At 44.2% G+C, this 72,089-nt stretch overlaps 1 protein-coding gene across 1 annotated transcript; it reads right to left on the minus strand.

Annotated features, from left to right (window-relative positions):
* Positions 1-6,771: 6,771 nt before the first annotated feature.
* SRP19 (signal recognition particle 19) lies at positions 6,772-39,364 on the minus strand. The gene is made up of 5 exons (XM_029571593.1): positions 39,217-39,364; positions 16,209-16,284; positions 8,800-8,871; positions 8,590-8,698; positions 6,772-7,540 (listed from the first exon to the last, which is right to left on the minus strand). Exons 1-5 carry the CDS (start codon positions 39,252-39,254, stop codon positions 7,410-7,412), a joined length of 426 nt encoding a protein of 141 aa, XP_029427453.1. The 5' UTR covers positions 39,255-39,364; the 3' UTR covers positions 6,772-7,409.
* Between the last annotated feature and the right edge of the window lie 32,725 nt (positions 39,365-72,089).

A 72,089-nucleotide genomic window follows, 5' to 3' on the forward strand; every position in this document is an offset into this window, starting at 1 on the left:
AGCAGACCCAGCACTATAGAAGCAGTCATTAGCTGATTCATGCAAAGCTTGCTTTACATGAAGCCTCACATTAAGTTTCATGTCATGGTTGTAGATCTGACTATCGTATTGAGCTAGGTGAGTAAAGCTCCTTTTGATGCTATGGACTTTTGTGAGCAGAGGTACCTGAGCTAGAAAGTCAGATGTTGCATGACTGGCACTTCAGTGCATAAAGGCCATGAGGTCCAGCTACTCATAACTTATCCATTTTATACCAAGGTTTCACACAAGAAGGTGGTATTACACCCACCCCTTAAGTTCCTCCCTAAGGAGGTGGCAGACTTCCACCTGAAGGAAAAATTACTACTTACCCCATAATTTGCTTGCCCCTGTGGGCAGGTCAATTGCACCAGTAGGTTATGCACCTGTACCAGCCAATAGAGCAAAAGCTAACAGTGTAGCTATAAGGTCCTACCCAAACATGAATCTACCTGTATTCTCTAGAAAAGCAAAACCAATTCTACTTTAACATTATCAACCAACCACTCATGCTTCAAACCCAAGAGGAACAGTGAGCTCAGACAAAAGTAGTAACAGACACCCTAAGGGAAGGGGTTGGGGGAAAAGCCACTTACCATTCTTCAATGAAGCACAGGAATCCCACTCTGCAATTTTCACCCTAAAAAGGTTAACCCTAACTTTAAACATGGGCAAGCTAGGGCAGATCTAGGCTTGAGCTGCCCTCATTAAAGGGAAGGATCAGGTACATAGCAATTTCTCCTTCTGCATTCTGGCAGGTCAATGCTACCAGTAGGATATACCAAAGCTAATCCCAAACAGAGCAGGAGGCTACCAGCAGTCGAGTCAGAACTGGTCACGTGAATGTGGCGTCCTCCATAGCCTGAACATCCAAGCAGGATGCTTGGAAAAGGTGCACATAGATAAGCAGGGCCCCTTCCCTTACTACTTTTGTCTGAGCTCACGGTTCCTCTTGGGTTTGAAGCATGAGTGGTTGGTTGATAATGTTCAAGTAGAATTGGTTTTGCTTTTCTAGAGAATACGGGCAGATTCATTTTGGGGTAGGACCTTTTAGCTACACTGAGCCTTCATGTGGTTGAATTTGTTTGGGCAGAGCACCCTCAACTACCACATAGGCAGCCGTAATAACTTCTTTAAGCCAATGGGCTATCATTATCTACCTCACCAGTGCTCACTCTTCACCAACATGGAGCACAAACAGGGGATTCAACTTCCAGACAGTTTTAGTCACCACGACATAGTACAGCAAATGGCAATTGACATCCAAGAAACACACAGGAAGATATACAGTCATCTGTCCCAACTGGGCAGGGAAATGGGAGTGATGCAAACAACTCTAAAATTTTTTTTTTTTTTTTTTTTTTTTTTTTTACAAAAGAGGGCATAGCCCAAAAGTGTAGCCCCAGAGGCATACACAGAAAAGGGTCACTGGAAGAAGTAGCACCTGCAGCTTGGAAACCAGATTGCTATCAGAATAAAACATCTGCAAGGTAAATAGGCATACAGAAAGAGGTTACAGCAGCTGAAAGATCAGACTTACCAAGAACTCCAGGAAGAAAATTAAGGTGTTAAGAACCAAGCCATCCTATAAGAATTTCAAAATTAAAAGAATATCCACCTTAAGAGGTGGAGAGCTTCACTCAGAACACCAGGCCTTGAAACTATCCAAACCCTAACAGAGGCTATGGGAGGAGAAATATTTCAGACCTGAAGGAAGGTGGAAATGACAACAGGTGAATAACCAAGTCTCAAGCCCTTTCAATAGTCAAACCATAAGACAAAATGGACCTGGATCCTCATGAAGAATAGGTCTCTGCCAGAACAGATCCTTCTCAGCCAGTAATCTGAGGGGGGACTGCCCTCCACCAGCAGTCTCTGGTGCTCAGCATACCATGGACTCCAAGTCCACTCGGCAGGATTGTCCAGAAGATTGCAAGTCTAACCAGAGGCCAGGGGAGAAGTACATAACAGGCACCATATGGCCACTCCTAAACAAGAGCACCGATGTGCAGCCCTTTTGGATTATGCCTGTGACTGAAAAAGCATGAAACCTTTGTATTATTGAAGATCACCAACCGCATTAGGACTAGTAGTTCATAAGGAACAGGAAGGCTATGCATGCCAGCTCCCAGGCTCCTGGGTTCATGTTTCTCCTGCTGAAGTTGGGTCTAATTGTCTTTTCTGGCACTGAGAGGTGGAGGAAATACCTAGAAGCCAATGTTCCGCTGACCCCATGAGTGCATCTATTTTGTCAGACAGCTGCTGACTCTTGCATCCATGCTGATTGATGTCTGATATGATCCAGACCACCTAAGCCTCTAGACAAGGCAAACTGCCCTTACTTCCAATCTGTTGCTGTTCCACTGCACTCTGCATTCTAGCAACCTTGCACCATCAATTCCTGACTGTGAGCCAGCCCCCCCCCCCAATCCAGCAAGCTCTCATCTGTTGTGAGTACTAACCATTCCAGCACCTCTAAGGAAACTCCCTTCCTGAAACCACTAGTGCAACTGAGACTTCACCTCCAATAGTAGGAGCAGCTTTACCTTATAGTTTGACTGAGGATTCCATTACAAAATCAACACAAGATGAAGAGGCTGCATATGTGCCCTTACCTAGGGAACTACTTCCAATGCAGCAGCCAAACCCAGGCAAAAGAGAAGACCACAGCGTTGGGCGAATATTGTTCAGCAGGGTACCATGCTTTGTGTTGATGTGAACTCCAAGATACTCCACTCTCTAAGGCAGCTGCAAACTGCTCTTGGCCAGATTCACCACCCAGCCTAGGACTCAAGGAAGAACAACAAAACTACCTTGCAAGAAGCAGATTCTCTTCCATGCTCTTGGCATGAATCAGTCATCCTGATGGGGGAAAACTAGAATGCTATCTTTGTGTAAGGCTGCCACTGCCATCACCCTGACCTTGGCAAAGGTCCTGGGCATTGTAGCTAAACCAAGAGGCAAGACTTGGAACTGATGAGGACAATTCACAACAGCAAACTGAAGGAAGGTTGATGTTCCTGGAGAATGGGAATATGCAGATATACATCCATCAGATGCAGAGACATGGAGGTATTCCCCTGTATGTACTGCCATGACAGATCTCACCCTTTGCATCCTGCAATGAGTGACTCCCAAATGAATGATGCCCCCAAGATCCAGTTTGAGTCAAAAGGACCCTGCCTTTGTTGGAATGACAATATAAATGGAATAGTAGCCTGGATTCTGCTACGATTCGGGTACAGGAATCACAGCTCTCACATCCAACAACCTGTGCAATGTAGCTTCCCCTGCTATTCTCTCCAGAGTGGCATTGCATGGAGATATAAAAGGCATCTGGAGGAATGTGAAGAAGTTCTAGAGCATACCTGTCCAAACCACTTTGAGGACGACTGATCTGAAGTAACATGGATGCTCCTGTGATAAAAAAATAAATAAAGATGGGGCGGCATCTCCCAGGGGAGCCTGCAACTCCTCATTGAGAAGATAAGAGGTACTCCAATTCCACAGCCCAATCCTTTCAAAGCCTTCTGAGGGGGGGAAAAAAAAATCAATGGAAGGGATGGGCTCGTTGGGAAGAGTCTCCCCTATAAGGCCAAAAATACCAATGGTCCTGAGAGCAGCCACTCACCCAAAAAGTCTGGGGAAAGTGGCTTCTTGGCCTCTGGCAAGAGAGACCTGGTTTCCCCTCTAGTTAGCTGCCATCTTCTCCAACTCACTGCCAACTAAAAGCAAACCCATGAAGGGCAGCTTGGAAAGACTGGAGTTTGAAATACTATCTGCCGCCCCATTGTGCAGCCACAGCTGTCACCTGGCCGCAACAGAAGCAGCTCCTCTGGTGGCTGTGTGAACTAGGACACAGCCCATATCACCTAAGGCAGAAGTCCCCAGTTCTACCACAGGTCAGTTATTGGAAGCAGTGCTGTCAGCTACCTTGTCTCTCAAGAATCTCAATCTACCAAGACACAAGCAGCAAATTGTAAATTCATCACCACTACCACAAAAGCTTGCATTGGGATAGCCTGAAATCTTCTATCCTGAGTATCCTTAAGAGCTGCACCTCCCTTTATGGGGATGGTGGTTCATTTTGTAACAGAATACACCAAAGCATTCCCCTTAGGGAAGCTTTTTGGCCTACCAAGGTACTCTCACCTTGAAAGGATTACTCTGGCACATTCCATTCCAGATCCATGAACTCCGGAATTGCATCCAGGAAGAGAGACAAGAAACCTTGCACATGGTAATCAAAATATAGCCCTTTGTCTGTTCTCATGAGGAGTCAGCCCCAGCCCCTGAGGGTCTTCAAGGTCTGAGAAATCAAGCTCAGCAACTCACCTCTGTGAAAGAAACTGAGACGAGTTCTATGTGGGTCCAATCTGGGGGAATCTCCCCTTCTGCACCAGAAGAGTCACGGCTATCATTGGTGTCATCGTGAATCACATTTATTCGAACCTTGGCACAGGAGAACACGGACCTAAACTAATAGGCATTGACGACTCAGCTGATCGCCCCTGTAGATATGTTAGTAATCCCTGGAAGAATTCCACCTAGGAAAAGGAGGAAGAGTCCATTCCGAGCCCCAGAAGCCCAAATCTGACATGAGAGCGAGTCTCCCCAGAGGACTCTGCCAGTGGATCAACCGAAGGAGGGGACACCCACTTTGAGTCACTCAGTCCCACTCGCCTCAGACTGAGGAGATGGACCGTAGTCTGCAAAAATCAGGAGTCAAATGCTCATAAGCCTCCAGGCAATGCTGACACATGCTTGTAGAAAAGTTCTGGCTGCATGGCCCTGATGTGGCAAGAAGCACAAATAGCTAAGGGCTTAGACTTTGTTGCTGCTGGCACCATAGTTTTAATGCACTCAGACAGGCTAAGCTACATGCCCAGCTGGATGCACAAAGTGTGCAGCCAGAAACCTGTAAACAACTGTGTCCAAGGACCTCACCCATCCAAACTAGACGCATAAACCATGTGTCCAGGTACACGCTAAAAGGAATGCCCAAGCTAGGTGCCCAATGTGCATGTCCAGAAAAAGACGCCCAACCTGGAACCACAGGATGTGCATCCAAGGAACCATCCAGTCAAACACATGCACCCAAAAGGGAGATGCAGCAATGGATGCAAAATGAGATGCTCAGGTAGCATGAAAACACGTGAACCACCGTGGCCTACCACATGCCCAAAAGGAGAATCCTGAGAGCAGGGCCTAGCCAAAAGGCTGCTCAACCCGCTGTGCCTGAACTCACTCATCTCACAGAACTCCAGAGACATAAGCAGGAAGGCTAAGTGCCAAGGGAAATAGACCTGGTATGAAAACTCTTCACTAATTAGTTCCTTCTCTTCCTTGCTGTTCCCCGCCCCCCCCCCTTCCCCCATATAAAAGTAAAAACTTTTACCTGAGATCAGCACTCCCTGGGATCAGAGTAGGAACAGGTCTCAGCTACAGGGGGAGAGGGTGAAAGCCTTCACCACTGAGCCTCTCTCGGCCGGCAACATTAGTTTTCCAAGTTCACACCACCCAAGGCTACCAGACTGAAGGCTCTCTGAGGAAGGGACCACACCGTATCACCTCAGGAGGCAAGTGGTGCTACAGAAACATCTTCTAATGTCTCCTTTCTTAGGCAATCCCCAGAAGGGAAATGCATGTCTATCTGCTGGAGATAGAGAATACTGGCAGGCTGTCAAGGCAGGACGTCAGCTTTTGCTCAGTCTCCATCTGCTGGCAGAGGTGCTTAACCCACTGGGAGATTGACCTGTCAGAATGCAGAGGAAATAAGTTAACTGGCTCTCATTCTCTCCCATACCACATAGCTGAATAAGCACTACAATTTAGACTACAAGAGAGCTTTAGCCTTCTAGTTGGAACAGACTGAAGCCCTTGGAAAGTCCACTCAGCTTTTTGGGTTTTGTTTTTGCCATTAACAAACCTTGGATTGCCATTGTCAAATGCACTCTTTCAAACTGGCTAGCAGATTGCATCTCCTGCTGTTATGCTCAGGTAGGCTTGAATCTGGTGGACCACAAAGATTCATAGTATGAGCCATGGTGGTGCTGGAAGTCCACTTAAGATCAATCTGCATGGAAGAGATCTGAAAGGCTGCAATGTGGCATTCGCCACACATTCACTTCACACTATTACTTGGACAGGGACTTGTTCCATGACAATAGGTTTGACCAGTCTGTCCTGAGGGGGTCCTTTTTTTTTTAGGCATAAAACCCAATTCCATTCCTCCTAGAACCTGGCTTTGTTTTGAGGCTGCCACAACAAAAATATGTTGGGGGAGGGTGTAAGGGAAATAGACAAATGCTGTTTTCACAGAATTTACTAGCACTGCAGTTCATGTTGAAGGACCTTGCTTGTGGCAACTGTCAAACAGTCTGACCAAGTTTGTCATTTCATACTATCACCTTAGGAATCCCACTTATTTGTGACACAACAGAAACTAATATGGCTAAAAAATAAATTTGGATTCCCATATAGTAAGATGGTCAGGGCTCATTTTTATAACAAGTTGGCAGTGCTTCTGTTCAGTTTTCAGCCGTTATTCCAGGTACTTAACACATCAAAATAAGTACAGTGAGGAAAAATAGTAAACACATTTCTAAAGCAGTTCTGCTCTGAGAAGTGGAAGCCTTCCCTCTCAAGCTCTTCCTTCTGATGTGCACACAGGAAGACATCAGTTTTAAACCTCGCATCACACATCACAATTGTATGCTCTGACAATGCACTATATATATGAAATGAAACAGCTGGCTTTGCACATGTTTATTATCAATCCAGCCAGTACAAAAGCCAACCAGCCATGGGTAACAGCTTCAACCATCGTGTAAGGGGCAGGGAAACACTTTGGATTTTGAAAGAAAAACAAAACAATTAAAATGAACATTTTAGAATTCTCTTAATTACCTTATGGAACTGAAATACTCTACCTTTTAAGGAAGTTGCCTTTGCCAGGGTGGTCTGTCTGCAAATGCTAGAAGACTCAAATTTTATGCAGAAGTTAAAATAACCATCACAGTAAATCAGGATTTTTCAGTAGGTGATGTGGAGGGACTACAGAAGCATAGAAGACGACACGCCCCATCAAGGCTTTTTTTTTTTACATGGATATGTGGTTAAGCGCTTAGATTCATTTTTGTGAAGGGTGGTTCAGAAAATTGGACACCACATTTCAATTCTGAAGTTACTGTGGGGAAAAAGGTCTGGTTGCAGATCTATATGCACAAGTAGGACAGTGATGATACAAGAGAAGCTTTGTTTCTTCCATGTTAAGTCCCCACTCAGGCAGTGAAAAGCTTTCTCTAGCATCAGCTCAGATGCACAAATCAGTTTGCTTATGTCCAATTCTTACAAGAAAGTCAGGATAACAAAACCAGCAGCCTCTTGCATCACTTTTTCTTCTTCTTCCCCTTTTTGCCACCTTCTCCCTGCTGTACACTTTGCTCGCCACCTCCTGCCTTCTGTGTCCTTGTCTTTAGTCTTGGAATCATCTCCGCTATATACAGCATAATGGATTTACCTAGTGACAAAATGCAACATTTATCACTGGAGTACAGTCTGCATAAGAGCACAGAAACTTTCAGAATCTGACACCATCCTTAAATTCTGGCTGCCATATCCAGAGAGAAATAAGACATGTCCTGCCACATACTGGGGCTATCACACATTAAGCAGATATTTTCAAATGTGAAAAATTAAGTATTCCTATATAGGCAGCTACATGCATGAGACTGTATACTGCTTCAACTGCTTGTCAAAGTCAGTCTGTCTCATGCATATTAGGGAAACCCTGAAGACAGGTGTCCAGGCCTGGAGGTTCTCCAATCCAGGATATCCACCATGAATATGCATGAGATCTGCATAAAATGTCTCCATTCTAGGCAAACCTCTCACGCATATTCATGGTAGATATCCTGAAATTGTGCATTTATCTGAAATGGTAGAACGGACATTACTTCCAAGAAGCAAACTATAATATGTCTTTAAATCATGTATTACTTGTATATGTAATTCTTTGGGACAAAACTAGGAATGAAAAAAAGTAGATAAAAGGTCATCTGAGACACGGGGATCAAGTCAGCAATGTAAAGTAGTATGCAGAAAAGTGCTTTTAATAATGCCATATTGAGGATATCCTGAAAACCTGACCTGTGCGCAGCCTTTGAAGACAAAAGATTGTAACCAACCTTCCCCTCCACCCCACCAAGGACTTCCACTGGCTGCTGCACACTTCAACTTGCTAGGGGGGGGGGGGACATCTCCTCCAACCGGGCTGCACCACCTCTAAGATTTGGATGTAAGATGAGTCACCACGCAGCTGGAATTTTAGATTTAAAAAAAAAAAAAAAAAAGCTCTACTATGCTGGCAGAACCTATCAGCATCCGAGGAGAAGTCAACCTGGACTAGAGCCGAAACCATCTCCATGCAATTTCTTTTTTTGCATCAGGGCTTCTGTACCCCAAGCTATTGGCGCATGATGCTAAATATTTTTATCTCTGTCTAGAGCACCAAGACCCATATACAGTCACCGATCACCAACCTAAATGCATATCAAACATCTGGCTTACGTGACGGAAACTGTGCTAGGCAGGGGCTGCCATCCTGCAACTTGAGCTGAACGCGTACTCTGCCCCGGAACTGCACATCCCGGTTCCCCTCTCTGGTGAACGTCTTGTTCTGAAAACCAAAGTAGGGAAGCCTCAGTTTGCTTGGTTAAAGAAAGTCTGGTTAAAACGAGGAAATAAGGGCACAAGCGTGAAATAAAGCCTGCCCAGTACCTCTATATGGGTGGTCAACCCAACTACTTCACACACATCCTGGATTTCAGCACAGGTAGGGTTTGGAACAGCCTATTTGAAAAATAAAAATGTGAAAGTACAAATTAATTTCCAAAGCTCTTTCAATTTAAAGTCTCCAACTATGCCATTTCATGTCTGTCTGGCAAAGCAGACGGCTTACGCCTTAGGTTCTGCATGTGCCGCACCCTCACCAGAAATCAAACATCTCATTGGCCAATAATGAATAGGCGGAGCGGTCCCTTCTAGGATTTAAACCTGGTAACATAGTAAATGATGGCAGAAATACTAAAGGTTCATCCAGTCGGCCCAGCAAGTTGCTTTTGGCAATAATTGACACTCCATGCATTTCCTCCCTTGCCTGCTGTAAAGGGCAGGTGTTCTAGGTTGTTGGCTTAGCACAGTTGCCTCTAATGCACGGCCATCTTCTCAATTAAGAACCATTACCACCACAGTTCTTCACCTTTCCTATGGATGAAGGAAAGTCTTCCCACTTATGACTAATTTAAACTTTGCAAAGAGAAGAAGCATGGAATTAAGGATGCTATTTTGGCAAGTATCTGCTCTGGACTTCTGGTACAGCTACAGTAAACTACTACAATCAACATGACCACGGTTCTTTTGATCTATAATGGTGGGGCTGGTTTTCAAAAGTTCAGACATTCATGCATGAAGAATGAAAAATTCTGAAAAGAACATCTCAAGTTATCTATAGCTCCTTGTATTCACAGGTTTCATGTGTGTGTTTGACTACACTAAACTCCCACCCTCTATTAACCAGACAGGAATCCTGCTCACTCCCTTCTATAGGATTTGCTAAAGGTCAGGAAATTGGAAATGGATTATAAAGGAAAATTGGTTCTTACCTGCTAATTTTCGTTCCTGTAGTACCAAGGATCAGTCCAGAGCGCTGGGTTGTGTCTCCCTTCCAGCAGAGGGAGTCAGAAAAAATAAAAACTGAAAAAGGCACCCCTCTTAGCCTGGTGTGCCACCTGCGATCCCTCAGTATATACGATATCAAAGCCGAATAACCAATAAAGGAGAACAAATCCCCAAACACAACAACCAGTGGCTACAACAATACACGCGGTAAACTAAACAAACTGTACCGCCGCACAACATACCCATCAAGAAGATTCCTTCCCATGCCTGCAAAGAACTCTGCCGAGGTAAGGAGGAAGAAGACATACAGAAAAAAACGGACTCAAAAAAAAAAATCCAAGGGCAGGCGTCTGGACTGATCCTTTGTACTACAGGAACGAAAATTGGTTCTTACCTACTAATTTTCCTTTCCCTGTACGTACCAGGATCAGTCCAGACCGCTGGGATGTACCAGAACTGCCGTAATTGGGGTGGGATCTGGAGAGTCCCGCACGAAGAACACTGCTGCCAAAGCAGTTGACCTCCGGATCCCGGACGTCCACATGATAATGTTTTGCAAAAGTATGCAAGGATTTCCAAGTGGCTGCTCTACAAATCTCCTGCAGCGAGACTGACTCAATCTCCGCCCAAAAGGCCGCTTGAGACCTGGTAGAGTGCGCTTTCAAGCCTTCTGGTATGGCACGCCCTGCCATACCAGTGGAGGAAATGGCCTCCTTCAACCACCTAGCAACCGTAGCTTTGGATGCTTTGTGTCCCCGTCTAGGACCAGACAATAAGATAAACAAATGATCCGATAAACGAAAAGCATTGGTCACCTCTAGATAGCAAAGGAGAACCCGGCGCACATCCAACTTATGTAGATCCTTATCTGTTGCAGAAGTCTGATCCAAATTCGGGAAGGCCAGTAACTTGTCTGATTGACATGAAAAGCTAATAACTACCTTGGGTAAGGAGGGAACGGTCCGCAGAGAAACTCCGGAATCCAAAATACGAAGATATGGGTCCTGACACGACAAAGCTTGAAGCTCTGAAATTCGCCGCGCGGAGGTAATGGCTACCCAAAAAAACCCCAAACAGTCTAGAGTGTCAAATCCTTCAACGTAGCCCACTGGAGGGGCTCAAAAGGAAGACCACATAAGCCTTTGAGAACTAAACTCAAGCTCCAGGCAGGACAAATCTGTCGTACACATCTGGATGAGCTGCCAGTGCCAGTGAAAAGCCATCAATCTTGCCCCGCAGGCAACCCAATGCCACGACCTGCACCCAGAGAGAACTGCAAGCTAGACCTTTCTTCAGTCCCTCCTGCAGGAAGGATAGGATGTGTGCCACCGAAGCCAGACGCGGAGAGATGTTCAAATCTTGGCACCAAGAGTCGAAAACTCTCCAAAACACGAATATAGGCCAAGGACGTGGACGATTTCCGTGATTGCAAGAGGGTAGAAATAACAGAATCCGAATATCCCCTCTTCAATTGCCTCCTCTCATAAGCAGGCTGCTAGACAAAAGCAATCCGCTTGATCAAAAAATACTGGACCTTGCCGAAGATTCAGGAGGTGGGTGAGACACACTGGACTGTCGATCGTCAACGAGATCCAATCCGCAAACCATGGCCTTCGGGGCCACTCTGGGGCTACCAGAATGACAGACCCCACGTGGTTCTCTATCCGACGCACGATCTTGCCCACTAGTGGCCAAGGCGGAAACACATACAGCAGTATGCCGCGAGGCCATGGAAGGATGAGAGCAGCTACTCCTTCCAACCCGTGGTAACTGATGACTGAAAAACCGGGGTGCCTTTGCATTTGTCAGAGTTGCCATCAGGTCGAGGTGTGGAACACCCCCCCCCCAACGACGAGTGATCAGCCAGAAAGCTGTGGACAATTCCAACTTGCCAGGATCTAGATGCTGGTGGCTGAGAGTCTGCCTGCACATTGTCCATCCTGGACATGTGCAAGGCTGCCAACCAGACGCCACTCTGCCCACGTCATGAGCCTTTCGGCCTCCCAGGCCACCGACCGGCTCCTGGTTCCCCCTTAGCGGTTGATGTAGGCTGTCATCGTGTTGCCTAACAAGACTCGCACCGCACACTGAGCTACCAGAGGGAGAAAAAAAACACGCGCCAGGCATACCGCCCTGGTTTCCAATCGATTGATTGACCACGTCGCCTGATAACTTGTCCAACGACCCTGAGTGGATTGTGACTGGCAAACTGCTCCAACCAGTGAGGCTGGCATCCATCGTGACTATTACCCACTGCGGCTCCTCTAGGTCCATCCCCTGTAACAAGTGGGCCGGAATCAACCACCAATCGAGACTGGACCTGGCTGGTTCCATCAGTGGCAAAGGCAGGTGAAATTCCTCCGATTTTGGATCCCACTGAGAAAGCAATGAGCGTTGTAATGGTCTCATATGTGCCCATGCCCAGGGAACCACTTCCAGAGTAGATGCCATGGAACAAAGTACCTGCAAATAATCCCATACTATGGGCAGGGGTAAGGACATGAGCCAACGGATTTGCGCCACTAACTTGAGCCTCCTCTCCTGAGTGAGGAAGACCTTGCCAACCGAGGTGTCTAAGCATGCTCCCAGGAAGTTGAGAACCTGAGATGGTACCAACTGGCTCTTGGCAAAGTTGACCACCCATCCAAGGGACTGGAGCTGGAGTAGAACTTTGCTCACTGCTTCCCGACAGAGGCTCTCTGATTTGGCCCGGATGAGCCAATCGTCCAGGTATGGGTGAACCAAGATCCCCTCCTGCCGGAGGGCTGCTGCTACAACTACCATTACCTTGGTGAAGACTCTAGGTGCTGTCGCTAAGCCGAACGGAAGACCTTGGAACTGATAATGCTCCCCCAGGACCATGAACCGGAGAAACCTCTGATGGCGCTCGCATATCCCGATGTGCAGATACGCCTCAGTCAGATCCAAAGAGGCCAAATATTCTCCTGAGTGGACGGCCGCAATGACCGATCGTAGAGTCTCCATGCGAAATCAGGGAACCCAAAGTGCTCGGTTGATTGCCTTGAGATTCAAAATTGGCCGGAAGGACACCTTCTTCGGGACTACGAAAGAGAGTACCTGCCGGCCCTGCGCTCCTCTGGAGGGACCGGAACAATAGCCCCCAGGGATTTCAAGCGACTCAGGGTTTGCCCGACTACCTCTTGCTTGGTCAGAGCACCGGTGGGAGAAATCAGAAAAAGATCCCAACACGGGCGGGCAAAATCCAACTTGTAACCGTGGGCAATATTGAGGACCCACTGGTCCGACGTGATCCCAACCCACTCCTCGAGAAACAGGGAGAGACGACCTCCCACCACTGGAACCAGGGAGAGGGTCGGAACACGTTCATTGGGACTGCTTACCTCCGGTGGCCCCTTGAGAGCCTCCCTCCCGAAATGGCCTCCGACCACGAAAGGGAGTAGGCCAAGACTGAACTCTGAGCCTGTTGTTGGGTGGGAAAAGCAGGCGGCTGCGACTGCTGAAATGGTAACACTGCCCCAAAGGGCCTGGAAGACTTAGGCTTGTCTTCTGGCAATTTATACACCTTATTCTCCCCAAGAGACTTAATAAGGGTGTTGAGTTCCTCCCCAGTTTTCCCTTAAAAGGAAGATTACCCAACTGAGTTTTGGAAGAAACGTTCGCGGACCAATTCCAGAGCCAGAGAAGCAGTCTAGCCGAAACTGCAGTGGACATGTTGCGTGAAGATGCCCGCAACAGATCATATAATGCATCCGCTGTGTAAGCTACTGCGGACTCCATCCTATTTGCCTGATCTGCTTCCTCTGGCAGCAACACCTGTGATGTGAGCATTTGCTGGACCCACCCGAGAGTTGCTCGCTGCATAAGGCTACTACAGATTGCTGCTCTAACACAGAGCGCTGACACCTCAAAAATGCACTTGAGGACCTCTAGCCGCCTATCCTGTAAGTCCTTAAGAGCCATCGATCCCGTAACAGGAATGGTGGTCCACTTGGTGACCGCAGTAACAGACGCATCCACCTTGGGACTCCTGAGGATATCCAAGGCTTCCTCGGGTAAAGGGTAGAGTTTGTCCATCGCCTGTCCCATCCACAGAGTCGCGTCCGGAGATTCCCACTCCCAAGTGACCAACTGCTTAAGCATTGAGTGGAAAAGAAATGTTTGGGGCAGGGCCACGCAGCCCCGAGAGTACTGGTTTCCCCTTTAACTGGCTCCGAACTGGGGACTGGTGTCTCCACTTCCAGTTCCTCTAGGACAGGGGTGGGCAATTCCGGTCCTCGAGGGCTGCAAACCAGTTGGGTTTTCAGGATATCCATAATGAATATGCATGAGAGAGACCTGCATACACACTGCCTCAGTTGTATGCAAATCTATTTCATGCATATTCATTAGGGGTATCCTGAAAACCCAACTGGTTTGCAGCCCTCGAGGACCAGACTTGCCCACCCCTGCTCTAGGACATAGGGGATCAAGGGATCCAACTCCTCCCGGCGAAACAGCCAAGAAACCCGGTAGTCATCCCCTCTACTGGAGCGGACTCATCAACACCCCCATCTAGGTTTTGGAGGAGAGGATCCAGAAAAGATCCCAAGGGAGCAGGATCCGGAGCCCCCCAGGGGCCGAAAGGGCATCCAGAGACGTGTCCAGTCGCGCAATCTTCGCGGGAGGGGGCTGCTTATCCTGCTGATGAGCTTCTGCCGCCAAAAAAGCCTTATGCATAAGTAAAATAAATTTTGAAGAAAAAACTGACTGGCCCTTTAAGGGATCCGATAGGGGAGGAGGAGGGGGAGGAGGAGGAGAGAGGACCGGGCTCCGCAAGGGGGCAGGCCCCGGATCACGCGGTCGAACGGGACTCAGACTGGGAGGAGAAAATCTGAGAATCCTCTCCCCCAGTCGGCCGGCAGGCAGGGTTCCGACAAAATGGCCACCGTTCCCACACGCGATCGCCGTTCCACACCTCATGGCAAAATGTGCCCAAAATCTCCCCCCCCCCCCAGGGAGGCAGCAGGCGCAAACCCAGACTCCCCACATGCTGAGCACGATAGCCCTCGTGGCATCCTGGGGGGGTGGGGTTCCAAACAGCGCAGTAGGAAAGAAAAAAGGAACTTACAATACCCTGCCGACTCGCAGCCTTCCGGAGCTCTGGGAATGCTGCAGCACCTGAGGAAACTCGTCTCAGGGTGCCGAGGGGAGGAAACGGCCCACTGGTTAATCCCCCTCCAGAGAGGGACGGCCCTCCGGGAACAAGGCTTTTAGAGCTGCCAGCCCCTGCCTTACCTCTACCGGCTGAGTGAAAAGCCTGGGAAAATAGAACTGCACTAAGCTTTTTTTTTTTTTTTTTAAATACAACCAACTTGCTGTAGCCAAAGGTGTTAACTAAAGCATCCAGAGCCTTAGAATTCTGTAAAAAAAAAGTGTAAGTAAATTTAAAGAAATTAAAAAAAAAGCAGGACTGCAGGTTCTGTCAACCCTTCTGCTGAGAGTCAGAGAAAATACTGAGGGATTGCAGGTTGCACACCAGGTTAAGAGGGGTGCCTTTCAGTTTTTTTTCCGACTCCCTCTGCTGGAAGGGAGACAACCCAGTCTGGACTGATCCTGGTACATACAGGGAATGTACTTACCGTATTTTTTGCTCCATAAGATGCACTCCCCACCCACCTCAAAAGTGGGGAGAAAATGTCTGTGCGTCTTATGGAGCGAACAAAAAACCCAAAAATATTTACAACCCCCCCACCCTCCAAGACCTGCCAAATGTCCCTGGTGATCCAGCGGGGGTCTGGGAGCGATCTCCTGCACTTGGGCCGTCGGCTGCCAGTAATCAAAATGGAGCCGACAGCCCTTTGCCCTTACTATGTCACAGGGGCTACCGGTGCCATTGGTTGGCTCCATTTTGATTACTGGCAGCCAACGGCCCAAGTGCAGGAGATCGCTTCCAGACCCCTGCTGGACCACCAGGGACTTTTGGCAGGTCATGGGTGGGGGGGCAGGAGGTTTGTAGTTAATTCAATTTAAAGGGTTGGGATTTCCCACAGAAAGAATAAAAGTTTTCTAATCTGGGGAGTGGACCGAAATGGCCCTCCCCAGACCCAAAAATGAAATGGGGACAAAAATAACTTATGCACTCCCCTAATTTGTTCCATAAGATGCAGACACCTGGGAACAGAGCCAGTTTAGCACACTTTTCCCCCTCTCTGAATCCTAGGGGTGTCTTATGGAGCGAAAAATATGGTAGATAACACAACTGGGAGTATAGTCGAGGATGTAAGAGGGAAAAAAAGTTGATCTGTGGCTCATAAAATATTGTCAATTAGTGCTCAAATTTTTTTTTTCTATACAACACAAACTTAAGTGGCAGCTGGGAAGATAACTTGTATAACCAGTGGCAGGAAGATAGCTGCAATGTTACTTTCACATACTCCATTTACATGAGGCATACAATAATCTTATGTGAAACAGCTACATAGGTAAGTGAACAGAATAAAAATCCCCAACCTCCGCAATTAGCTTACTGCAGACATTTCAGCTCTTACTTTCTCAATAGCTATTCTTCGTCCTTCTGCTATTGTTTTCTTGCTATTTACATATGCCGGATAAATGCAGATGAACCTAAGGAGGAAAAATATACAAGATATTTTCTAGATTCAAAACTCTGGAGCACAGGTAGGAGTACAATCTTTTAAGATCAACCCGATTAATCTATAATGTGCTGCAAAACAATTTTATTTACAAAAAAAGAATGCAAGCATCAAGAACAGTTATATTAACTTGAGCATATCACATTTCCCTTCTGAAACCAATCATGTTATCTGGTTTAAGATCTTAGTCAAAGCTATCCTGAAACCATATCACCAGTCATACATTCTGTTCATATATTTAAAAGTTGCCTTATGATTATCTGTCTTCTCATTTTTCCCTTTTCAAATGAACCTCTTCAAATTATTCAAACATACCAGCCACCAACAGGACACACAACTCAGTCATCCATGTAAAAAGTGAAAAATGTCCATCTTCAGAATGCCCCGCTGCTGCTCAGCCTCATCCAGCAAAACCAAAAATCCTAAAAGCAAACAGACCAAGCCACCACTGCACCTCTGCCAGCAATCACAGCTGTGAATCTTTTGGGATAAGTCCAACAACATTGCACACCTGGATGAGTTAATGCTAGGCTATTCTTTATTAAAAAAAACTATTCAACTCTGGCAAGTTCCTTGGGGAGCTTTGCTGGACAATCTTCAAGTCATGCCACAGATTGGGGCTCTGACTGGGCCACTTAAGGACATTTATTTTTGTATTTCTTAGCCACTCTGCTGTAGCTCTGGCTACTTGCATTTGTCATGCTGACAGGATTCCTTTTTTTTTTTTGCAGAAGGCAGTAGGTTTCATGGACTTTTCCCCATTCATTGCCCTTTTCATCTTGGCAGTCCCTGCCAATGAGAAATCCCCATAACGATGCTGCCACCACGCTTCAAAGTAGTAATGGTATTCTCTGATGTGATCTGTTGGGTTTGCACTGAATGTAAGGCTTGCGTTCAGAACAAAAATTCTATTTTTGTTTTGTCAGATCACAAAACTGTTACGTGGCTACAGTATCAATTGAATACTCCTTTTACATACTTCAAATGGGATTCCAGGCAGGCTTCCTTGCCACCACCATACAGGTCAGATTTGTGGAGTATTTGGGATATTGCTGTCACATGCACACTTTGACCAGTCTTGGCCATGGAAGCCTGGAGCTCTTTCAAAGATGCCACTGGCCTCTTGGTTACCTTCCTCCGTCATCTCCTTGCTAGGTCATCCAGTTGGGAAGGATGGCCCGATCAAAACAGAACCTTGGTGCTATACACCTTCCATTTCTCCACAGCCTTGACCGTGCGCTGAGGGACTTTGCAATTTTTTTTTTTTTTATAATAAGTCTCAGATCTGTGCCATACCACAACCTTGTACAGGAGTTTTTTGGACAGCTCCTTAGCACTCATGCAGGTCAATGCAATATCACGTAAACATACTTAAAAAAAAAAAAAGCCTCCAGACTAGGCACATTTGCATATGCACTTCTCCTGGGAACTCTATGCAAAAGCAAATAAGATGCTACACTAAAAGGGACACAATGGTTAATTTGTGCGTCCCTAGCACTCTATCAGGTGCCCAGGAGATGTGGCTGTGTGCCCACAACAGCCTGGCCAGAGCTCCCTCCCCTCCCCCGGCTGGGCTGTTCCCAATTGGTCCTTTTCCCTGATCCCTATCAGTGAAAGGATCAGTCCCTTTTCATGTGACAGTGAATGGACCAATCGGCAGTAAGTGAAGGAGTGAATAGTAAGTGCCTGACACTTATTAATTTATTCATTTCACTTACTGTCACAACAGGGGCTCCAACTGAGCCAGACCTTGGGGATGCTGCTTTCTGTGGTCCCCCCTAATGAGGAACCAAAGAAAGTATGATTTTCTTTTGTTGAGCCCGGCATGATTCTGCTTTCCGTGGTTCCTACTACTTAGTATCCCAACGATACTAATAGGAAGAATCAGAGAAAGGGTTGAGTGTTTGAGGAGTCCTTGAGCGCAGCATTCTTTAACACCAGCTCCTGGGCAGGTGTTAAGTTTGCCATGGTAAAATTTTGGCCATGCAGCATTTTGGCATTGTGGGGTAATAGCTAATAGCCTCATAGATATGGAATTTGCACATGATGAGCACTATTAGCTATGCGCTTAATTGGAGGCGCTAATCCCCGTATTGCATCAGGGGTTATTTTAGTGCATCCTAAACATGTCCAATATTGTTACCCGGTGCGCTAGCTTGAGCACACTATATTGCCATAGGACTGTTAGTTGGGTCTTTGCTTTGATATACATTACTCAGACAGAACCAAGAGGAACTGCTGAATTTATCCCACCATATGAATCAGTACAAGTTAATACAGGTGGAGCCAATTCACTTTGTATGTCCTTCTGAAGGAGACTGGCTACACCAGAACTTTAAGAATTTAGGATACCCAAGTACAAGGGGTACTGACGTATGCATGTTTTATTTCTACCACATTTTCTAAAGAATTCTAGAATATATTTTCATTTGGCAGTTGTGGGCAAGGATGTGTAGAGAGTGGGGAAATTGAAGAAATGGATTTTACTTCGAGGCTTTAAAGCAACAAAAAAGTGAGCATTTTGGAAGGGGATGTAGATTTTCTAGAGATACTGTATTTTAGATATATTCAAGACCAACTTTTAGGGAACCCCCCCATATTACAAACGCTTCAAAGGTTAATTAATTGTCCTTTCAAGAACACAACATGGTTCTGGATGCATTTGAGAAAAGTTAAGTGTTTTGCAGCATTTGATCTTAAGTTGAAATAGATAAAAGATATGTAACAAAAATGTATGAACTGATCAACAGGTGTTTGCAGCACCAATTGTTTGCAACCATGATGTTTACAATACATGAATGTCAGTATATAAAAAATAAAGTAAACACATGAAAAATGGTAGACAGATTATATTTGAATGGCTGTTTATAGCGAAGATCTCGCTGGAGGCCAATAAGGCACATAGGGTTGCCTAAAAATGATGATCCATATAAAAGGTAGTTAATGAAATTTAAATTATTGTTAGAGTGTTATTTATAGAAAGGAGTCAAGATTGACAAATCTAAAGTCTCATGATGTATTCTTAGTCCTGAAAATTTTGCAAACATTTCTAATATGGATAGTATCACTGGCAAAGAGGCAATAGGTCTAGCTAAGAAAACTAAAAGATCACCGCCAAAAGAGCTAGCTTAGTTAACTGATCCTATAAAAATCCCACCACTTCAGGAGTTTTTAAATCAGTTTCCTTGCTAAAAAAATTCAATGTTAAAAAAAACCCCAGAAAGGTCAACCTTGTCTGCTCCCCCCGTTTAGTAAAAATTCCCCATGTATTAACTACTGCCTTAAGTCTAGCATAATAGGGCCGGTAAATCCAAACCTATTCCAAAAACCAACATAACCCCATAAAATGTAATTAAAAGCTCAGTATCAAGCATTCAAGCTTCCCTTTCTGGCCTTTTCAATTATTGCTGCTAGCTTTCTAACATTTACTACACGTCTCCCCTCCTTGGATATTATTTTGTAGCTTTTTCCTACCTTGTGCTTATCTATTTTGTATTTAAATTTCCTTAGAATGCCCTTTGGTCTTTGTTTTCACAGCTTGTTCTGGAATTAGGGGGGGTCTTTTACCCAGAAAAGCCGACCTTTAATGATTCACAGGTAGAGACCAATTGATAGGGCAATATCTCATCTGTGTAAACTTGGAGCTTCCACCAGCACAGAGGTTGAATTCTTATGCAAGCAATGTTTTTCAATTTTTAATTTAAAAAACATGTATAGAAATAATGAAATGTAACTTTTTGAAAATGTACTTTAAGAACATACTGGTTTGCAACACACACTGTCATTTGTAATCCACACAAATCTGACTTTAGGGGGTTGAATACTTTTGCAAGCCTCTATATAGACAAGGCATTCAAGGGTTGCAATGTGCCTAAAACTGTCTCATCATTTTGAAACTGAGCAATCATGATTAGCCAGCAAGAGGTCTACGGATGTTTTAAGTGGTTATGGATCCAGAAGTATCCCTTCTCAACTTGTATGTTGTTGCTACACACATACAAAAATTCTCATCATTTGGGCATTTTGTTACAATTCCAGATAAAGACAGAGACTGAAAAACTACTACTTGATAATTTCCTTTTCTTTAGTATAGGCAGGTAGATCCAGAACAAATGGGTTATGCACCTCTACCAGCAGACAGATGGAGCAAAGCTGACACCACAGTATATACACCCCTGCAGTGACATCAGCCTGCCAGTATTCTCTGCAAAAGCCAACTGTGGACAGACTAGCAAAAAACTTAAAACCATTCCAGCACTCAGCCAACAGGAAACACTGAGCTCAGACAAAGAATGTATTAACACTAGTCTAGGGACTGGATTAACATCATTAACCCCTGGAAACACACAGCTACACAGGAGGACAATAGTGCAACCGGCTGGCAGCCAAGGGTGGGAAGGTGGATCCACCTGTCTATACTAAAGAAAAGGAAGTTATCAGGTAAGTAGTAATATCTCATTTCTTAACATTTAGACATGTGGATCTAGAACAAGTGGGATGTCCCAAAGCTTTCCAGAACAGGGCGGGAGGCTGCCCACGATACAGTCAAAACTGCACATGCAGGTTAAAACAGCTATACAGTGCTCCAAATGGCAAGGGTAAAGGTTAATGGCTTTTATTTGGACTCTTTCAAGATCCAACAAGGAACTCAGCAAGGCTGCCCTTTATCCCCATTGCTTTTTGCCTTGTTTTTAGAACCCTTTGCTATGCGGATATGTAACTCTCCTGTAGTACAGGGGGTGGCAATGAGAGGGGTTGATTACAAAATGTCCTTTTGCAGACAACATTGTTTACATTGACCTTCCCAGAGGTGTTGCTGGCAGGAGCGGTGAATATTTTGCAAGAGTTTAGCAAAGTATCAGGATTCAAATTAAAACTAGAGAAATCTGAGCTGTTGAATGCTTTCAGCCCTGCTGATGTTTCTCTCTCGGCTGAAGCAAGCTTTTCCTTTCAGGTGGGCATCTCGGAAGATCGAATACCTTGGGGTTCATATTAGTAATAATTTAGATGCACTATTTAAACTTTATTATAAACTTCCTCTTATCAAAATCTTCCATGATTTGGACTCCTGGTCTGGCAGAATTGCTTCCATAAAAATGAATGCTTTGCCAAGAATTTGTTACCTATTTCAGTCCCTGCCTATTTATCTAACCTCAGCTATGTTAAAGCAGTGGCAACAGCGACTTTTTGCATTCGTCTGGAAGCGCAGATCCCCTAGAATTGCTAGGAATATCATGTACAGGCCAAATTGAAGGGGGGTTTAGGAGTACCTCACCTTGACTGGTACTATGCAGCAGCACAGCTCAGAGCAATATCTGATTGCAATAAAAAGGGAGAACCTAAGCCTTGGGTGATATTGGAACAAGCCATCGTTGGTAAAATGCCTTTATGGGCGATGCTATGGCAGGTACGGGAGAGTTGGCTACTACCACCTGAAGTTTACCCCCTGCTATAGCTACTTTGAGATTGAGCAAGACTGGTGGGTTCTTGGGAGTTTTTTGGGTTTTTTTTAGCTCTGCCATTCAGCATAATCTCTCCTTTCCAGTGGGGTGGATGCTACCTCATTCTTCTCATGGGCAGGGAAAGGGCTCACCCGAATTGGTCAGCTCTGGGAATCAGGCACCTTTTTAGCCTTTTCCACCCTTAAAGACAGGTTTCAATTACCCCCCATATCTCCAAATTCGCCGCTTCATGATAGTGGAGGGAATGGGAAAAACCAACAAAAAAAAACCAACTTATCCCTGGGTAGAACATAATTTGAATGCTGGTGTGATCAAGTCGATAGAATGACTGTCCTGATCTCCTGTTTATATAAGTATCTTAATGCAGACCTGGTGGATATGTCTGCATTTGTCAAAGCATGGGAGCAAGACCTGAATTGTTCTGTCAGAGGACAATGGGACAGTTTTGGTTTTTTGGGGTTTTTTTTTTTTTGTTTTTTTTTAATACTTAGGGTTCCTTTGCGGCTACACTGAGAATAGTTAAGATAGTTACCATGGCATCTCACACCCATAAGAATTCATAGGGCCTATCTTCAGAGGGATGATTTATGTTGGACAGGATGTGATAAGAGGGGTTCCTTTTTCCACATGTGGGGGGAGTGCCCTAAAATCTCAGTTTTGGGGGATAAATGAGTGTAGATATCTACACCTGAGTGTGTACTAAATTTACCTATCCAGCTCCATGCTGATAAAAGTAGCTTAGTCCACCTCATATTTATAACAGCACGCTGTGAGTTAGCAGCACATTGGAAATCCAGAGCTATCCCTTCAAAAAAAAAAAAAAGAGTCAGTCCTTTTGTGAATGGAGAAGATTTGCTCCCTTTATCAGCTATCAGTGTTAAAGAATCACAACATGGCTAGATTCCAGAGGATATGGGGCCCATTTATATCTTGGGCAAACCATAAGAAGCTTGGTTGATTCCCATACTATATTTGAGTATTTATAGTCTGGGATATGCTGCTGGAAACACCCAGGGCCTGATTCACTAATCTGTTTTCCCATACACAGAATGGGAAAAAAAGCTTTACTGAATTAAGCCCCCAATTTGCTCACAGCAGCATGAGCTTTGCGGGGAAACTCATTGCGTAGAGCCTGATGGTACTTGGTACTACTATGCAATGTGTTATTTAGATCACCTTTTTTGTGTGGGGGGAGGGGGGTTGTAGTATGATCATATGTTTAGATGAATAAGCTTCAGGGTTGTACCATATTGAGCTCAAAAGAGATACTGAAGTCATGTGGGGTTAAGAAATATTTATTATATTCTGTTATTTGTTTTCTTCTTGCAATAAAAATATAAGTTTACAAAAAAAAGTTGCATGTGCAAAGGCTGTATCCTCCTGGGCCTGCACATCCAGATAACACCTGGAAAAGGTGTGTAAAGGAGGAGGACCACGTCACAGCTCACCAAATGTAGACGGGAGACAATCTAGCTTCCACCCATGACACTGCCTGAGCTCTAATGGAATGAGCCCTCACCTGACTAGGCAATGGCTGCTCAGCATCCACATATGCTGCCATGACTACCTCCTTAATCCAGAGAGCTATTGTAGCCAGCGAAGTCGGCTCATCCCATTTACTTCCACGTGGTGGACAAACAGGCAATCTGTCTTCCTGAGAAGTTTAGAAACTTCCAGATACCTCAATACTTCTCTTGACATCCAAGGGTCACAACAGGTGATATTCCTCCGCATCTCTCCCTATCCAGGATCAGCAAGGAAACTGATTCAAGTGAAAATCCGAGATCACTTTTTAACAAAAAAGGAAGAACAGTACACACAGCTGTATCGCTCCCTGAGTCACTTGAAGGAATAGCTCCTGACAAGACAGAGCCTGCAGCTCTGATACTCTACATGCAGAACAAATTGCCACAAGAAACAGGTTTTCAAGGTCAATAACTGCAAGGAAAGATTCCGCATCGGTCAAAAAGTAAGGCATGCTAAGAAATCCAAAACCAGATTAAGACTCCACAACGGCACTGATAACGGCAAGAGAGAATAGATGTTTCACTCCTTTCAAGAAACGGGTCACATCTGGATGAGCCGACAAGGGTCCACCATTCACCTGACCCCTGAAACAGGCAAGAGCCGCTACCTGTACTTTTAAGGAATTAAAGGACCAACCCTTTATTCAATCTGTCCTGCAAAAATTCCAAAATGAGTGGGATCTTAACCGAACAAAGAACGACCCTGCAACCTGTCGCCATACCGCAAGCATTGCGTTGTCAGCTCCTAAGAGCAAACCCCCCACCCTTGGAGGCTTGCATCCGGCATGAGTACCAGCCAGTCCAGTGAGCTTAGAGAAGCTCCTTTTCTCAGATCTGCCTTTAACCACCACTACAGGTGAGTGCAGACCTCCATCAGCAGGTGAACCGAATCAAATAGTCTTGAGACCGTGGGCTCCAACAAGACAGCAGAGTGTGCTGAAGAGGATGCATGAGCCCTTGCCCCACTTCCAGGGTCACCGCCAGAGCACTTGTAGATAAACAATATGCCAGACAGCGTGGTCCTATCAATAAACACACCTGCGCCATCAACTTCTGAATACAACCCTCTGGCAGGAACATCCTACCCTGCTTCATGTCTAACTAAACACAGATACTCTAGTGAATGAGATGGCTGAAGACTGTTCATGGCCAGGTTCACCACCAAACTGAACTCCTGCAACAAGGAGATCAGCTTACATGACAGCAGCAGGCTCTCTTCCAGAGTCTTGGCCTGAATCAGTTACTCGCCCAAGTACATTGTACCAGAATTCCACTCTCTCAACTCTGCTGCCACCACCACCATAACATTGGAAAGTTCTAGGGCAGTGGCCAGACCAAAACAAAGGCAGCACTCAAAACGATGACATCCCAAAACTGCAAATAGAAAAAACTATGCTCTAGCCAGATGGGAATATGTAGGTATTCCTTGGATAGATCCAAGGATGTCAAACTCCCAACTGAAAGGCCACTATTACATAGCGCATGGTTTCCATGTGAAAACAAGTCACCCACAAATTATGGTTGAGATCCAGGATGGGACAAAAAGAGCCCTCCCTCCTTGGACACACCAAAATTAAAACGGAATATCTGCTTGTATTTCCTTGAGACATGTGCCTGGAACCACAGTCCTTAGACTGAGGAACCGACAATGTACACTCCACTGCCTCTCTTCTGCGGGAAGTGGAAGGGAGACACCATGAACATGTCCTGAGGAACACTGTGAAACTCCAGCACATATCTTGTATCCCCTCCAGGACCCAGTGGTCTAACATGATTTCAGCCCCCTATCTCCTGTTCCCAGGGGCAGGGTGACACCTTTGAGAGGCTTGTGGGTTCCACTAGCCGAGCCTGCGCTCTGAGCTGCCTTGGATGAAAGGAATGCCCTCAATGCTGCTCAGATTGTGCGTATAGGTAAGCATGCGCCTCAAAATAGATGCTGCTACCAACTGGGCACTCAAGCAGGCACCCAACTAAGCATCCAAAAACTTGGCTCACAGCTAGATGCATTTGCATGAACTGACAGTCCAGAAGAGGGCAGCCTAATGCGCAGGAAAAAGCACAAAAAACTCTGCTGCTGCCTACCATGCAGTGCACAGTGATAAACCTAAGAGTGGGGCCTAGCCCAAAAGGGCTGCTCAACTCACCAGGCTGCCCATGTTGCCTAAATTCCCTTGGAGGTGGGAACAAACATTGGATCGGCACGCTGGGCACAGAGATCGGAGGAAGGAGAAATCCTACAAAAAAAATCTTGTTATCTGAACTCAGCCCATTCTGGTCGAGAACAGAATCCATCTCCGGCTGCAGGGGAGAGGGCATATACAGTCACTACCACACCCGCTTGCCTTTCAGCTGTCTTTTACAGCTAAGTCAATGCTGGCTGAAAATTACCGGACCAAGGCACTCATGAGGGAAAATCCAATATATCACCTCAGGAATTCTCAACTGAGGGAGGAAACATATGTATCACCACAGGAGAGTGGGGCAAATTAATCTTATTTCTTCTTTTCTCCTGAAAACTTTAAGCAATCCTCAGTAGGGAGATCTCCAGCAGATGGTAGAAGTGTGAGAATACTGGCAGGCTGTCACTGCAGGAGTATGGTATATATTCTGGGATATATTTGATAGACTCAACCGTTATTTGTGAACCAACGAACTCAACAATATCTATTGTTATAATAATAATGTTAATAATGTTAATTATTTTTATACATTACTAAATTACATTATAATCTAAAAATTACATTATCTAAAAATTACATTATCTAAAAATTACATTAATGTTTATAATAATGTTAATTATTATTAATATAATGTTATAATATAATAATATCTATTGTTATAATAATAACCTGTCTGACTGTATTTGCGTGTGCCAGATTTTCTCCCGGACCGCGACGAAGAAAAGTTCACGTTCGCGAGGCTACATTGAAGTGTAACCGAAGACAATTTGGCACACGCAAATACAGTCAGACAGGTTCCTGAAGCAGCACAGGACGCGAAACGTGCACGTCTAACTGTACTCTGGACTGCATAAACTATTTGGAAGGGTTGTACCCTCCATGGACATTGATTCTCGAAAGGGAAGTATCTGTCAAAATTTTTACTTAAAAAGAAAAAAGAAAACAAAATAAGCAAAATACAAATTGAAAACACATGGGTAAAATAGTGACCAATGATTAAAGAGGATCCCTAATGCAGCTTGAGAGCAGATATTGCCGAAAAGCTTGCGGGATGGTATGAGAGTCACTTACTCATGATTTATGAATCGGTACCATTTACGTCTATTTGAAAAATTCTAATAACCTAACGTATTTAGATATATTCTGGGATGTCAGCTTTTCTCAATCTCTATCTGCTGTTAGAGGTGCATAACCCACATGTTCTGGATCCACCTGTCTAAACAATAAGAAAGCTGCAATTTTAGCATCAAAAGCATTAACTTTCTCTTAGTCAGTGATGCACTTGTTATAGAGTGGATCCACCTTCCTCATATCGCAATCAACACTTGAAACTTCAACAGCTGGGCAATTCAATCCCACAACAGAACAAAAATCAGAAGCATTGCTTTTTTGTTTAATTCCTTTTCTCAATCAATCCCCAACACAATGCAGAAGAGTTGTTAACAGTTAACCACATTCAATGCAGTTTCACACATGTGCATCCACAAATGCTTTGGAAGCCTTGTCAAAAGTATAATTTTGGCTGTTAGTACCTTCAACTTGGCTAGGTAAGTTTTTTTTCTGGTGCAATTTCCTTCCTCTTAGCTTCAACTTTCACCAAAGAGTGTTTAAAAATGAGGATCTTACTCCCCTGTTTCAGCATGCACTTATGTCCATGAAATTCAAAACATGTGCCATTATAGGCCTTGGACAGGATCCAGGTTTCCCATGAGGGCAGGTTTTCAGGATACCCATGACTATGCATGAGAGAGATTTGCATGTACTGCCTCCATCGTATGCAACTCTCATGCACAGTCATCAAGAATATCCTGAAAACCTGACCTGTTTGTGGATCTTGAGGACCAGAGTTGGCCATCCCTGCCTTATGGTGAACTCTCTCAAAACTTAATATTGGAATCTGTTCTGTCCAATTTAAGCACTATGAAAGTCAATTATACATTTAGCTTCCTATATATTCTGAGATGTACAGAACTTTTATATTGTTTTGACAATTAATTTAAGTCCTCTAATTTGTCTGCTGTGGTCTGTTCCAATGCTGTTGCCTTTAAATCCAGTGACTGCTCAACACTTTCATTAGATGCTATGCACATTTCCAGATCAGTAAGTTTTTCTGGCAATCTCTGTAAATTTCAAGTCCATAGATGCAATGACATCAGTAGAGTGTTCAGATGTCTCCAACTTAAGATCTATAGCAGCAATTATCACCTTGGAAACGTCTTGTACAAAGTGTCAGGGTATCAGGGCTAATTCTCTGCTCACTGCCTTCCACCATATTGAGCTCACTTATCTTCTGTTTGTCTCTCTTGTGCTTAATCGAAGTTATTACTCAATCATGCAAAATTGTGCGCAAGTTCTCACAGAACTCAGTTCTGAAATAAATGGGGGTAACAATTCACAAAAGAATCCGGTTTTAAATGGAACAAGTCCCCAAGTAGTCAGCATTCACATCTGCATCAGGTGACCCTTTGCTCTTGCCCCACCAATAAAGGCAAAATATACAAAGAATTAGGGTCCTGGGCACAGCTCAAACTGTGAGCTGCAGTTGGGCACCAGCTGCAGACGTTACATGAGTATTTATGCATCCAACTTGATGAGGGTTAATATCCAGTCACAGTTAACAAGTCTTCCTAAACTGCAAGTTTGTATTTTGTTACAAGTATTTATTGGTCAGACTAGCTGCATTATATCATAACATCCAACTCCATATAAATCTGTTCATACATTCAAATCATAACAGAGTATAGAGCAGTTCTATTCATACTTCATGAGTAGTACTTCCAGAATGCATTCAACACTTACAAAACATCAAGGAAGTAATTTAAGGAGGTTTTATACATGTTAATGGGCTTTCAAAAACTGCTTTTAATCCTTTTGAAAATACCTCCCAAGTCATTTCTTACAGAGTCAGTCATTCAGCTGCAGCTCTGGCCATAGTTTGAGACCTCCACAGTTAGTTCTGGATCTTTGCTTCTACTGGAATGGTACTGCAGTGCATACCTGGCACTTTGGATCAATTGAGAGGATAACTTAAGCTGGCATTTTTTTTAGAAGTACTTTTTTCATTACAAAGAACAGTATTCTGCACTAGGTGAAACATATGAATAAGCTGCCTCAAAACAGGTTTGATTAGTCTGCATACCTTCCTCAAAAATGCGACATTTTATTCTATCCATTTTCGGAGAGATACGCAGACAAGTCCACAAAAGATAAGAAGTTCCCCTGAGGCAGGTATGATATGCTGAAACGGTGCAGTGTCAGGAGAATTTGAAACACAGAATGCAGTGGGGAGAGATAAAATAGAATGCTGAGGCCAAATATGAAACAGTATAAGCTTAAAGTTAAATGAAGGAATGTTTCAACTTTAAAGAAGCTGCTTTAAGCATTATCTGCCATTACATGGCAGTCTTTTTAGTGGTGGATAAGTGCCAAGCATTTGTACTTTATTTTCTAAATTGATTTTGTTATAAAAGAACTTACTCAAGTATTATAGTTACATCTTTTGACCACAGATGAGCCTTAAGAAGTGTACCCTGTAAAGATTCTGCAAGAATATGCTTTCATTGTGATTGAAAGCAATACATTTTGTAGTCTATGACTATTAGTTGGCATTAACAAAACTATCCTAATATCTGCAAGTATAGTTAACTACTGCATTGTGTTTTTAAACAAGTATGTTAGGTGATGTGTAAATAGAAAGTCTGTCTATTTAGATACTCTTATACAATACTCAAAATGCAACAAATAATAAATTTGTGTATTTACTGTTTCTTTTGATATTTTGATTCATTGGATTTAAAACAGTATAGTAGTTTATGTAGTTTGTGGTGTGTGATTATTATAAAATTTTGTAATAAATCACTCAGGCTCCTTTTTATGCTTTAAGTGGAAGATGGTAAAAACTAAAATAGCTTACTAGCAAAGGTGGGGAAGGGAGAGTTGGGTTGCATATGGGAATTTTACATCTATCCAGCTTGAACTGTAAACTGGATGGGCCATTTTGGTTGAGCTCTGCTGCCATTTACTATCAGATCGATACTCTAAGACCGCGGTAGAAACAGTGCGGCAGTGTCAGGCGCACCCTCGTTCCCCGCACGCACAGTTCTCTTCACTTAGCGCTCGATACTCTTCTAATTGCATGCAAATGCATGCCGCGGCTGCGAAGCCTTAGGCAAGCGTTAGGCCCGCGCAACCCATTTTACTGTATAGAGCGCCTATACAGTATCCTGGGTTCGCGGGCCTAACGCTTCACGGTCGCGCTGGTATCTGTTATTTCAAATGTCATTTCAAATGACAGGTACCAGGAAGTGGACAGTTATGTTCTCCGATGCTCAGCAAACTTTCCCCCAGCCCCCGCTTACCTGCCCTGGCCCCGTCCGGTCTCTGGTGCAGCCCCAGTCTGGTCTCCTGCAGCCCCGTCCGGTCCCCTCCTCCCGAAGCAAAAAAACCAAAAAAAACCAAAACAAAACCGAAAAAGTAGCAAGGCTCGGGCCTGCTACGGTAGTCCCTTCTCCCTTCTCCTCTCCTCCCGATTTCGGCGCTCAAGGCAGCCGGGTGGGCGTGCATTCATCCAGGCAGAGGGAGCCGGTGGCGAAAACGGCCTCCGGCTCCCTCTGCCTGGATGAATGCACGGCCCCCGCCGGCAGTGAATGAACGCCCGTGCATTCATTTTAGCGCTCAAGGCAGTCACATGCCGTGACGTCACGGCATGTGCCTGGATGAATGCACGCCCACCCGGCCGCCTTGAGCGCCAAAATCGGGAGGAAGGGAGAAGGGACTACCGTAGCAGGCCCGAGCCTTGCTACTTTTTCGGGTTTTTTTTTTTTGCGCTTCGGGAGGAGGGGACAGGACTGGGGCTGCACCGGAGACCGGACGGGGCCTTGAACGCCGAAATCGGGAGGAGAGGAGAAGGGACTACCGTAGCAGGCCCGAGCCTTGCTACTTTTTCGGTTTTGTTTGTTTTTTTGCTTCGGGAGGACTGGGGCTGCACCGGAGACCGGACGGGGCCAGGGCAGGTAAGCAATGTTTTTACACTTTATTCCCGTTTTAATTTTCTAACACCACACTAACACCACGTAGAGGGTAGCGGTAAACTAACACGTTAAGGCCGCGGCAAAATAGCAGGTTACAAAGGAGATAATCTGAGCGCGCGTCACAGTATCGTAGGGGAATAGCTAATTCCTTCATTATACAGCTAATTCGTTCATTTACATATATACATGCTGCGTGCGGAAAGGGTAATGCGTCTGTTTTAAGAAGCGCTAAGGACGCGTGAAACTGGAGACTGTATCGCTGGATCGCTTTATGCGTCCGAATTGTGCGCTCCGAGCACGTTACAGACGGGAAATCTTCAACTGCACGTTACAGTATCGAGCTGTATATTAGTAAGAAACACCTTGCCCAACAGGATCTGTTTCTGGTGCCATCAGTTGAGGCTTCATGAAGCTATGGCATGCTGGAGTTTCAGCACAAGAGTCCAGCTGCAATTGCTGCTATGTTTATACTGGATTAGTTTTACTACCTTAAAATTTGAAAGATTATATATTATTTTTGTGTGTTTATATGCACTATATTGTATATAGATAAGCAAACAAATAGCAGTAGCCTACATTTATGCTGCATAATCTAATACACTAAGCAGCTTACAATATAACACTGAATCATAAAAAATAGACACTTGGACAGCCAACAAAAAAAACCCACTAATATTGTAAAAACAAGTAAAACAAAATAACCAAATAAAAAATGAAATAGACAAATCTACATAAAACACTAAGGAATTGTCAACATTAACCAAAAAGGACAAAATATGTTAATAACTGATCTTAGGACTGCAGAGATACAATGCTCACTGGTTAAAATAAATAAAACATTGTTCACAAAGGTGTTTAAAGAGCCTTCTTAAAGGTCTTAAAACATTGCTGAAGGTGCAGACTTTCAGGAAGCTAATTCCAAAATAGGTCCAACAGCAAGCAAGCTCTTCCTGAACTGTACCAACCATACATAAGAACATGCCATGCTGGGTCAGACCAAGGGTCCATCAAGCCCAGCATCCTGTTTCCAACAGAGGCCAAAACCAGGCCACAAGAACCTGGCAATTACCCAAACACTAAGAAGATCCCATGCTCCTGATGCAATTAATAGCAGTGGCTATTCCCTAAGTAAAATTGATTAATAGCCATTAATGGACTTCTCCTCCAAGAACTTATCCAAACCTTTTTTGAACCCAGCTACACTAACTGCACTAACCACATCCTCTAGCAACAAATTCCAGAGCTTTATTTTGCGTTGAGTGAAAGAATTTTCTCCGCTTAAATGTGCTACTTGCTAACTTCATGGAATGCCCCCTAGTCCTATTATTCGAAAGTGAAAATAACAGAGTCACATCTACTCGTTCAAGATTTCTCGTGATCTTAAAGACCTCTCTCATATCCCCCTCAGCCGTCTCTTCTCCAAGCTGAACAGCCCTAAACTCTTCAGCCTTTCCTCATAGGGAAGCTGTTCCATCCCCTTTATCATTTTGGTTGCCCTTCTCTGTACCTTCTCTATCGCAACTATATCTTTTTTGAGATGCGGTGACCAGAATTGTACACAGTATTCAAGATGTGGTCTCACCATGGAGTGACAGAGGCATTATGACATTTTCCGTTCTATTAACCATTCCCTTCCTAATAATTTCTACCATTCTATTTGCTTTTTTGACTGCTGCAGCACACTGAGCCGACGATTTTAAAGTATTATCCACTATGATGCCTAGAACTTTTTCCTGGGTGATAGCTCCTAATATGGAACATAACATCATGTAACTACAGCAACGGTTATTTTTCCCTATATGCAACACCTTGCACTTGTCCACATTAAATTTCATCTGCCATTTGGATGCCCAATCTTCAAGTCTTGCAAGGTCCTCCTGCAATGTATCAGTCTGCTTGTGATTTAACTACTCTGAATAATTTTGTATCACACACACACCTCATCTACCGGTTCACCTTTATCCACATGTTTATTAACCCCCTTCAAAAAAATGAAGCAGATTTGTTAGGCAAGACTTCCCTTGGGTAAATCCATGTTGACTATGTTCCATTAAACTATGTCTTTCTATATGCTTTACAATTTTGTTCTTGAGAATAGTTTCTATTTTTCCCGGCACTGAAGTCAGAGGTCTATAGTTACCCGGATCACCCCTGGAGCCTTTTTTAAATATTGGGGTTACATTGGCCACCCTCCAGTCCTCAGGTACAATGGATGATTTTAATGATAGGTTACAAATTTTAACTAATAGATCAGAAATTTCATTTTTTAGTTCCTTCAGAACCCTAGGATGCATACCATCCGGTCCAGGTGATTTTCTACTCTTTAGTTTGTCAATCTGGCCTACTATATCTTCCAGGTTCACAGTGATTTCGTTCAGTTCGTCTGACTCATCACCCCTGAAAACCATCTCCGGAACTGGTATCTCCCCAGCATCCTCATTAGTAAACACGGAGGCAAAGAATTCATTTAGTCTTTCTGCAATGGCCTTATCTTCCCTAAGAGCTCCTTTAACCCTCTCTGTCATCTAATGGTCCAACTGACTCCCTCAGGTTTCTTGCTTTGGATATATTTAAAAAAGTTTTTATTATGAGTTTTTGCCTCTATGGCCAATTTCATTTCAAATTCTCTCTTCGCCTGTCTTGTTTTACACTTAACTTGACAATGCTTATGTTTTATCCTATTTTCTTCAGATGGATCCTTCTTCCAATTTTGAAGGATTTTTTTTTGGCTAAAATAGCCTCTTTCACCTCACCTTTTAACCATGACGGTAATCGTTTTGCCTTCCTTCCACCTTTAATGCGCGGAATACATATGGACTGCGCCTCTAGGATTGTATTTTTAAACAATGTCCATGCCTGTTGAACACTTAACCTTTGCAGCTGCACCTTTCAGTTTTTTTCTATTTTTCTCATTTTATCAAAGTTTCCCTTTTTAAAATTTAGTGTTAGATCTGCAGGTTTACTTATTGTCCCCCTTCCAGTTATTAGCTTAAATTTGATCATGTTATGATCACTGTTGCCAAGTGGCCCCACCATGTTACCTCTCTCACCAAGTCCTGCGTTCCACTAAGAATTAAATCTAAAATAGCTCCCTCTCTTGTTGGTTCTTGAACCAATTGCTCCCTGAAGCAATCATTTATTACATCCAGGAACTTAATGACTAACTGTAGGTACATCCAAAAGACCTCACAGCCAATTTGGGCTGTCCTTTGGACTGGAAAGGTGGTGTATAAGTAGAAATAGCGATCAAGGTTGTAAAACATGTGTCCATAAGTGTTTGTCAGTTAAAGCTTGCATATGTGTGTGTGTATATATAGCTTGCTCCTCACTGACTCATCACTATGTTTTATTTAAAAATTAGCTGAATGACTTTTTATGATTTATATTCCACTTTTTCAGCACTTCAAAGTGGATTACATTCAAATACATTCAGTTTGTACCTGAGGCAATGAAGGGTAAAGTGACTTGCCCAAGGTCACAAGGAGCAACAGTGGGACTTGAACCCTGGTCTCCTACTTCATAGCCCACTGCTCTAACCACTAGGCTACACCTCCACTTATTTTCCACCATTGTTGCCATGCCTACACACAACCCCTTTTATGTTACTACAGGGCTGATGTAATAAAACCTGTGCTAAAACTGGAGTTGTTTTAGCATGGGTATTTAGTACAAGCATTAAAAACAGAGGTCTCCACCCGATACAGTAAGCAAATGGGATGCAAAACACGAGGGAAAAAGCCACACAAATGCATGTTAACATGAAAAATCCACACTAATACACGGGTCAATACAGTAAGGCCGTGTTAGAAAGAGTGCGGCAGTGCCGGGTACACCCTCGTTTGCCCCACGCACTGTTCTGATCACATAGCGCTCGATACTCTATTTAAATTGCTTGCAAATGCAAGCCGCGTATGCAAAGCGTTAGGGGAAGCGTTAGGCCCGCGCAACCCATTTTACTGTATAGGCGCTTAATACAGCGCCTATACAGTATCCTGGGTGCGCTGGTGCCTGTCATTTCAAATGACATTTGAAATGACAGGCACCAGGAAGTGGATCCCAACTTTAACCCAGGAAAACCTAAAAACCGAAAATCCCCTCCTCCCGAAGCGGCTCGATATGTGCCAACTTACCTTTTGTTGCTTTTCAGCCCCTTCCCTTCTCTGCCGCCCAAATCGACGGGCGCTCCGGCCAATGAAAGCACATAGACGGGCACGCGTGACGCATGCCGTGTTGTCACGCGCCACGCACGCACGTGATGTCACGGCGTGCATCACGCGCGCCCGTCTATGTGCTTTCATTGGCCGGAGTGCTCCGGCCAACAAAAGAAGGCTTCGCTTCGCTCGTGCCAGAGAGGGCAGTTCACGCCAAGCCAGGAGAACCGGGACCTGCGCGTGGGGGGGGGGGGGGGGGGGGGGGGGGGGGGGAGGGACACTGCAAGCCGGATGGAGCCCTAGCTGTTGTACTGCTGTTGCCGAGCCAGGAGAACCGGGACCTGCGCGGGGGGGGGGGGGGGGGGGGGGGGGGGACCGCTGCGAGCCGCTTTCGCCGCCAGCTGCCCCCTCCGGAGGGCGGCAGAGAAGGGAAGGGGCTGAAAAGCAACAAAAGGTAAGAAAACACAAAGTAATGTCGAGTCGCTTCGGGAGGAGGGTATTTTAGGTTTTTAGAGGTTTCCTTTTGGGGGGAAAATTTGCCGTCTACCATTACCCCTGCCTCTAACGCAGGGGTAAGGGTAGGCGGTAAGTTAGCAGGTTAAACGCGGGGCAAAATGGCAGGGTAAAATAGCGATAGTCAGGGCGCACGTTACTGTATGGGAGGTAATAGCTAATTCGATCGTTTACATCTGATATACATGCCGCGTGCGGAAGGGGTTACCCGGGGATTTAAAGAGGCGGAAAGGATGGGTTAAAGGGGATAGTGTATTGCAGGAAGGGCTAACGCGGCCGGAAAGTGAGTAGAAAGCGGGTTAGGAGCGGGGTAACCGCGGCCCCACTTTACTGTATCGAGCTGACAGAAAAGAGGTAAAAACAGGTGTAAAGAGGTAATTGCTTTAAGCTGGAAGGTGTGCGGCCAAATGATTTTATTTGCAAGTCTGGTGCTAGGATTCCTGATTTGGGCACAATCTTGCATGCAAGGCCATTTAGGTAAGGCAAGCCAAGTGAAATAAAATGTAAGCTCTCCTAGGCAAGCACCTACAGCCAAACAGGGATGCTGTGCATCTCCAATAGCTGTAGTTACCCATTCTAGAGCGTTTACCCTTTGCTTTTAGTTGGCATGCCTTGCCCAAGCAGCCTTGCATGTGAGATTGTGCCCAAGTTGGGATGCCCAGTGCTAATCTTTGCAAGGCCATTTTGTCACACTTCTTCCAACTTCAAGCACTTATCTCCTTACTCCTGTTTTAAAACACTAACATACATTGTGGATTTTCAGGTTAACTCCTTGACCTGAGGTGGAGTAAGTTATAAAGAATAAAATCTCAAAATTTAGACAGACATGGTTGAATGGGATACAGCCAGCATGGGTTTACCCAAGGGAAGTCTTGCCACACAGATCACCTACAATTTCTTGAAGGGGTGAATAAACACAGACAAAGGTGAACCAGTAGATATGGTCTATGTGGATTTTCAGAAGGCGTTCAACAAAGTCCCTCATGAGAGGCTTCTAAGAAAACTAAAAAGTCAAGGGATAGGTGGCAATGTCCTTTTGTGGCTTGCAAACTGGTTAAAAGACAGGAAACAGTAGCATTAATTGGTCTATTTTCACAGTGGAAAAAGGTAAACAGTGGAGTGCTTCAGGGATCTGTACTTGGACTGGTGCTTTTTAATATATTTATAAATGAGCTGGAAAGGGATACAACAAGCGATGTGATCAAATTTTCAGATGATACAAAATTATGCAGAGCAGTTAAATCTCAAGCGGATTGTGATAAACTACAGGAGGACCTTGTGAGGTTGGAAGACTGCATACAAATGGCAAATGAAATTTAGCTGGACAAGAGGTGATGCATACAGGGAAAAATAACCCTTGCTATAGCTATACAATGTTAGGTTCCATATTAGGAGCTACCACCCAGGAACGAGATCTAGGCATCATAGTGGATAATAATTTGAAATCAATTGGCTCAATGTACTGTGGCAGTCAAAAATGTTTAGGAAAGTGCGTGGCAAATAAATATGTGGATGTCATAATGCCTCTGCATTGCTCCATGGTGACACCGCATCTTGAATACTGTGCAATTTTAATTGCTGCATTGGAGAAAGTACAGAGAAGGGTGACCAAAATGATAAAGTGTATGGACAGTTCCTCTCCAAGGAAAAGCTAAAGAGGTTAGGGCTATTCAGCTTGGAGAAGAGAAGGCTGAGGGGGGATACGATAGAAGTCTACAAAACCATGAAAGGACTTGAACAGGTAAATGTAAATTGGTTATTTATTCTGATAACAGAAGGACAAGGGAGCACTCCATGAAGTTAGCAAGAGGCTCATTTAAAACTTGTCTGAGAAAATTCTCACTCCATGCATAGTTAAGCTCTGGAATTCATTGCCACTGGATGTTGTTACAGCAGTCAGTGTAACTGGGTTTGAAAAAGGTTTGGTTAAGTTCTTACAGAAGTCCAAAACTGCTATCAACCAATAAGGAATAGTAGCTTGGTATCTATTTAATGTTTGGGTATTTGCCAGGTACTTGTAACGGCCACTGTTTGACACAGAAAGCTGGGCTTGATGGACCCTTGGTCTGACCCAGTATGGCATGTCTTATGTTCATTTCTGGTGGCCTCAATATTCTATTACTGTGCCCATATGGTAGCTGGTTTTTTTTAATCACACTGGCCACAGCAAGTTTACTCCATTTCAGACCAAAAAATGAGTTCTATTTCTACCATAAGCTCTCTTGGGTTTGCACCCACAGCTATACAAAACATAAGCTCTCTGGAACTGGTACCTTCAGCTAAACAGTATGCATTATAGCATCCTTTTCAGCTATAGATGCCCCTCCCCCCGCCCCGCTGAGAGTTTAGGCTTTAAGCTAGCTGTAGGCTCCCACCCAAAAGAGCTTATGCTTTGATTTTACATTGCCAAAATGGCCTTGGTTGCAAGAATTTGCACTCTGGAATGCACACTTACAGCTAGTTGAACAAAGTGTAAACTCCCTGGGGTGGGCAGCTACAATTAAAATAGTACACCAAAGTCAGGATGCACAGCTCTGGTGTACTATTTACCTGTAGTTGCCCACCTCAAGAGCTTACACTGGAAGTTAAACTCCCAGGACTGAGAGAGTAAATCTGCACTTCTAATGACCAAATTGTTCTAGTGCTTCTGTCTTACTGGATACAGCAGCTAGACACTACCACAATGGGCACAGCAACAGTATAAAATGGCCATCAGAAATGTGAGGTAAGTTTTATGCCTGCTCAAACCAGGAGCTAAATTTCCAGCTGAGAAGGGTGTAGATAAGAATGCCTTGCTCAGTGAGTGGTGTGCATAGAGATGTAGTAGAGAACTATTAAAGGAAAGGAAATTAGGAACTGCAGGGCAAGTGCACTTGTAGGCGAGTAAGAGAAATCTGAACAGTGTGTAGAAGTGATGGATAGGGAATCAAAGTAGGGGCTAATATAATAAGGCTCGCTAACATTAATCATGTTTTTACCCATTTTAGCATACATTTTTCTAGAGTAAGTTAACTCTGGTATTTAACAGGGGTTTTAATTCCTAAAAATGCATGCTAAAACAGAAATAAAAGCCAGTGCTAAAATTAGCATGGGTGCATGCAAATCCCATATAAAAGAATGCATTAGCTATTCCCCAGAATGCCATGAGGTATGTTAAAGGACAAAGGACTTAATGAATTTTTTGGGGTTTCCACCTTGCTGTACTGTATGTTTAGAATTGTTTTCCCAAATTGAGATATTGTGCTCTCACACCTTATTCAAAGCCAGCCTAAAAATTCAGCTTTTTTGAGGCTGCTTTTAAAATCTAAACATCATCCATATCTTTGTTTAACTACCAAAGACTTATCTGTCCTATTTATGCCTTGAACAGACTAAGCTCTACAGAGAAGGAATGGCCTTTTAAACCTAATTGCACAGTGCTACATCCATAACGTATGAATGATACATCTAATGGCACTAAAACAGTTATATAAGCAATAACTTATAGCTACAGACAAGAAAAAAAAAAAGCACCCTAATGAGCTCCATTCGGATATCCACCTCACCATCGCTCCAGTAACAAGACGCATAGAGCCACCGCCCAGCAAAGGCAAAAAGGGTCGGCACCGAGCTGCGTTCAGCTGTTCCGGCTTGCCCCCTAAATCAGCGCTTACCATTTAATCCACACACCACGGCTCTAGGGGAGGGCTGGGCACGTCAGGACTCTTCCCAAGGAGTAAACCTCGTATCAGCTTTATGCAGATCACCCATTTCAATGGGCCCAGCTCAGCACTCCAAGAGACTCTCTCCCAGAATGACTCTCCTCCCCAGGAACCTACTATACGCCGGCGACGGCTCAGCCTCAAAGAACGACAAGAGGTCGCGGCCTATTCTCTCCCGGTTCCACCATAAGCAAGGGTCCAAGGGAGAGCCCCGGGGACCAGCACAGAGTTGACACCGAACTCCCATAACGAAACCCGAGAAGCACCACCATCCTCGCGGCCTCTCCCCATCTCTCTCTCTCTCAAGCTGGAGTTTTGCGAAGAGCGAGGACCACCTTACCGAGCCCGCTCCACCGGAGAGTCAGACAGATGCGCCATGGCGACGACTCCCCGCCACTTTCTGCAGCCGCTTCCGGCCTGACCTCCGGAAATCCCACCTCACGTCCGAGGCGCACGTCTGACGGAGCCCGAAATAACCAGCAGCTCGCCGTTTGATTGGTGGCCATGGGAGGCTCGGTCGTATTGCGTCGTGACGTTTCGCTGCGTGAGTTCCGTCAGTGACACGTCTCTGCTGTGTCAGTGCAGGGGGGTAAGCGAGGTTTCAGTGCAGGGTGTCACGGTTTTGTCTTCACAGCTGGATGGGGGGCTGTGTGTCATACCCCATACCCGGCCTTTTTCTAAATCCACCCCCCCGAGAAACGTTGGGCTTCTTTTCCTCCTTCCACCTTTGCACTGAGCAAGGAGACTCAGTTTTGCAGGTGCATGGGCACTCACCGGCAGATGAGCAGGTAGTGCACGAGCTCTTTTTGAATAAGGAATAGGAGAGGTGATGCTGACACTGGCAGCATTGTAAATTACATGAATCATCGTAGAAGCCTCATATCGAGTAGGAAGGTTAAAGGCACTGCATGCCAGAACAAGGATTCTCGCTTAGCCGGAAACCTTCCGAATATCAACTCAGGTGACATGAAGGTAACCAGTCCCTATCATAAACTAACAGGAAAATCGCACAGTATGCTTAGTGGGTTTGGGGAGCCAACCCAATCAAGCTTCACTCTTCAGCTTCCACGGACAGATTATTACTTTACTTTTACCGTTGTCATTCATTCTTACATTCATAGTGTAAATTATAGGATATTATTCATTCCCAGGCCAACCAATAAAATCTTGACAGACAGGCAGCAGTAAAGGAGAAAACAATAAAAACAGTACTAGCAGCAAAAGTGTTAAGCCTAAGGGACTATTTTCTACCCTGTATGGAAAAAGAGATTATCAAGTAATAAGAGATATAAATAGAGAAAATGTGGCTTAAAGATACAAAAAATTTCCTAATTGTTTGATACCATTCACCTGATTAAAAAAAACTTCCAAACTCATCTCACTAGCAGGCCAATACAGTACAGTGCGGAGCGCACTGTTAACCCGCGATTGGACGCGCATTTTGGATGCGCTAGCTTTACCCCTTATTCAGTAAGGTAATAGTGTGTTCCCCCCCCCGCACCTAATAGCGCCCGCAACATGCAAATGCATGTTGATGGCCCTATTAGTTATTCCCACGAGATTCAGAAAGCAAGCCGAGCCACACATTTTACTTTCAGAAATTAGCGCCTACCCAAAGGTAGGCGTTAATTTCTGCCGGCACCGGGAAAGTGCACAGAAAAGCAGTATTTACTGCTTTTCTGTGCACCCTCTGACTTAATATCAAGGTGATATTAAGTCAGAGGTCCCGAAAGTTTAAAAAAGTTTTAAAAAAAAATTGAAAATCGGCCCACGGGTTGAAAACCAGACGCTCAATTTTGCCGGGGTCCGGTTTCCGAACCCGTGGCTATCAGCATGCTCGAGAACCGACACTGGCAAAATTGAGTGTTGGCTGTCAAACCCGCTGACAGCCACCGCTCCTGTCCAAAAAGAGGTGCTAGGGATGCGCTAGTGTCCCTAGCGCCTCTTTTTACCGCCAGCCCTAATTTAAATATTTTAGTTTACTGAATCGCACGCACAGGACACTGGCCTGTGCGCTCTCCCACAAACTTTGCTGTATCGGCCTGTATGTTGTGCCACACCAGCTTCAGAAACAAGCTATTTAGCACAATACAAGCGTTAAGAAGAGCAGTAGCAATTTGGGAGATTGCGCTCACTCAACATACTTAGGAATACTTATGCACACCAGTGAGTGGGGCAGATGAAGAAAAATGTGCATTTCAACATGAGACACACCACATGTGATGTCTCTTATGGTATAAGAGAAAGTCCCAAGAAGCACAGTACTTCTGCCTACTCCAGCTGGAGGGAATCTCTTTATCCACATACTATAGAAACTTATTAGAGAGCATTGGGGTGAAAAAAAAAATATTTAAAAAACTAGAGTACCAGCCAAAACTATTTAGGAGCCCAGGGAAAATAAAATATTTCCCTTATTTAATGGAGAAGACATTCAAACTGGCTACTGCTATCACACATTCTGAGGTGGGGTTGGAGGTAGGCAAGTTGGTTGGCCTACTTTGGCAGCAGGGCTGTCTAGTGTGAAAGAAGTGGCTGATTAAAGACAGGCTGGCTGGGGGAGTGGCACTATGGCTGGTTGTGTGGGCAAGTTGATTGATTGGCAGGAATGGCCAAGTAAGATGGCAGGCTTGCAAGCTTGTGGAGATCGAAGGGGGGCTGGATGTGAGTGGGAGAGGGCATGCAAGATTGAGAATGAAAGAGGCTAGAGAGGGAGTGGACATGTGAGAGAGAGCAGAATAAGATTAGGAGTAAGAACCCTTACCTCATTGCCAATTTTTCATTAACATTATCACCGTACATTCAATCGGCTTGGCTTGCTATCTGATAATTGTATTTGGGAATGCACCCACAATCTTCTGTCTTTCTCAGTCCTCCCTGGAAAAGCTGATGCTGGTACCGAGCTGCTTTCTAGGAGTTTGAGCTGCACTGGTGCCTCTACTCTCATGTTGATCTCACAGACTAAGTCTTGCAAGAGTACAGCCATCCGCATGACTCAAATCGACAGAGAACTGCATGGGTGTCAGCATCAACTATTTCATCTAGGGATGGCTAAATAGTGAAGATTCCCACTGAAAGAAGTTGATAGGGTCAGGGCAGGGTGGCCCACCCCATTCTGATGCCTATGTTTAATTGCATAAGTAAGGTATCAGTAGGAAAAAGGAGGTATTATTGGCCTAGTATAGATTTCTAGTGAGACCCCCAGCTTGAGTATTGTATAGAGTTCTGGAGGGCCTCCCTTCATAAAGGCATTGAGAGGACCGACAAAACAGACCTTACATTGAAAGGCTCAAAAGACCTAAAATGGAGATGTTGAGAAAAAGGGGGACTGTTTCATATGTAGAAATAAAGACAGCTGAAAACTGCTAGTGAATGAGTGCTATGTTGTATTATCCAGCAAGGAACACACAAGATTAACGTAACAACGAGAAGTAGAAACCTGAAATGTAACAATCAACACAAGGTGGCATCAACCTATAAGTTAATGGCTGTAATATCACCTTTTTCTTTGTTCAGTATATGCACAACTTTCTATTATAAAATGTCCTTCAGATTAAGTCTCTTGAGCATCGACCACTGTGAGCACAGATGGGGCTTTTCTGTGCATGCAGCTGATTATCTCTGGCTGACGATCAGTTTGATGTTATATCTCCTGACTGTCTTGCTTAGCCTCAAACTTCTAAACAGCTGTGCTTGCTTGCTCAGGGTTCCAATCAATACTGCTCTCCATAGATCCTCTACTTTTATGCTTGCGGATGTACTTGCACAGGATGTGTGTGCTGACCACAGCAGCCTTATGAAGCTGGCTGCACAGCCATTTGCAGATTGGTGATAGAGAGTTCCTTCAGTGGTCACCAGATACAAATGGGGTATGCAGTTACTGACACCCCCCCCCAACAGCTTATTTGATGTCTTGGTAATGATTTAATACAGATTGGCTCACCAATATTAAACTCAAAAAAATACTTAGCAGATATATTATAGCATAACTTAAAAGCTTGCCTCTTGTGTCACAGCCTTTTTGATACAGGATTCAAGTAGTTTATTGGCTACTGGCAATGATATGTTCAGACTTGACATCAGGTACTAAGCTGGACTGCTAGCCCTGCCTTCCATTGTTGTGCTTCTCCAATAAAGAACAGTTGTGCTCATAATTTGGCAGAATTTGTAAGCGGTGTAGCATTTTAAGAAAACGAGTGATCAGACAAAACATCTGTTATGTTTAGTATGTTTTAATTTAGAATAATGATTGTCCTATTCTGTGATGCATAAAACAAACCATAGCAATAAGGGAAATAAAATGGTCCTGTTCAAAAGTTTGCAAAGCCTTAGCTCTTAATATTATATGTTGCCCACTGTTGCATCAATGACGGCTTGCAGTCTTTTGTGATAGTTGTGAATGAAGTCCTTTATTTTGTTAAGTGCTAAAGCTGACCATTCCTCTTGGTAAAAAGCCTCCAAATGTTGTAAATTCTTTGGTTATCGAGCAAGAACAGCATGTTTTATTTATTTTATTTATTTAAGGTTTTTATATACCAGCATTCATGAAACGATCACATCATGCTGGTTTACATATAAACAGGGGTGCAGTAAATACATCAAAAACAGAAATAACGTGTCAAAGAAAAGCAGTTACAATTTGTCTCCCCAAAGTGATTCAATAATGTTGAGGGCAGGAGACTGTGATGGCCACTGCAGAGCCTTCACTTTCTTCTACTGCAGCCACTGAAGGAATGAGTGGGGCTTATGCTTCAGATCATTGTCATGTTGGAAAGTCCAAGTGTGCTCGAGGCGCAGCTTCTTGGCTGATGAATACAAATTCTCCTCCAATATTTTCTGCCAACAATTTTTTTTTTTAATTCATTCATTGTTTTCAAAGGATAACCGTTATACAACTCGGCCCTAGAGCTGTTAGTTATGCATTAAGAGCAAAGGAACAACATAAAACATACTATACAATCCAGTAAAGCCGCTGCTCTTGACTAATCAGTGTTATCCCACATTTCAGAAGTATCACCCCGCCCCCTCTCCTCCCTTGTAAGGTAGTATTATGGCATTTGAACAGCATGTGTACAATAGAAATAAGCACCTAATATAGCAAGATGGACAACAGCAGATTCTGAACATATATAGTCTGACATAATGTAAATATAGCAGAGATCAAAGATCTTATGGGACAAGTATCCTACTAGGAGCCGCCAAGTCACGATCCCGCCATGATATATAGCTTTGTCATTGTTTCATAAATCAATCTAATTGTTTGTGTCTAAGGGCTGTCAGGTGGTGTAGATAATAGATATTTGCGAGTTTCTGGGTTACTTTCGGCCTTGTTGGAACCTCTACCTGTTTCCAACCTCTTGCTATCTCCGCTTTTGTTGCTAACAAGATTTGCAAGAGAAAATGGAGGGAATCTGCCCCCTCTGTATGGTGGAATATTCAATAAAAACAACAAAGGGTCCAGCGGTATCCGTGTGTCTGTTATTTCTAGAATGAGGTTCATCACCATGTTCCAAAAGACAACTATCTTTGGACACATTCACCACATATGAAAACAAGTGCCTATTTCACCACAACCGCGCCAGCAGAGGTTATCAGCTGTTGGTGAGCACTTATGTGATTTATATGGGGTGAGGTGCCATCTATAGAGCACTTAATAATTGTGCTCGACAAGGGAAGCAGAAATAGAGCTCCGTTTGGTCATAAGGAAGCTGATCTGCCAGCGTTTCACATTCAGTACCCCTAGACATGTCTGGGAGCAGTTCATTTTCCCAGAGTGATCAACTATCAACAGGAATTCTTTCCCAGATAGTTAGTACATACATATATACATATTTATTTATTTATTTATTTATTGGTTTTTATATACCGCCGCTTATCAAGATATCACGGTGTACAGAGAACATATTAACATACACCATAGCGTTATACATAAAACAAAATAGTAAAAGTTAATAAACTATACGCCATAGCGTTATACATAAAACAAGATAATAAATAAAAAACCATTACAATGAACAACTCAAGAATGTGGAGGAGGGAAACAAGGATTTACTTAATTTAAAAAAGCATAGCAAGGTGTAATTAGTACATAAAACAACTTAGGATATTAATTAAGCATAGCTTAAAAAATTAACGTTGGTGGAAATAACTTGGTATGACGAGGAAGATTGGGGGAGTGGGATGGTAGGAGAGAGAGTAAAAAATTGGGAGAGAGAGGCTGTGACAGACATTAGATCTTAGAAGAGGCGAAAGTGTGAAGTAAGAAAGCATCGTTAGAGCCGAGTGGCAATGATATACAGGGATAGTGGATACCTATGAGAACCTCTAGGGTTATAAGGAGAAGAAAAGATAGGGTGAGAGAGGCAAGATAAAGAATGAAAGGATTGGCAGATGGAGGCTATGGAGGAGGAAATTGGAATCATGTGTAGGCTTGAGTGAATAACCATGTCTTGAGTTTTTGTTTAAATAACTTGGGGGACAGTTCTAGACGCAAGTCAGAGGGCATGGAGTTCCATAACATGGGGCCAGCGAGGGACAAGGCGTGGGCTTTAGTGGAGGCATAAATAAATGTTTTTGGAGAGGGGGTTTGCTAGATGTTAGATCTGTTAGGTCTGTTAGATGTATGGAATTGTAGAGTTAGAGAACCAGTTCATTTCTGGATTGTGGAGAGCTTTGTGGATGAGTGATAATGCCTTGTATTGTATGCGAGAGTGAATAGGGAGCCAGTGTAAACCCTTAAGGATAGGGGTGATGTGCTCCTTTGAGGTAGTGTTGGTGAGGATACGAGCCGCAGTATTTTGCAAGATTTGTAGCGGGTGTATGGAGCTTTTGGGTAGGCCTAATAGCAGTGCATTACAATAGTCAATTTTCGAAAAGACCATGGCTTGTAACAGTACGGAAATCAGAAAAGTGCAGTAATGGTTTGAGTTTTTTGAGTGTGTGGATCTTGAAAAAACTTTGAGTGTTGAATTAATAAATTTTTTGAATGTCATTTGGTCATCAAGTAGGACTCCTAAGTCCCGGACTTGGGAGGAGAATTGTGTGAGTGGCGGAATAGTAGGTGTTGTGGGCGTAGTATGTAAAGGTGTAGGAGGTGATATAACCATGAGTTCCGTTTTTGTGGTGTTAAGGGCAAGTTGGAAACAGCTTAAGAGGTTGTTAATTGAGGTGAGAGTAGCTTGCCAGATTTCAAGAGCTTTGGGTATAGATTCAGTAATAGGAATTAGGATTTGTACATCGTCGGTGTACAAATAGTGAGGTAGCTTAAGGCTGGAGAGGAGCTGGCAGAGGGGTAGCAGGTAAATATTAAATAGAGTGGATGAGAATGAGGAGCCTTGAGGGACTCCCTGCGAGAGGGGAATTTCCTGAGATTCGTAATTGCCAATTTTGACTTTATAGTTTCTGTTGCAAAGGTAAGAGCTAAACCAATTGTGTGCAAGACCGGTTATTCCAACCTCGAAAAGTCGTTTGAGGAGGATCTGATGGCTCACGGTGTCAAATGCAGCTGAAATATCTAGTATTACTAGTAGATGGGATAACCCTTTATCAAAACTTTGGATCAGGTAATCAGAAAGTGAAAGAAGAAGGGTTTCTGTACTGTGTAACTTCTGAAAACCAAGTTGAGATGCGGAGAGGATTTGGTGTTCATCTAGGTAGTCAGTGAGCTGGCGGTTAATTGTTTTTTCTAATATTTTTGCAATAAATGGGAGATTGGAGATGGGGCGGTAATTGGTAAGTTCAGCTGGGTCAAGTTTAGGTTTTTTTAGGGTGTGTTTAAGGATGGCTTGTTTTAATGGGTTAGGAACAGTACCAGATTCAATGGATGCATTGATAATATTCGATATGGGAAAGGCTATTACGTCAGGTATAGTGAGGAGGAGTTTCGTGAGTATGGTATCAGAAGGGTGGGATGACGGTCTAGCTTTTTTGAGTAACGATTCAATTTCCATAGCAGTAGTGTGTTCAAACATTGTAAGGTTTGTAGAGGGGTTACTAGATTGCACAGCGTAACTATTTTGGGGTGTGTGAGGGACGGTAGGAAAACGTGTCATAAGTTTGTTGACTTTATCATGGAAGAACGTTGCCAGTTGTTCACATTTAGTTTTGGTTTCTTCTTCTGGAATGAGATTTGGCGTGAGATTGGTGAGTGAGGTGACATATTCAAATAGTGCTTTGGGGTTGAAATGGTACTGGTGTATTTTAGTAGCATAAAAATTCTTCTTGGCAATGTTTATATCCTTATTGTAGCTGTATAGGGAAGTTTTGTAGCACGCAAGGGTGGTTGGAGAGGGGTCTTTACGCCAATTTCTTTCGTTTTTTCTGAGGGCTTGTTTTTGTTCTTTTAGTTTAGAATTGTACCAGGGTTTGTTTTTTTTCAACATATCTATATATCAATATATATCTATGTATGTAGATAAGGTTTACTAATACGTCTAACCAGTGCCTTTCGTTATAAAGTTGGGGATTGCTGAAATTGTACAATTCAATATTCTATAACAACTATAATTCCCCAATCATATGACTATTAAAGATGCAAATATCTGGCCGTCATAATAGACTTTATTGCTCTGCCTTATTTTTAATCATAGGCAGATATAACATAACTTTTTTTTCAATTTTTCATATTGCTGTGTGTGCCATGCTATTAAAAGTTCATTCCATTATGTATACCATAACCATTAAAATTCAACAATTGTCGACATTAGAACTTATCTTGTGCAAAATGCTCTTCGCCCATTCTGCTAATCAACGGTGCCAATGCCCGACACGGGGCTGTGTTTCGGACAACAGAGACCTTTTTCATGGGCTATTTTAAGCTGGCAACCTATACCATCATGGAGTCTCTCGGGTGAAAACGCTTTCTTGGCTGCTGTTGCTCACTGAGCAGAAGATTTCAATGTATCAACGATAACACCTAGCTCCTTTCCCTAAATGGTGACTGATAATGTGGAACCTTACATTGTGTAGCTATAATTTGGGTTACTCCTCCCCACCAGTGCATCACTTTGCAGTTGTCCACATTAAATTTCATTTGCCATTTGCATGCCCAGACTCAGTTTTGCAAGTTCCTCTTGCAATTTCTGGCAATCCTTTTGTGATTTAACAACTTGAATAATTTTGTGTCATTGGCTAATTTGATCACCTCACTTATTGTTCCCACTTCCAAGTCATTTATAAATATTTTAAAAAGCAGTGATCCTAAAATAAGTCCATGCTGACAATCTGCCAAGATTGAATTGATATGTCATGCGACGGCATTGTTTTCTTCTGCTGCTTGTATGCATATTTGTTGCAGGTAGAACAATTGCTGACAAAGTCTTTTATTTCACTTTCTATGCTAGACCAGTATAAGCTATCACGTGCCTGCTTCCCCACCGATGTGGCTAATGCTTATATGTTAGCATTTCTAATCGCAGTGATTTGGGTATAATGACTCTTGGTCCTTTGTATAGAATGTATTTTGTATGCTGGTTTCATCCCTGAATGACCAGTATTTCTTTACAGGAGCATATGAAATGCCCTCCTGGGTAAGACAAAGGGAACATCAAGCCCAGCATCTTGTCTCCAACAGTGGCCAATGCAGGTCACAAGTACCTGGCAGGATCCCAGAGAATAGATCCATTCCTTCTTGCTCATAATAAGGGATAAGCAGTGGCTTTCCCATGCCTACATGGCTAATAATGGTTTATGGACTTTTCCTCCAGAAATTTGTCCAAATCCTTTATGAACCTAGCTGGGTGCACTTTCTCCAGTTATTTTTTTTTAAATATGCTACCTACTAGCTTCATGGAGGCTCTCCTAGTCTTAGTATTATTTGAAAGAGTAAATAACCATTAAGTTCACCTAGAGAATAGCCACTCCCATTAGCAATGGTAACATGGAATAGACTTAGTTTTTGGGTACTTGCCAGGTTCTTGTGGCCTGGATTGGCCACTGTTGGAAGCAGGATGCTGGGCTTGATGGACCCTTGGTCTGACCCAGTATGGCATTTTCTTATGTTCTCTGTTTACCCATTCCACCCCATTCATGATTTTATATATCTCTATCATATCTCTTCTCAGTCATCCCTTCTTCAAGCTGAAGAGCTCTAACCTATTTAGCCTTACCTCATAGAGAAGCCATTCTATTCTTTTTATCATTTTGGTTACCTCTGTCTGTACCTTTTCTGGCTCTGCCATATCTTTTTTAAGATGAAGTGACCAGAACTGCCCCCAGTACTCAAGGTATGGTCTCACTATGGATCAATATAGGATATCATCATGCTTCTGTTTTATTTTCCATTCCTTTTGTAGTAATACCTAACTTTGGCCAAGATTCATCATTCTGCTATAAATATAGCAGAAATCGTGCCCTTGATTAAAAAAAATGGGCGTGGTTAGGGTAATTAGAGAGAGAGAGTGAGCCTCTATAGAGGCTCACAAAAAAAGTTAACTATTTATACCATTGTAAGAGGGGGCACTAGTAACTCAAGGTGAGGTTTTGTAGGACGGGGTGGGTTCTGGGAGGCAGTTTTAAATACACAATCATACATATTAACAGCACAGTTACCATCAGTGAAGATATAATGTGATTTGGAAGGATGAAATGTGAAAGACGATTAGATTTGTTCTATGTTCTCTCTACCTAGCTGCAATCAATGCCCTAAAACAGTTTGATAAATGACCCCCTTTATGTTTGCTTTTCTGACCATCACCACACACTGTGCTGGGGATTTCAACGTATTGTCCACAATTATTAAGAACATAACAAGTTGCCATACTGGGTTAGTCCAAGGGTCCATCAAGCTCAGTATCCTGTTTCCAACAGTGGCCAATCCAAGTCACAAGTACCTGGCAAGTGCCCAACATTAAACAGATCCCAAGATACTATTGCTTATTGATTAATGTTGAGATTACTTACCTGATAATTTGTTTTCCTTAGTGTAGACAGATGGACTGAGAACAAATGGGTATAGTATGCTCGTGCTAGCAGTTGGAGATGGATCTGACGTCAGCACAGGTGTATATATACCCCTACAGGAAGCATAGCAACTTAGTAATCTTCCTTGCAAAAGCTGTTATGGATGTGTGTACTGACGCTCAGTGAAAAGTGAAACAGGATACCCCTGACCGATTGATAGTAGCTGGAGATCGCCAGCATTCCCAACCGGAAGGCGTTGACACCTGGTAGAGTGTACGCTCTTATTGAAACAGATGACATGGCTTACCTTGAATCGGTGAAACCCATGTACACAGGCAGCTGGGCGGGATGCTGAGTCCATCTGTCTACACTAAGGAAAACGAGATTATCAGGTAAGTAATCTCAACATTTCCTGTCGTGTAGCCAGATGGACTCAGGACAAATGGGATGTACAAAAGCTTTACTCCCAGTCTGGGCGGGAGGCTGCCTGAGGACCATGTAGGACCGCCCTCGCAAATGCTGTGTCCTCCCTGGCCTGGACATCCAGACGGTAGAACCTGGAGAAGGTATGGAGGGAGGACCATGTCGCTGCTTTACAGGCGACAGCATCCTGGATTCTGCCCAAGATGCCGCTTGTGCTCTGGTAGAATGAGCCTTGACTTGTAGAGGCGGAGACTTCCCGGCCTCCACGTAAGCTGCTCTGATAACTTCCTTAATCCAGCGGGCGATGGTGGGCCGAGAGGCCGCTTCCCCTTGTCACTTCCCGCTGTGCAGGACGAACAGATGGTCTGTCTTTCGTACTTCTTCTGTCATTTCCAGATATCTGGGCAGCAGTCTGCCTATGTCGAGATGGCGTAGCAAACGCCCTTCTTCAGATTTCTTCAAACCCGCCGTGGTAGGCAAGGATATAGTTTGGTTAAGGTGAAATTGTGAGACCACTTTAGGTAAAAAGGAGGGAACTGTGCGAAGATGGATAGCCTCTGGAGTGATTCGGAGAAAGGGATCACGGCAGGACAGTGCTTGTAGCTCTGAGACGCGGCGTGCTGAACAGACCGCCAATAAGAACACCATCTTCAAGGTTAAAGAATGGAGAGACAGGCCCCGAAGGGGTCTGAAGGTGGATCCCGCGAGGAAATCCAAAACAAGGTTGAGGTTCCACAAAGGCACTGGCCACTTCAGTGGCGGACGAATGTGCTTAACTCCTTTCAGGAAGCGAGACACATCTGGATGCGTGGCAATGGTCTTGCCATCCCTCCTGGGACCATAGCAAGACAGTGCAGCCACCTGAACTTTGATGGAGCTGAGGGAGAGACCCTTCTGAAGCCCATCTTGCAGGAAATCCAGAACAATAGGGATTGTGGTCGCATGTGGAGTGGTGCCATGAGTGTCGCACCATGCTTCAAATATTCTCCAGATCCTTAAGTAGGTGAGGGAAGTGGAAAACTTGCGTGCTCGGAGGAGTGTATCTATCATGGGCTCCGAGTAACCTCTTTTCTTCAGCCTAGCCCTCTCAATGGCCAAACCGTAAGAGAGAATTGAGCCGGGTCCTCGTGGAGGATGGGACCTTGACGTAGAATGTCCCGGAGAGGAGGCAGGGGAAGGGGCTCCCCTGCCAGTAGTCTTCTCATGTCCGCGTACCAGGGTCTTCTTGGCCAGTCTGGTGCCACTAGAAGAACTAGGCCCCGGTGTCTCTGAATCTTGTGGATGATGGCGCTCAGCAGAGGCCACAGAGGAAAGGCGTATAGCAGAGTCCCTGGAGGCCATGGCTGAACCAGGGCATCGATTCCGTGTGAGAACTGGTCGCGTTTGCGGCTGAAGTATCTGGGTACTTGAGCATTGGACTTGTCCGCTAGTAAGTCCATGTCCGGAATCCCCCAGTGATCCACAATCATCTGGAAGGCTGTGGGTGACAGCTGCCACTCTCCCGGATCTAGACTTTCTCTGCTGAGGAAGTCCGCCGTGGTGTTGTCCTTCCCGGCAATGTGGATGGCTGAGATGTCCTGAAGATTCGCCTCTGCCCATGCCATCAGTGGGGTTATCTCCAGAGATACCTGTTGGCTTCTGGTTCCGCCCTGACGGTTGACATATGCCACCGTGGTGGCGTTGTCGGACATCACTCTGACTGCTCTGCTTTTCAGTCTGTGAGCAAATTGTAGGCATGCCAATCGGACTGCCCAGGCCTCTAGACGGTTGATGTTCCACTCTGACTCTTCTCTGTTCCACCGCCCTTGTGCGGTAAGTTCTTCGCAGTGGGCTCCCCAGCCGCTCAGGCTGGCATCTGTGGTGAGCAGAGTCCACGTGGGTGAGGACATCTTCGACCCCCTGCTCATGTGGTTGGACTGCAACCACCACTGTAACTGGGTCCGTACTCTGGCTGGCAGAGGAAGGTGCGTGGAATAGTTCCGCAAGCGGGGGCTCCAGCGAGAGAGCAGGGAGTGTTGTAACGGTCTCATATGGGCCCTTGCCCAAGGTACCACTTCCAGGGTGGATGCCATGAGGCCGAGAACCTGCAGATAATCCCAAGCAATGGGTCGACTGGCTCCCATCAAGTACCGGATACGCGTCTGAAGTTTTAACCTTCTCTTGGTAGTGAGACTGACTGTGTCTGCCTGGGTGTCGAACAGTACTCCCAGGTATTCCAGCGACTGGGAAGGCTGTAGGCAACTCTTGCTGAGGTTGATTACCCAGCCCAAGCTTTCCCGAAGGGCGATCACTCTGTCGGTTGTCCGATGGCTCTCCTCTCGTGATTTCGCCCTGATCAGCCAGTCGTCTAGGTAGGGATGGACCAGGATTCCTTCCCGTCTGAGTGCCGCTGCTACCACTACGACCACCTTGGTGAAGGTCCGCGGTGACGTGGCCAACCCGAAGGGCAGAGCCCAGAATTGGAAGTGGCGGCCTAGAACCTTGAAGCGTAGGTAGCGCTGATGATCCGGATGGATCGGGATATGCAGGTAGGCCTCCGACAAGTCTAAGGCCGTGAGGAATTCTCCTGGCTGTACTGCGGTCTTGACGGAGCGCAGAGTTTCCATGCGAAACCTCGGGACCCTTAAGTATCGATTGACTGACTTGAGGTCCAGTACGGGCCGAAAGGTGCCCCCTTTCTTGGGTACCATGAAATAAATGGAATAGTGTCCAGAATTCACTTCCCAGGCAGGTACTGGGATGATGGCTTTCAAGGACAGGAGCCTCGCCAGGGTAGCTTCCAATGCTGCCTTCTTGTGTATGGGACATGAAGATTCCACAAACTTGTCCGGAGGGAGATGATGAAAGTCCAGATAATATCCCTCTCGGATAATGGCGAGGACCCACTGGTCAGACGTAATCTCGACCCATCTGGGGTAGAAGAGTGTTAACCTGCCCCCTATGGCTCCGCCCCCCAGATGAATCGGCGGATTCTCATTGTGAGGCGCGGCCGGGACCTGAGCCCGGGCCTGCTCCCCTGTTGCGCTGCTTGGTCCGAAAGGCCTGATTTCTGGCCTGAGGACGCGGCGCCTGGTGGCGACTCCTGTAGGGAGTGAAGCGCTGTGAGCTTCTGCCCCTGGAGGGCCTTGGAAAGGCGCGCTGGTTCCGTCTGAACCAATCTTCCGGCAGTCGAGGTACTGGAGAGGCACCCCATGTGCTGGCCAGTCTATCAAGGTCGCTACCAAACAGGAAAGAGCCCTTAAAGGGCAATCTGGTGAGGCGTGTCTTTGAAGGAGCATCAGCTGACCATCTCCGGATCCAGAGCTGCCTCCTGGCAGCTACGGAGGATGAGATCCCCTTGGCTGTTGTCCGGACTAGGTCTGATGCAGCATCCGTAAGGAACGAGAGAGCTGACTCCATGTCTGCTGCTGGAGCATTGTTCCTGACCTGTGACAAACAGGAATGCGTCACCACTGTGCAGCAGGTTGCGATCCGCAAAGATAGAGCTGCCACCTCAAAAGTCTGTTTCAGAATGGCGTCCAATCGCCTGACATGAGGCTCCTTGAGGGCCGCCCCCCCCTTCAACTGGAATGGTAGTGCGCTTGACCACAGCGCTAACCAAGGCGTCCACCTGAGGGCACGCCAGCAGTTCCTGACTAGCCGGTGCCAGGGGGTACATGCCTGTCAGGGCCTGACCCCCTTTGAATGAGGCCGCTGGTGCAGCCCATTCTAAATCTATCAGTTGTTGTGCCGCTTGCAAGAATGGAAAATGGCGGGCTGTAGGACGAAGACCTTCCAGCAGGGGGTTCTGCGCGGAGGGTACCGAAGCACTGGGACCTGTAATATCCAACTCCACCAGGCACTGAGACACCAGGTCGGAGAGATCCTCTTTAGGGAAGAACCGCCTCATGGTTCTATATGGCTCACAATCCCTGAGGGAAGTTCTCCCTCGTCCGGGAGTTCGGACTCGTCCGGTGAAACATCCGGGTCCGACTGATCCGGACTGTCTGGAGGCGGGAGGTCCGGCACACGATAAGGGCGTGAAGGTCCCGGAACAGGATCCGCTGGAGCCGTAACCGCAGCCGCAGCCGGACCAGCAGAAACAGCAGAAACAGCAGGACCTGGACGGGAAGCTGTTTGCATCTGTACAAAGGCATGAATCCCCTTAAAGAGATCCACCCAGGAAATGGAGGCGGTCTCTAATCGTCGGGGTACGAGATCCCCCGGGATTTCAGGTTGGTCGAGACAGCCCGCTAAATCTGGGGTAGCCCCTGGGGAACTGTCAGTGAATCGTGGCTGAGACTGGTCCTGACCCGAGGCTCCCGCGGCCTCCTCACATTGGGCACATAGGGAGTCTGGCACTTCACTGTGCGTGGCTCTAAGCTGGCATGCAGAGCAGAGGCCGAGGGCTTTAATGCCGGAGGCAAGAGTTGCCCCTGCTGAAGCCGCTGAGGTGTTCTGTTCCATTGAAAAATATGCGCTTAATAATAAGCGGCAGCAATATACGATTAATAGAACAGGCGCTCAATACAACAGGCGCTCAATAATAAGCGGCAGAAATATACGCTTTAATACAACAGGCGCTCAATAATATGCGGCAGCAATATACGCTTTAATACAATAGGCGCTCAATAAGCGGCAGCAACATACGCTTAGTACAACAGGCGCTCAATAATATGCGGCAGCAATATACGCTTTAATACAATAGGCGCTCAATAATAAGCGGCAGCAATATACGCTTAATACAACAGGCGCTCAATAATATGCGGCAGCAACATACGCTTAGTACAACAGGCGCTTAATAATATGCGGCAGTAATATATGCTCAATGATATCCAATATGCTCTCAGCAATATGCAGCTAGCAATATACGCTCAATGATATGCAATGTGCTCTCAGCAATATGCGGCTTAGCAATATACGCTCAATGCTATGCAATATGCTCTAAGCAATATGCGGCTTAGTCATAGACCTGCGCCTATCATGGGCGCTCAATACCTGAGTAAGGCCAACAAAATGGTGCCCTTCCACGGCGTGCCGCCCACAGGCCACGCCGCCGATCCTCGTTCCTCGGAGACCAAAGAGTAAAAGACGTACGCCTTACCTGATCCTCGGTGCTTCCCGGCTAGAACCCGGGCGGTCTCCGGCTGCGGGGGAGAGGGCAAGTACCTTCACCGCCGCGCTTTGAGGAAATGCACCCGCTGCCTCGTCCACGCCGGGACTGAGGCGCCTCGTTCGCCCCTCCCGAGCCTTGCCCGGGGGCTATGTCCCTGCCATGATTCGGCCACCGGACCGAGGACTTAAACCTCCGGGGGATCACGGAAATCACCCCGGGAAACTCAACTGGAGGAGGGACCTTAGGGTATCACCGCAGGAGTGCGGGGCTCGATGGTGCTGTAGAAGTTTTAGTAAAAAGAAAGTAGAAAGTAGATTTGGAAACACGCTCAGCGAGCGTGCAGACTCTCCAAATTGCTTTGGAGACGGAAATTACTAAGTTGCTACGCTTCCTGTGGGGGTATATATACACCCGTGCTGACGTCAGATCCGTCTTCAACTGCTAGCACGAGCATACTATACCCATTTGTTCTGAATCCATCTGGCTACACGACAGGAAATATCCGTTTATGGACTTCTTTTCCAGGAATTTATCCAAACTTTTTTTAAACCCAGTTACACTAACTTCCCTAACTACATCCTCCGGCAATGAATTCCAGAGTTTAATAGTGTGGTGATACCTAATATGGAACACATTATATATGTATAATTTGGATTATTTTTCTCTATGTGCATCACTTTCCACTTGTCCACATTAAATTTCATTTGCCATTTAGAGGCTCAATCCCCTAGTCTCATAAGGTCTTCTTGCAATTCTTCACAAGTGACTAGTGATTTGATAAGTTTGAAAAATTTGGTGTCTTTTGTGAATTTGATCACCTTACCCAACACTCCCTTTTCAAGTATTATTTATAAATATATTGAAAAGCCCCAATCCTAGTACAGATCCCTGGGGCACTCCACTATTTACCTTTCTCTGTTGAGAGAAATGCCCATTCAAGTTGTATTCTCTGTTTCCTGTCCTTTAGCCTTTTGAAAATCTGGATATACTATATCAGCTCACTCACCCTTGTCCACATATTTGTTAACCCCTTCAAAACTTCTAACAGATTTATAAGTCAAGACTTTCCTTTGCTAAATGCATGTTGGCTCTGCCCCATTATTCCTTGTTTATCCAAATGGTCAATAATTTTGTTTGTCAGAATAGTTTCTACCATTTTTGCACCCCCTTGCGCGCGCCGACCCCGGATTTTATAAAATACACGCGTATCTTATAAAATCCAGCGTACTTTTGTTCGCGCCTGGTGCACGAACAAAAGTACGCCCGCGCGTACATTTATAAAATCTACTCCAAAATGTGTTACCAGGATAGATATCTCATGGAATCCTCTTGAGTAAAGACCAAAGTTAAGAATTTATTTAGATTTCCTGCTATGGTCTTGTCTTCCCAGAGCTCCCCTTTTACTTCTCTGTCATCTAGAAGTCCAAACAACTCCCTCACTGGCTTTTTGCTTCAAATATACTTGAAAAACTTTTTTATATTGCGTTTTTAGCTCTCTGGCCAGTTTCTTTTCAATTTCTTTTTTGGCCTGCTTTATTAATGCTTTACATCTAATTTGCCAGTACTTATGCCCTTTCCTATTTTCTCCATTTTAAACATTCCAGTATTTAAAGGTCATCCTTTTGACTAATAACCTCATTCATCTCACTATTTAGCCATGCTGGCAGTTTGGTCTTCTTTCTACCTTTTTTAATTCTTGGAGTATATCTAGCCTGGGCTTCCAAGATGGTGTTTTTAAACAGCATCCATGCTGCATACAAACTTTTTGCAAACATACCTTTTAGGGGGTTTTTTTGTTTTTTTTTAATTTTTTTCTTTATCATCTTTTAACAATATACAAAATAAACTTTTACATTGGAAATACAAAGGATTCCAACTTAAGTAACTATCATCATAAAGTAATTAACATAAGAGTAATTAACCCCCTTAACTCAGAGGGTTTATAATTACACTTTCTACTTAAATTCCTCTTGTTACATAGGAAAACATGGAGAGAAAAACATTACAGAGGAGAATAATAAGGAAAAAAGAAATACAACTTTAGCTCCTGTTTACCATCACCAAACTAATTCTCCCTTTTTCTTTCCTATTTCTTCCTCTTCACCAAGTTTTGCTACCCTTGTTAATTGTAACTGTACCTTCGGTCACCTTAGTTCTAGTTTGATGTATTTAATGCACTCCCGTTTCATGTAAACCAGCAAGATATGTTCTCATGATTGCCGGTATATAAAAACCTTAAATAAATAAATAAAATAAAATAGTTCACTAGGTTGTCTTCTCCCATCCAAAAAGACCCGCAGTTGGTCCGGTAGAAAAAATATGTAAGTATTTCTGGCCAGCTTAATGATGCACTTACATGGATAATGCAGCATAAAGCTGGCCTCCTAGTGCTAGGGTCTCAGATCTCATCTGTAAAAAAGCTTTCCTACGCTGTTGCGCGGGTTTAGCTAAGTCAGGATACACACGTACAAGACCTCCACAGTATAATTCATTTATATTTTTTAAATAATTCTTCATAATCTTTGAAACACTCGTTTCATCAAAAAAGGAAATAAAGAGTACAGCCCTGTCTACAATTTCAATACTAGAATTTTCTAAGTATTCGGTTAGATTTTGAAAGTCCAACCTTTGAACATTTGAAATAGCTGAGACAGAATTGGTTCTTTTAGGTAGAAAGAATAATTTCTTTACAGCTGGAATCTCTTCTTGAGGTATCTTTAAAATCTCCATTGCATATTTCCTAAAAGTTAACAGGGGTATATCCCCCATTACAATAGGAAAATGTAGTAATCTTATATTTAAATGCCTCATAAAATTTTCTATTGATTCCAGTCTCCTCGACATATGTGCCCTCTCAGATATCATAGTGGCATTTATACTATGGAGATTTTTTTATTTCCTCATTAGCTTTCTTAAATGAATCATCATATTCCATAAATTTCTGCTGGATGTCCCGTTCCTGTGTCACAACTTTAGCGGCAATCTCGTCCAACTTTAGGACCTGATTGTCTATTTATTTATTTATTTGTTGGTTTTTATATACCGCCGTTCATCCTAGGATATCACGTCTGTTTACAGGAAAACAAAACGGCAGAGCGTTGTACATAGAACAAGGTAGTAATAATTATGAACTAGTATATAGATAACTAAGGAAATAAGTAACGTTGTACATATAACAAGTTAATAATTATGAACTAATACATAAATAACTAACAGTGAGAATAGCTAAGTAATTTAAACAGCAAAAACTTAAAGTAGAGGGAAAGAGGGGGGGAGGGGGGGGAGGAAGAGAGAGGGGAGGGGGGGGGAGGAAGAGAGGATTGGACATGCCGGGGTATTTAGAGATGTTGCATCATGGAGGAGGGAGAATGTGAAGGATAATGTCTATTTTACTTGCAAGATGGGTAGAATGAAGTGGGAAGGAGCAGGGGGGATCATGTGTAGGCTTGAGTAAATAACCATGTCTTGATATTTTTTATGAAGATCTTTGGGGACTGTTCAAGTCGTAGTTCAGTGGGCATAGAGTTCCATAAGGTAGGGCCAGCTAGTGACAGGGCGCGGGCCTTAGTGGATGTATATTTAAAGAGTTGGGGTGAAGGGGTTTGCAAGGTAGCCATGTATGGGTTTCTGATCGGCCTGTTAGAGGTATGAAATTGTAAGGAGTTAGAGAACCAGTTCATTTCTGATTTGTGAAGGGCTTTGTGTATGAGGGTTAAAACCTTATATTGAATGCAAAAGTGAATGGGTAGCCAATGTAATCGTTTAAGAATGGGTGTAATATGCTCCTTTGAAGTAGTGTTGGTGAGGATGCGAGCGGCAGTGTTCTGTAGAATTTGTAACGGATTGATGGCATTTTTGGGTAGTCCTAATAGCAGAGCATTACAGTAGTCAATTTTAGAGAATACCATGGCTTGAGTACGGTGCGGAAATCAGTGAAGTGTAATAGGGGTTTTAGTTTTTTAATTGTGTGGATCTTGAAAAAACATTCTTTCAGTATTGTATTGATATATTTTTTGAATGTCATGTGGTCGACTAGTATGACTCCTAGATCACGTAATTGGTGGGAAAATTGGGTGTGGGGTAATGTGATAGGCATTGTCAGCGTAGTATGAGAGGGTGTGGGAGAAGTTATAACTATGAGTTCAGTTTTTGTAGTATTAAGAGCAAGTTGTATAGAATTAAGTAGATTGTTGATTGCGTTGAGTGTGGCATGCCAGATATCAAGGGCTTTTGGTATGGAATCAGTGATTGGAATTAGAATTTGTACATCATCAGCGTACAAATAGTGCGGCATCTTAAGGCTGGACAGGAGCTGGCAGAGGGGTAACAGGTAAATATTAAATAGCTGGAAGACAGGGAGGAGCCTTGGGGGACTCCATGAGCAAGGGGAATTTCCTTAGATTCATGGTTGCCTAATTTGACTTTATAATTCCTATTGCTGAGGTATGAAGTGAACCAGTTGTGGGCTGTGCCAGTAATTCCAATCTCATCAAGGCGTTTGAGGAGTATCTGATGGCTGACTGTATCAAATGCAGCCGAAACGTCTAAGATTATTAGCAGATGGGATAGTCCTTTGTCTAAACTTTTGATCAGGTAGTCAGAAAGTGATATAAGCAGGGTTTCTGTACTGTGTAGTTTCCGAAAACCATATTGAGATGGGGATAGGATCAGATGCTCATCTAAATATTCACTGAGTTGGCGGTTGATAGTTTTTTCTAAGATTTTTGCAATGAATGGAAGGTTGGAGATGGGGCGGTAATTGCTCAGATCAGTAGGGTCCAGTTTAGGTTTTTTGAGGGAGGGTTTAAGAATCGCTTGTTTTAATGGATTGGGAACCATGCCTGCATCAATGGATGCGTTAATAATCATTGAAATTATCTAGTTTATCCGACATCCTCGCCATAAAGTCCCAGATAGTATCAAGGGTTATTACCGTTGGTTTAATAAATTGTGGTGGAGGGGGTCTCCTTACCCCAATTCCAGTAGGCTTACTGCCTTCTCCCATTGATATGGGGATTTCAGTTGCTTCCTGCTCCTCTCCTCCCTGCAAAGCAGCCCCTTGGGTTCTAGACTCCCCTCCAGGCAAACCGGCAGCTTCTGGGCCACCCAGCCGTGCGCTCTGGATGATGTCATCAACATGAGCCGCGGCTCCTCTGTCGTCGGCGTGCGGCAAAGCTCCCAATGGCATTCTCGGAGCTGGAGGGCTCAACGAAAGCTCCCCAGGGGAGTAAGGCTCTCCTCTCGCCTGCTCTCCAGTGGGAGTTGAAGCCCTCAAAACAGGTATGGAAGAGGCGAACTCAGAAATTAAACGCTGTCCCGTAGCAGTGTCAGGGTCGGGTGGATATACCCGGACTTTGCCTTTTCTCTTATGGGGCATTTCTTTGCCAGGAAAGTTTGCCGAAGCTAATTCAGAAATCTCTGAGCACGGAGCAAACGGAGTTGCGATCTCTCAGGATGCCATCTTAGTTTCTCTCCAGCAGTGACCTTTTAGTTTTTTTCTAACCAATTTCCTCATTTTATCATAGTCTTTCCTGTTTTAAAGTTAAATGCTCCTGCTATAGCTTTCCTTAATTTCCTCCCTTCAGTGATTTATGTTAAATTTGATTGCATTATGATCACTATTGGCAAGCGGCCCTTTCACCTTTAACTCTTGCACCAGATCCTGCGTCACAGTGAGAATTATATGTAGTCTGTTCCAGGATCAGCTGCTCCATTTATAGCATCTAGAAACCTAAGGGGCAGATTTTTAAAATTGGGGGGGGGGGGGGTATATTTGTGCGAGCTACCCAGCGCGCACAAATGTACACCCGATTTTATAACATGTGTGCGCCGCCGCGCGCATGTTATAAAATCCGGGGTCGGCACGCGCAAGGTGGTGCACACATGTGCACCTTGCACGCGCTGAGCCCTAGGAGAGGCCCGATGGTTTTCCCTGTTCCCTCCAAGGCCGCTCCGAAATCGGAGCGGCCTTGGAGGGAACTGTGTCGGGGCCTGCTGGCACAGCAGGCCCCGACACAGGCTACTATGTCGGGGCACTCGGCCATGACCCCAGACCGCTGCCATGCCTCTGGACATGTCCCAGACCGCGGCTTCGCCCCCGCCCATTTTTTGCAAGCCCCGGGACATACACGCGTCCCGGGGCTTGTGCGCGCCGCAGAGCCTATACAAAATAGGCTTGGTGCGCACAGGAGGTGGGGTTTAAGGGTTACTCGCGTAACCCTTTTAAAATCTGCCCTTAAGTTTCTAGCATATCCTGACAAGATATTTATTTACTCATTCAATGTTGGGGTAATTTAACTCTCTCATTATTATTGGGTAGCCTAGTTAGCTTTCTAATTTCCAGTAGCATTTCACTGTCTCTCTTTTCATTCTGGCCTGGTAGACAGTAATAAACATAGCTATACTCTTTCCCAACACACAGAAAATTTCTATCTATAGAGATTCCTCAGTGCATTTTGTTTCTTGCAGGACTTTTATCCTGTTTGTCTAAGGGACTGTCTTCAGTGCTGTCCTCCTACCAGCAGGGACTCTCACTGGGCCATGGTCCCGGCTTGGCAGCTAATATCCCAGCACCAGTGTTGCCAGATGGGCGGTTTTCATGCCCAATTAGGCTACTTTCCAATGAGCGTGTGTGGGAAATATTTTTTTCGTTTTTTCGGCTGTGGGAGTTTGGGCTTCTTTTTTTTTTTCTTGGGCGTCTTTTTGGGTATCTTGCCGGAAGCTGAAGGGGAGCATGGTGGGCATGGGAATATGTACTTAAAGCTGCAAAGCATGAAGTACCAACCTTTCCCTCATTCGTCACACTCACAACAAGCTACTGCAAGCCGTGAACAGGGACAGAGGATGGTGACTGCAGGGCATCAACACAGGCACACAGGCGTGAAACTAGTGAGAACAAGGTTGTGCCTGCTGGTTTTTTTCCCCTTTGTTCTGCATCCTTCTTTCTTTAGCCACACCATTACATAAAAAAAAGAAATCCCTTTCAAACACCATTTAGAGGCAGGAGGAGAATCTGCTTGGGGGGGGGGGGGGGAAGGGAGGTTGTCTAGTATATGTGCTCGTGTTTCTATGTATTGATTTGAACTACAAAATTTTGGAAAGCTTTAAATAAATCTCTAAAATTGTATTTAACTATTATTTTGTTTTATTGTTTTAGACAATTTGTTTTACATCCGATATGTACAGATGTAACGGCAACACTGAACAGGACAACCTTGATTTTTTAGGTGGCGCTTTTATACCTCCGCTAATGGGTCTGGACCGATTCCCGTGCACACCACATATTTGCCAGCAGTGCACGCTTTTCAAACCCAAACTGTGTCCGAGAATTCAATATCTGCACAACGCATACATTTTTTTTTTTACATTTTCACTTGCTTTTATAATATTGCACTGAATGTGCAGGGGTCAGCATGGCCGGAGTAAAAATATATAGTTCCGGGAGAAGGGGGGTGTCAGGTCAGATCCCCAACCCGGACTTGCTTCTAAATTAGAAGTTCTAATCCATCTTGAGTAGGGCATCAACCCTGATTTTATTCTTTTCTATCACTCTTTTTTTTACTTTTTAATATACATTGTTAATTTTGTAAACTTGTATGCAGACAATGCAGAAATTTGTGTACTATCATGCAGAATAAAAATTATTTACACAACTTTTGAGGTTTGGGCTACTTTTGGGCTAGATTTGATGACAAATTGGGTTGAAAAAATGTTGGCATCTGGCAACACTGCCCAGTATGACTCAGCATTTAAACCTGCCTCACCCCAAGCTCCTTCTTTAATCTTGGAGCCAACTCTGCTCCTAGATGTGGCCTTCCTTGGTCCTAGTTCTTGTATCCTAGTACTTGTTCTGTATTACTCTGTATATTGGCCCAAGTTTGTGGCCTTCTGCTACTCTGTGTTTGCCCTTGCTTTGTATTTTGTTTGTCCTGTGTTTGGCTCTATTATTGTGGCCTTTTGTTCTATCTGTGTTTATTCTGTTTTGCCTTTTTTCTTGTCCATTTCCTATTTTATTTGAGGTGCACTTTCTATTCTGAGTTTTTCCTTTCTGTTCCCTGTTTATTTTTTGTAGGCTTGCCCTGCTCTGACTGGTGCCCTTCTGTACCTCTGTATTTTCAGTGCACCTTCATTTTAAGTCCTGCTGGCTATGAGATCCTAAGGGATCAATCTGAGAGGGAGGTAGCTGGTCCAGACAGAAGACCCTGATGCCTGACTACCCTGTTCCTGAGTTCAGCCTGCTGCTGCCCTGGAGATTATCCATAACTAGCTGTAATACCCTGACAGTTTTAATCTATGCCATCCTTGACATAAATGGCCACTCCTTCACTAATTTGACCTGGCCTATCATTCTGATATAATTTGTACCCTAATATCACTGTCCCATTGGTTATCCTCCTTCCACCAGGTCTCTGAGATGCCTATGTCTACATCTTCTTTCAATATCTTATATGTCAGGACTTGGCTTAAAAAACATCAAGGTAGTAATACTGCAGTATAAATGGCAAGCTCTGAATATGCTTGGCAGCACACAGTAGGGGCTTTTTGAATATTGCTGACAGTGGCTTAAGGTCAGTTTCTTCTGTAATTATATCACAGCCATAGAGGCAATAATGAAAATGTTAGCAGCAAACACAGTGTTCAAACATCCCTTTTCAATTTGTGCATAAAGCTGCTCATCAGCTCCCTAGAAGCAAAGACCATTGACTGCGCCTAGTGGCGTAGCCACAGGTGGGCTGCGGCCCACCCACTTTGAGCTCAGGCCCACCCAACCCGCGTTACCCGTCATCGAGAAGAAGAGGGCTGTTGCATAGCTCATCCTGTTCGGCCCAAGGAGGCCCAACACAGAGCCATCACGGAATTCATCCTCAAGGCCCGAGACGGAGGCCTTTCACAGCTAGGAGGCCCAGGAGAGAGGGAGAGTCTGATAAAGTGTGTGGGAATGAGCAGCCTGTGTGTGTGTATGCTTGAGAGAGCGTATACGAGTGAGAAGCCTGTGTGTATATTTGAGAGAGAGCATGGGAGTGAGAATCATGTGTGTGTATGCACGAGAGAGAGCATGGAGTGAGATACCTGTGTGCATGCGTATGTGAGAGAGAGACAGCATGGTTGAGAATGGGAAGCCTGTGTGTATGTGTGTGAGAAAACATGGGCGTGAGAAACCTGTGTGTGTATGTGTGAGAGAGAGAGAGCATGTGGCAGTGAGCCTATATGTGTTTTTGAGAGAGAGAACATGTGGAGGGGAGAGCCTGTGAGGGTGTGAGAGAGCGCATGTGGGTGTGACATCCTGTGGATTTGGGAGAGAGCAAGTATGTAGGAGTGGAAGCCTGCATGTCAGAGAAAGCATGTAAGAGTGAGAGCCTGTATGGTGTGGGAACCTGTGTGCGAGAGAGAGTATATGACAGTGAGAGTCTGCATGTGAGAGTGGGAACCTAGGTAAGAGAGAGTGTATGTAGGAGTGGGAGCCTCTATGAGGGAGGGAGGAAGGAAAGAAGACAGGAGAAGAGAGAAGAAACAGAATAAAAGAGACCTTGAAAAAGGAATTAGGGAAAAAAAAGATTGCGACCAGCTGATTAGAAAAATAAGATCAGATAACAAAGGTAAAAAAAATAATTATTTTGATTTTCAGCGATTGAAACATGTCATCTTTAGGAATATGCATTTCTTATATATTTGTATTTTACTTTTTCTTCAGTATTCCACTGTTAAAAAAGTCCGGTTTCTTGGGTTTTCCATTTCAATCATGTTTGCATGTTTCTGTTTTTAATTTATAGTTTCTTATTCAGCTTTGACCATATCACTCCAGTGCTGATGAACTTTCACTGGCTCTCTATTAATGAAAGAGTTAAATATAAGATTGGCATGACAGTTTTCAAATTGATTAACAATCAGTCTTGCCCTTGGTCCAATGCTTTCTTGAAGTTCTACCAACCCTCCAGAAATTTTCAAGCTTCCCAGAGAGGCCTTTTAGACATTCCATCTCCTAAACTGGCTCGATTACACATTACTCGGGAGTGCTCTTTTTCTGTTGCTGGTCCAATCTTCTGGAACTCCTTTCCAACAGAACTCCGGCTTTTTGAATCAGCTAAAACATTCAGAGGTTTGTTAAAGACTTTTCTTTTTAAACTAGCCTACATGTAATTTTATACAGTCACTTGTTATTTTAATGTATACTATTTTATTGCAATGTTTATATTATGTTGTATTGTTTAATTTTATGCATGTTTGATTGTATATCGCCTAGAACTATTCATAGTGTTAGGCGATTAACAAATTTTATTAAATGTAATGTAAATGTATTATGTAATTAGCTAATTTATAGTTTCTTATTCTGTTTTGTGCATGTGTGAAAGTGATGCAGTATTTTGACTAATGCGTAGTTTCTCTGTAGGGATTTATAGCAGTACGGCTTGTTTGCCCAGTAGATGGTGTAATGTTTGCCATGCTGCCATTTCATAGATAAGGTTGCTGCTGTTTGAGTCCTAAGAGTTACTGCTGTTATGGTATGGCAAGATTCTAGATGCTTATTTTTATATATTTTTGTAGGGGTTTGTATTACTTCACAAAGTGCTTGGCAGTGGAGGGAGTTTGTTTTGCTGTTACTGAGGTGCCACCAGAATCTGAATATATATTTGTTTGCATGTTGGGTTATAGTATGAATGATCCTAGTTCTGTTCTGTACCCATTGCCTATCTTAAGTTCTTATGATTCTTATGATTATTGCTGTATTATTGTAGTTATGATATGCTCTGCATTTTTTGAATGAGGATTCATAAAAGAATATATTGATATTTGTTTTATTATGTGATTGGATCTGATGTTTCTTTGAAGTGTTCTTTGTTTACTTTTTATATGATAGGGTGTATATAAACTAATACATATAAAATAAATTAATACGGGTCAATAAGCTATTTTTAATATTGGTATGTGCTTGAAATAAAATATTTTAAAGCATCACTCATGATGGCTGCTGCAGACTATAAAGAAATTCATTGTCAGGTGCATTCTAAGGTATTATTTATTGATAAAAGTACAATTAGTACGGCTCAAACCTATATGCCTACTGTCCACCCATGTTAACCTTGGGCCCCCAAAGAAATCAGTTCTGGCTATGCCACTGACTGAGCCTCTCATCAGACAACATCCTAAGCCATTTTACTAGCGTTATTCTGTTTCACAAAGACTTGGTGACACTGTAGTATTTCCACAAAAGTGAACCTAGGACCAAGCGCTTTCTTTTCTGCACTACCTGGGTATGCTTTGGAAGCCAGTGCTAAATAGCATCCTTATCTAGAAGTTTTCTCAAGGCCTTGCATAGCTCTAATAGGTATAGCCTGAATTTTGCTAGGTAGGTCACAAACCCAATGAAATGCAGCACAGATTTTCCTTCTTTCATCATGAATTTTAATTTTGCTCATTAAGTCTTAGCTTCATCCATCTATATCAAGCCATTAGGGCCAAGGACTTATGGTCATGCTCTGCTTCCTCATCTAAGTCACCGCAGCCCACGATAAGGATGTCATTCACTATTGCCCACCGAGTGCCTGCTAACTGTTCATGCTGCTTCTGCTGATATAGCTCTGGTGCTAGAAGAACTCCAAATGGTAGTTTATGCCATCTTTTTCTAGTTCAGGAAGTCCAGAGTGTTGTCATGAGACTGCTTTTCTCATCTAACTTACATTGCAGGAATTCATCCTATCAACAAGCATAAACACTTGAGTTCAAGCAGCTTATATAAAACATCTTCAAGCGTTGGCTTGCTATAGTGAGATCTCCTCACTGCCAGGTTTAGAAACTTTGGATCAATACAAATTCTCAGCTTCTCCAACTTACTTACTACAGTTGCCTCAAGCTTTAGGGCCCCTAGTACATTGCTTAGCGCACACTGGATTGGTGAAATACTAGGCGCTCAAGCTCAAAATGAGCTTCTACATGTCATCACATGCATTGATCAGCTGTTGTCTCAACAATGATCTGGTGCAGAGGTATTCTATGTAATTTAGCTCATTAGGAATGGTGTTGAACCCACAGCAGTGGTTTCCGATTGGCTTTCAGGCTCAGGAGTACATCCACATATGCTGAACTGCAAATGAAGTTCCCAGGACACTATGAGCTTTCCTGAATATAGCTTCAATTTAAACTGCTCGGTTGTGATTGTGGTCCATGGTTCCAACCACATCTTTATTACCAGAACACAATACTCCAGTTCTCAAGGCTCTACATTGGCTTCTTGTTCATTATCGCACACAATTTAAAACTGCTGTAATTATTCATAATCTTCTTTACGATGTTACCTCCCCCTGGATAAAGTCTACTTTAAGAACGTATACTCCTACCCGTTTTGTGTGTTCTGAAGGACAGTATCTCTTAGATGTACCTTCACCAAAAGTTGCATGTCTTACTGAAACCAGGGAATGCTCTTTCCCTACTCACGGCTCCACATTATGGAACTCCCTTCCGAGCAATATACAGTTAACTAAAGAATCCAAGCTGTTAAACAATTATTAAAGACATTTCTTTCAATTCCATTCCCTGATGATTTGCATTTTTAAAGCGCACTGTGCATACCTCTTTCTTTATACAGCTGTTTCTGCAACCAGTATATGTGACTAGAGAGTATGTCTTTATTAAATACTGTATTTGTTTTATTTTAATAATTATTTATGTTGTATTGTATCCCACCCCAAACTGTTAGAAAGGGTGGGTAATACTTCAAAATAAATAAATATAATTTTGTTGCAGGTGGGTTAATCTGCTGTTGCTTATTGTGGTAGCCATCTATGCTTCACTGATATTTATCTCTTGTAGTCCTTCCCATATCTCTCATTTACAAGTCAGTAAGCAGTGCAGTGTGACATATTTCAATAGCTGTATTCAAATTTATGTCTTGTTCTCTCAGAAGATATGTGCACTCATTGGTTATGCCAAAGCCTAGTTTATCCCAAATCAATTTATCATTCAGGGGCCATACTTGCAAGTTCCTGCTTTCTCTCTCAAGCGTGTGATAAAGTTGTCAGATTTATCCTTCCCTTATTTGCAGCAGCCAAATATTTATCTTTCATATATTACCATTTTTTTAGTCCTAAAATATGCTTCCAATACAACATGGATGGCTTATTTGCTTTTTTTGTTCCTCTGGAAGATTCAAATTATGTTTATGAGCAAGGTGGCATTCAGTACCTGTCACGGCCCTCAAAGTAGCTGCCTGCACTTCAGCTGTGGCTAGAGGATAGTCTTCAAATTCTGCCTTGAAATTTTCCCAGCTGCAACTTAATCACTATCCTTCATGGAGAAAGGGGAGCAGAATGCCTATTAGCAGCTGCCATGATGCTGAAATGCACTCCTTCACATGCAAGTTCACACTTCCATACACAAGCTCTCCCCTCCACATGCTCTCTCTCTCAAAAACACATGTAGGCTCACTCCCATACTCTCTCTCTCACCTACACACAGGCTTCTCACTCCCATGCTTTCTCTCTCACCTACACACAAGCTTCTCACTCCCATGCTCTCTCTCTCTCACACACACAGGCTTCTTCTCACTCCCATGTTCTCTCTCTCTCACACACACAGGCTTCTTCTCGCTCCCATGCTCTCTCTCTCACATACACACAGGCTTCTCGCTCCCATACACACAGGCTTCTCGCTCCCATGCTCTCTCTCTCTCATATACACACACAGACTTCTCTCACTCCCATGCTCTCTCTCTCACATACACACACAGGCTTCTCACTCCCGTGCTCTCTCTCTCACATACACACACAGGCTTCTCACTCCCGTGCTCTCTCTCTCACACACACAGGCTTCTCACTCCCGTGCTCTCTCTCTCTCACACATACACACACACACACACAAAGGCTTCTCATTCCCATGCTCTCTCTCTCTCTCACACACACACACACACACACACACACACACACACACAGGCTTCTCACTCCCATGCTCTCTCTCTCACACATACACACACAGGCTTCTCATTCCCATGCTCTCTCTCTCACACATACACACACACAGGCTTCTCATTCCCATGCTCTCTCTCACACATACACACACACACACACACACACACACACAAAGGCTTCTCATTCCCATGCTCTCTCTCTCACACAGACACAGGCTTCTCACTCCCATGCTCTCTCTCTCTCACACATACACACACAGGCTTCTCATTCCCATGCTCTCTCTCTCACACATACACATACAGGCTTCTCATTCCCATGCTCTCTCTCTCTCACACACACATACTGGCTTCTCATTCCCATGCTCTCTCTCTCTCTCACACACACACAGGCTTCTCATTCCATTGCTCTCTCTCTCACACACACACACAGGCTTCTCATTCCATTGCTCTCTCTCTCACACACACACACAGGCTTCTCATTCCATTGCTCTCTCTCTCAAACATACACACACACAGGCTTCTCATTCCCATGCTCTCTCTCTCAAACATACACACACACAGGCTTCTCATTCCCATGCTCTCTCACACATACACACACACATAGGCTTCTCATTCCCATGCTCTCTCTCTCACACATAGGCTTCTCATTCCCATGCTCTCTCTCACACATAGGCTTCTCATTCCCATGCTCTCTCTCACACATAGGCTTCTCATTCCCATGCTCTCTCTCACACATACACACACACATAGGCTTCTCATTCCCATGCTCTCTCTCTCACACATACACACACACATAGGCTTCTCATTTCATGCTCTCTCTCTCACACATACACACACACATAGGCTTCTCATTCCCATGCTCTCTCTCTCACACATACACACACACATAGGCTTCTCATTCCCATGCTCTCTCTCTCACACATACACACACACATAGGCTTCTCATTCCCATGCTCTCTCTCTCACACATACACACACACATAGGCTTCTCATTCCCATGCTCTCTCTCTCACACATACACACACACATAGGCTTCTCATTCCCATGCTCTCTCTCTCACACATACACACACACATAGGCTTCTCATTCCCATGCTCTCTCTCTCACACATACACACACACATAGGCTTCTCATTCCCATGCTCTCTCTCTCACACATACACACACACATAGGCTTCTCATTCCCATGCTCTCTCTCTCACACATACACACACACATAGGCTTTCTCACTCCCAACCATGCTCTCTGTTGAGTGAAAAATAATTTTCTTTGATTTGTTTTAAATGAGCTACTTGCTAACTTCAAGGAGTACCCCATAGTCCTGTTATCTGAGAGAGTAAATCACTGATTTACATTCACCTGTTCAAGTCCTTTCATGTTTTTATATACCTATGTTATACTCCCCTCAGTTGTCTCTTCTCCAAACTGAACAGCCCTAACTTCCTTAGCCTTTCCTTATAGGGCAGCCATTCCATGCAACTTATTTTGGTCACCCTTCTCTGTACTTTCTCCAGTTCAACTATATCGTTTTTGAGATGTGGTGACCAGAATTGCACACGGTATTCAAGGTGCGGTCTCACCATGGAGCAATACAGAGGCATTATGACATCCACCATTTTATTTACCATTCCCATCCTAATAATTCCTAACATTCTGTTTGCTTTTTGACTGCCACAGCACACTGAACCCTCAATTTCAATGTATTATCCACTATGATACCTAGATCTCTTTCCTGAGTGGTAACTCCTAAGATAGAACCTAACATTGTGTAACACAGCAAGGGTTATTTTTCCCTATATGCATCACATTTCACTTGTCCAAGTTAAATTTAATCTGCCATTTGGAAGCCCAGTCTTCTAGTTTCACAAGGTCCTCCTGTAATGTATCACAAACTGCTTGAGATTTAACTACTCTGCATAAATTTGTGTCATTCGCAAATTTGATCACCTCACTTGTCGTACCCCTTTCCAGATCAATTATAAATATATTAAGAAGCACCGGTCGAAGTACAGATCCCTGAAGCACTCCTCTGTTTACCTTTTTCCACTGTGAAAACAGACCTCCTTCCTGTTCCTGCCCCCTCCTTCAGACATGCTCTTATACTTCTCCCACCAGGCCTGGGCTCTCTCATCCTCTCAACAGGGCAAAGCCTGGGAAGCTCCTTCCCCCTGCCTTCTGGGAGTTGGAGTCTGCTTCCTGTTCTAATTTCTTTTACATACTGAATCTCTTTTCCGCCTTTTTGTAGTCACCAGGAGAAAATAATGCCCGTTGCAATATGAAAAATGCTGTTGTGGGTGCAGCCGAGGCAGCAAGTCAACTATAAAAAGATTGAACAAGTCAACAAATTGGAATTTTAAAATTTAGTGAAAAAAATATGAGGAGAGACTGAGTACATGTCTGTGCTTGTTCTTGGACAAAACATAACTGATGAGGCTCATGCGGGAACTCCTGCAAATGCTCAAGAGAGCTTGGAGAGACAAGTCCAATATGTAATACATAATTGCCATGGAATTTTAGAAACTTTGACACAGAATCTACTCTTGAGCTGCTGCAGAAAACTGGGGGCTGTGCTTATAAATTATGGTGAGACATAGCTTCTAAAAAAGGTAGGACTGGTCGCCTTACGTGTTTTGTAAATGAATGACCAAGTAAAAAAAAATTCATTAAATGTTGCGTCCGGTCGCAGATGGCTGCGACCACTCTGCCTTACCTCTTTTTCTCCTCTTTCACTCTCTTTGGGCAAGATGGCTGCCTCCGGTGCTGAGTGCCGAGGGTCTCGGCATTTCCAAACCAGCATGGGCGTCCCCATCTGCCATGCTCACTCCCGAGGCCTCCTAGGGCGCGAGCTTGCACATCTCCTATGCTCAAATGAACGTCATGGTGGAAACCTCGAGGACGGCCCC

This window comes from Rhinatrema bivittatum, chromosome 1 (genome assembly GCF_901001135.1).
Source record: "Rhinatrema bivittatum chromosome 1, aRhiBiv1.1, whole genome shotgun sequence".
NCBI classification, from domain to species: Eukaryota; Metazoa; Chordata; class Amphibia; order Gymnophiona; family Rhinatrematidae; genus Rhinatrema; species Rhinatrema bivittatum.

Coding starts and splice junctions, on each gene's coding strand:
- SRP19 (XM_029571593.1), bottom strand. CDS start 39,254: ATGGCGCATCTGTCTGACTCTCCGGTGGAGCGGGCTCG. Junction 8,872..16,208: donor GAAGAATAGCTATTGAGAAA/GTAAGAGCTGAA, acceptor TTTTTCAAATAG/GCTGTTCCAAACCCTACCTG. Junction 8,699..8,799: donor GGTTGACCACCCATATAGAG/GTACTGGGCAGG, acceptor TTTGGTTTTCAG/AACAAGACGTTCACCAGAGA.